Raw genomic sequence first — 67,599 nt, forward strand, 5'->3', positions numbered from 1 at the left:
TGTTTAGTATAGAAGCGTCATTTGTGTTGTTCCTTTATCATCAAAAACATGTCATAATTTGCTTATATGACCGAAAATGGCTATTTATACATAGTTTTCTTAAAATAGAATATAAACAACGGACTTGCCTAGAACGAATTTGATTAACGTCAATATCTTTGTTAAAGTTCTGGACATCTTGTGCCAAACAAGTACGTAAACTTTGTTTTTTATTAAACCATTTTCTTCAATGCAATATTTCTGGAGATCCTGCTAAGATATTAAAGACATACTATAAACTTATAAACCAGATATGTGACAAACGTTCAGAGCTTTATTTTGGTAAATTCTTTGAGGCCAACACATTGAACTTATCTGTTTTCCTTTGTAAAAGTTGGCATATGATTTCCAAACTGTTGACAGCGATTGGGAAACCAACCATTCAGACAGCGATTGGGAAACCAACCATTCAGCAAAATACGATATCGGTTATTTGGGTTTGTTTTATTTATATACTGCATCAGTAAAAAACTTAATCATTTTGGTTTTTTAGATTTGTTATGTTTCGTTTTAATAGTATCGATTTTTGTTCCTTGTTCCCTCCTTTTTGTTTTTGTTTTTGTTTGTTTGGTTTTATTTGATTTTGCCTTTTTTGGGAGGGGGAATACTTTTTTTGGGAGGGGAACCTTTTTTTTCAACAGTTCATACTAGCATCGCACAATCGTTTAAGAAACTTAGATCGCCCGGGTTACTTGCCTATATGCATGACAAAACTAAACATTCCACTTTGATCTTTGATGAGTTTTTACAAACTATGTTTAAGGAAATACAAATGCGATAAATACATTTACATGACAAAACTAAACATTCCACTTTGATCTATGATGATTTTTTAAACTATGTTTAAGGAAATACAAATGAGATAAATGCATTTTTACTTAATATGACATTATTCAACTGTTTTAATAGTTTTTAGTGCATTTTATGATAAAAGGTGTATCTCATAAACACGTGAGAAAACGATTACCAAGTTCATCTTTTACACGCAAAGTTTATGAGCATTAATATACATATAGCGTTATCATGTAGCTATGTCGTACTGACGACATACGAACAAATGTGCGGTTTTTTTTTTGTCGTGTAAGCTCATGATGGCGATGTCATCCAAAGTCTATCCGAATCATTTTGCAAAGAATTCCGCTCAAACCGATGCTAGGGGCCGTCTCAAAATTGCAGTGAGGTGAGAGTTTTTTTTGCTCCGTGTTTAATGCCTCACTGTGACTTTGAGACGTAGAACAGAAATAAAAACTCTGTTCCTCTGATTTTTGTATGTTTTTTCTGCGCATGTACTGATTTTGTGTCATGGATAGATACCCCATATCCTTTGATTTTCTACCATGATTGCGATGTTTTGTTTATAGTAGTGCAAAGGTATAATATTATTCTTCATTAGATCACTTTAATAACTTAATTCCTGCGATAACTATAACATTAATGAATAAAAAGGACTTGTGGGATATAAGGTCAAAGTGGCGTCAACCCGGCAACGCTGCGAATATCCAAGTAACATAAAGAGGTGTATACAGTTGTCAACAATAGACGGGTGTCTATACAATATTTCTGGCTCTAAATCGCATAGAGTTAATACAATAGAGAATGGAAACAGGGAATGAGTCTAGGAGACAACAACAAGACGAAAATCAGAAAATAGCCCAAGGCCACCAATGTGTCTTCAACGCAGCGAGAAAATCCTCCACTCGGAGTAGGGTTTCAGCTGGTCCCTTGAAATAATGTATACTAGTTCAGCGAAATGGACGCCACACTAAACTACGAAACATACATAACCAAAATTAGAAAAACACACAAAAATTTATGTGAATGAAGTTCCACTAAAAACACCAAATTCTCCAAAAATGAAAACATTTAGACATGACACAAGACAAGACGAGGTTCCTGGCTTTGGATGTAGTCGGATGATTCTAGGTTTCTCTTAAGCTTAACCCTCCAACTTTTAATCTGAATCGTTTAAATGACAAAAGGTTCACAAAAGAATATGCATTCAAAATCAGCACAGTAAACCAATTAACTGTATAATAATACAAACAAATGAAATACAGGTATAAACAATATCGTATCACAGAAGCTTCGGAGTTACTGAAAGCAAGCTCAGTTTTAGATACATATTTTTTTAAGTTGTTATTGGCTTTGAACTAACTGCCAGTAACTGCGAGTACTCTCAGATCTGTACTTTGTGTTTTTTTGTTGTTGTGTGGGATGTATGAATTCCACGTCCGGTCTGTGATTTTGATAGGTGTTTTTCTGCTTCGTATCGATCTGATGAGTTAATATAAAAATAAGGAGATGTGGTGTGATTGCCAATGAGACAGCTTTACACCGTATAATAAGGGATGAGGATATACACAACTACAGGTCACCGTAAGGCCATCAACAATCACCAAAATCCAGTAGTTTCGTAAGCTATAAATGGCCCCGACATGGACAAATGTAAAACAATTCAAACGAGAAACTAACGGCCTGATCATATACAAAATAATTAACGAAACACAAATATGATATTCAGCAACAAAACCATAACCACTAAATTACAGGCTTTTGGTTGGGACAGACACAAAAAGCTTGTTGCGGGACTAAGGGGTTAGCGGGCGGCCAACTCTACCCAACTTGTGGCAGTGGTACATCACCAGAACAAACTGTACAAATAAACTCATCATAGATACATAGATACCAGGATTGAAATTTTATATTTACGCCAGACGCGCGTTTCGTCTACAAAAGACTCATCGGTGACGCTCGAATAAAAACAAATTTTAAAAGGCCAAATCAAGTACGAAGTTGAGGAGCATTGAGGACCAAAAATTCCTAAAAATTTTGCCAAATACAGCTGCAACTAACGAAAAACAAAAATGATAAACAATAACAAACGACAACCTTTCAATTACAGGCGCCTAATTTGGGACACGAACATATAGAATGTGGCGGGATTAAACATGTTTGCGGGCGCCTAATCCTCTCTCTAACATGGGACCGTGGTGTAACAAATAATATAAGAACCAACTATTAAATCAGTTGAAAGGGTTTAACTCATCATATCGATACAAAGCACAAAAAACAACTAACAAAAACAAAAAAGACACAAAGGACAGATCTGAAATTACCCACAGTTACTGAAAGTTAGTTAGGAAAATGACAGTTGTTTTCCATTGGTTTGATGTGTTTTTGCTTTTGATTTTGTCATTTGATAAGGGACTTTCCGTTTTGAATTTTCCTTGGAGTTCGGTATTTTTTCTTTTGGGCCAACAAATTGAACTTGTTTATGTTGCTTTATAAGTGTTGGCACATGATTTCAAAATTGTTTGCAGTAATTGCGAAACCATTCTGCAAATACAATGTCAGTTATTTAGGGGTTTTTTTATTTATTAAGATACTACATCAGCAAAAAAACATTTTGTTTTTAGATTTGTTATGTTTCGTTTTATCAAAAGTTTTTGATTTTCTTCCTTTTTCCCTCTTTTTTGTTTTCGTTTGGTTTTCGTTTTTTGTTTGATTTTTGTTTTGTTTGTAGTCTTTTTTAAACAGTTCTACCTGCATCTGACAATCAATTAGAAAACTCAGATCGCCTAGGTTACTTACCTACATGCATGACGAAAAATATACAGTCAACTATATTTAAGGAAATACAACCGAGATAAATGCATTTATACTTACTAAAAAAATATTCAACTGTGTTTATGGTTATCAGTGCATTTTATTACGAAAGGTTATCTCGTAAAACGTGAGAAAAAGATTACCAAGTTCATCTTTTGCACGCACTGTTTATGATCCAGTGTATACTAATAGTGTAATACAAAAAATATGCATTTATTTGTCATGTATGTTGAAGATGTTTTCTTTATATCAGTACACAGGTGTTGTGATAGGCAACACATATCACTAGTCTCTAGTGGATAGTTGTCTCATTGGAAAACATACCACATCTCCTTACTTTGTGTATAGGTCCTACTTCAAAGTAGTAGATTGGAGTTTATTGAATCAAAAATACCAGGCACTATGATTGAACAGTCATAATCGGTATTTCTATACCAGATACTATGATTGAACAGTTATAATCGGTATTTCTATACCAGACACTATAATTGAGCAGTTATAATCGGTATTTCTATATCAGACACTATGGTTGAACAGTTATAATCGGTATTTCTAAATTGAATTGTCCTTTGATAGATATTTCATTTATCAAATTAGGTATATATGAGAAAGAAAAAGGAATGGAATTACGAAAAAGCAAACAAACAAATGTCTCAAGAGGAGCTGGTTATGTTCTATGTTGATGGAATAAGCCTTCCTTTTTATATGAATAAAAGGAGACGAGCGGTAGAAGTCAAGTATACAGCAATCCAACAAACAAACAAAAAGACTGTCAAGAAATAAAACCGAAACTAAAAATTTGTCAGCAAGATGGGTCATTCAATTTAAAAGACAATAATTTACTTTACTTCATACTTGTATTCACTAATCTAGTGTCGATCGTTATAGTATGCGTTTGCGTTAAATTAATTCTTCTCCACAAATTATTAGAAAGTAAATCATCAATCCTGTGATCTAAGTTCAAGGTGTCTATAACAGTAGGTATGTATGGATATTGAAAATTGCACTGAAGTATTGGAATGTGTATGGCGTTTGCATTTCTATAATTTCTATAATGAAAATAAATTTCGAATTAACGCCAACAATTAAGTAACCCAACGACGCATACATGTAACATAAAGTACATTTATAGAGTAAACATTATGGTCTTATAACACTGGTTTTATTTTTTGTATTTAACCATTTTGTTCTGATTTGCTGAGTTTCAACGCTTGTGAAATGGCACATCGACATTTTCAGATACCATTTATACAATTTAGTGTACAAAACATAAACCACTACGTGTCTTTGTTCAGTAAAGTAGTTGTCGAAAAGATGAATTATAGAAAAATGCATATCAATAAAAATCATTGCACAAGAGTTTATATGAAAGAAAAGAGGTCACGCAAGGGTCACTTAAACAAAATCACGGTATAACAACTGAATATTTGTGTACATAGACTGAGAATCTAGCAACATTGTAGCGTATTTCTAAACATGTTATAAAATTATAAATGCCTGTAGATGACCTAAAACGGAAATTATGTAAGAATTCGGTTTATTTTAAGTAATTATCGTCAAAATGAAAAGGATGGACATTCTAAACCAAAATTGAAAATATAACGAAAGCAAAGCTCTGCCGTCTTGTCTTTCAGATATATACTTTAACTGAATTATATTCCTTAGATGCAAAATTCTAAAAAAAAATCGTGACTCGTGAAAGTCAAATTATTGTGCGTGAAAACGGGAAACGAAGTCGTGCGGGACACGTGAAATTGCAAGCGTTATTATCACAATGATAAGCGGGATATGGGAATCTGATAAAACAATAAGCGGGATACGGGAATCTGATAAAACAATAAGCGGGATACGGGAATCTGATAAAACAATAAGTGGGATACGGGAATCTGATAAAACAATAAGCGGGATACGGGAATCTGATAAAACAATAAGCGGGAACCGGGATCAGACCCCCCCCCCCCCCCACATGAGACCCCCTCACTAGAACTCATCCTTGTAGTTCATCATTAAAAAAGTCTTAAGAGGTTCCTGATCACCTTTCACTTTCCATATGCTAGTAGTCAATATTCATAAAATTTGTACTTTTACATCACTGTCCACATAATTATATCAAAAACTCTTCGTTGCTTAAAAAAAATGTCTTTTCAAAACATCAACATTCTTATTAACTAAATCGACATTTTCATTCTAGATATTCGTACAACGCATTGCTTTCGACTTACCACTTTAAAATTACTTGGCTACGCTAAAAAAAATAACTTCTATCATGCGTATATTAATTTTCATTCAGTGTAACTGAAAACAAACAACCAACAAAACAGCAAATACATTTTGTAAATAGGAATTGAATTGTCCATAACCTGTGAAAACATCGCCAATTCGGCCTAACGAATTCGGCCTAACGTCTTTCGGCGTTGCTTTCAGAATTGGCGCAATGTATTCCCGCCAATTCAAATGTTTAACGTCTATTTTAAAAAAAATATCTCGTTTTCCGGTACGGTGACCCTACGTTTTTATTTCCCTATTTTGTTTAATAACAAACAATGCATATTCTATGGAAATTTTATCGAGGAAACATTGGTCAATTTTTTTTTATAGATATTTCACCGCAAAAAAGGCGGGAAAATTATCATAGCAACTTATCGTTATCATTTGTCCTTAAGAAGATGATAATATCAATAATATAATTTCGACTAACAACAAGGTTAACAAAATAAACAATTTTTATGTGATACGGACTTTTTATAAAATGTTACACTGCTAACTCTGCTAATAACAACAAGTCCCGGTTTCCATATTCCATGAAAAAGATGGCGTTTTGAATCGAAAACGAGGTTGCTAACCCCATTATTTTATTGACTAATTTTAAATCTTTTACCTAGCCTTAACTGAAAAAAATTTAAAGAAGATATTATTGGTAGATCTGAATAGAAGGGTTTGTCTTTAAAGAAATATTTGAACAACTTCAAAATTTTCTTAAAATACAGCTTGCCAAAAGAAATGATGGGTAATATTGTAATATTGTAATTCTCTAAAGAAAAGGAAGAAGGTACATAATGGAATCGCAGTCGAAAAGAAATCGACAAAACAATGACAAGAAGAGAAACAGACAAGACCATGGCAAAAAAAAAAAAAAAAAGACGGAAAAACCTCAAAAAGAAATTAAATCTACAAAACACTACATGATAAAAATATAGACTGAACAACACGAACCCACACCAAATTCCAGGGGTAACCTCTTGGTAAATATGTTTGCCAAACAATGAGACAAGCTGAGTCAATTTTGACATAAGACAGTTTCACGATTTTAGGGAGAAGTGGCGAAGTGGCCCCGATATTTCTTCTGTAATTTGACATTTTACTTGAAATTGATTATTTGATTCTCACATGATTTTTTTCCTTTTTTGTCGAGCCTGCGATTTATTTCGCGAAAGCGATCCTATATGTCGGCGTCAACATTTAGTTTCTGTCTGTGGTTAAAGTTTTTGCAGTCATCAATAACTTTGTCAAACCTACATGGAATTTTATGAAATTTGGACAGAAGCTTGCTTAGGACCAAAATACAGTATCCAGAGCAAAATTTTGAAAATATCTATTTTCATATTTCCGTATTTCCGTATTTTACTGATAAATAGACTTAGTTTTTTTACAGTTAACAAGTAGATACACTCTGGGGTTAAAGTTTGTTACACATCAATTACTTTGTCAAACCTTCATAGAGTTTTATGAAACTTTGGCAGAAGCTTTTCAATGACTGAAGCAAACCTTAGAAAATATATTTTTTCATTTTCAGTATTTTTCTGATGGACTTCGTTTTTTACAGTCAACATTTAGAGACAGTCTGGGATTAAATTTTTTGACATGATAAATTTGTAAACTTTCATGGATTGTTATGAAACTTGGACAGAATCTAATCTTCAAGACCAAAAATAGCATCTAAAGAAAAAGTTTGATTTTTTTTTTAATTCTGTATTTTACTGATAAATAGACTCACTTTTTAAGTCACCATTACACTTTTAAACTGACAGCAGCAATCGCAAGCAAGATACAGGGTTCCGAATTTTGTATTTATTGTGAGTGATTTATAGTATAGCGGAGTTTTCTCAGAATGAGAATACATTTATCTCAGTACCAAAGCTGGGTACTCATACTATATGGTGGCCGGTTAAGGCCGTTTCGTGTTTTCGCGATTTTGCCTGTTTGTCTTTGATATTCTATAGGGCGAAAACGCTAAGTCGAAAATGCTAAAAAGCGAAGTTAAAAACACGAAAATGCGAAGTCGAAAAATGCGATAACGCGAAATGGTATCACTTCTCGATTTCGCGTTTTCGACTTCGCGTTTCGCGTTTTCGCGATGATACGACATTAAGTATAAATGATGTAGAATACTAAAGTAGACAGACATGCTGTCGAATTATATTCAAATTGAACCAACAGGTTCCACCGTAAATCAAAGAAATAACCTGCAGCCATTTTCTCGACCGAAAAATAAAAATAAAAAAAAAACTTGGTAATTGCATTGCAAGAAACATACATATCATCATAAGTATTCGGCTGTTTTATAAAGGAATAAAAAATAAACAAAACAGATGTTTTAAAGCTGCAATGTACAACAACGGCACCACATATCTCGGTATAAAGTGTTATTGGCAGTATTGCTTCAAGCATAGTGAAAATGGTAGTGCCAGATGCTACTCATTTACTCCTATTTACTGTGCCTATGAACAATTAAGGCTGTACTTAGATGAAATTAAAAAAATCTAGAATTTAAAATTGATACTATAATTTAGTATTGGTATTATTTGGGTGTCAAATCGAAAGATAAGAAATCTAGAATCTGCTTAAAATTTAGTAAATGAAACCTGTTATGAGCTATTGAAGTCTTACATGGAAAGAAAAATGGGTGATATGGGGCAAAATATTTTACCCTGTATCATAGGAAAAAAAAACAAGGAGTTCGAACATCTGACAAAAATTCCTAAACCTCACCTAAGTACATCCTTAAGATATAGTTATAGTCTAAAGAGTATAAGTCTCCAAATACGAGGGTTGTACATCCAGGAAATCTACCAATAAAATGGAAAACGTCATTTTGAAATTTAATTGTTTGGGTCATTGGGTTTCCAAAAATATATGGATGTTATGTGTTTTTCAAATTACCATTGTTCTGACATTAATGAAAATTAGAATCTTATCCTTTATGTCCAATCGTAAAATTTGAACAAAATTTGGAATTGCAAGAGGAGCAAATCGAATCGCATCACTTGAAAATACAATTGTTCTAATTTTAAGTCATATTTAAGGCCATAACGTTTCCTAAAATATGTAGTTACTATATGCTTTTCCAAATAATAATTGTTCTAAAATAATTCTAGGAAATAACCTAAAATTGGAATCTCATTCTTTTAAAATTCAATTATTTAATTGTTCAAAGTTTAGGTCGTAACGTTTTAAAAAATATATGATACCTTGGTACTGTTACAAATCATTATTGTTTTTTCAGACTTCTATAAGCATGAAATCCTATCCGCTGAAACCCTTGTGCGTTCCATATAAAAGCTTGGGTCTATATGTTTCTGGGTTGCTAGAAACCTTTTTGAAAAATCTTGAGTCTGAGAGTCTTTCATTAAATGACTAAGATTGGGATCTCAAGTAAATATTCCATATAAGATCTTTGGTCAATATGTTTCCAAAAATAAATAATTGCTGGATACACGTCTTCAAAAATTTTAGGTCTGAGAGTCTTTCTTGAAAATAACCAAAATTGGACTCCTGTCATTTTCAAATTAATTGTTTCACCTAAATTTTTTTGTCATAACGTTTTCAAAGATATATGGTTGCTAGGTGATTTTTTAAAGCATTATTGTACTGAGTGATTTCAAGAAAAAAAATGTTGAAATCAGAATCCTTTTGAAATTGAATTGTTCCATTTCCAAGTTGTACGAATATGATTGAACCAACAATACTTTTCCGAGTAAAGTCGCCCTGGGAACGGCAAATTCAATATTTGAAGTAAAACAGAACCCAAAAAAAACTTTAGTAACATTTGAAATCGAAATAGATATTATTCATTCAGGAAATCTAATTATGCCACTCTTACCAAATATTTGTTATTTAATTAAATGAATCATAGCGTATTCCTGTTAGACGTAGTCAGTCCTACATTACGCATAAGACCTTTAACTAATATATTATGATGACATATTCAATTGATTTTTTAATACTTTTTATCAGATTTTTTTGTAATCGAACATTGATTGATATTTTGATCGAAGAAAACATTATTTATCTATTGGTTGAAATAGGGATTTGAAATAGTTTTACTTAATTGCGAATACTGTTAGATCGGTACTTTTTTCTAAAGTTAGTTTTTGTGGTGTTTCCTACCGATCTGATGAGTCAAGACCTTTTCAACTGATTTTTATAGTTAAAAAACTGTGTTCTTATTTCCGTATGTACTATTACACCACGGTCCCAGGTAAGCGGACGATTGAGCGCTAACGAACATGTATAACACCGCCACATTCCTTATGTGCTTGTCCCAAGTCATGAGCTTGTAAGTCAGTGTTTGTCATTGTTTGCTTTTTGACATATTTGTTTTTCGTTGGTTGTTTTTAGCATGAATTAGTTTCCCTATTTGAATTGTTTCACATTTTGTCATGCTGGTGCCTTTTATATCAACTATACGCTATGGGTTTGCTCATGGATGAAACTAGTATGGTGACCTATAGTTGCATAGATCCTCGTGTTTTTTGTTTTGACTCCGGTGGATAGTTGTCTCATTGGCAATCATACCACATCTCCTTATTTCAAAACTACTTAAAATTCGTAGAATCTTCGTTAGAAAAGTGTAAAAATTAAACGAACACTCCAAATGCAACTGGGATAAGAAGTTATACATAAATTTTAACGACGTTGCTTTTTAAAAAATACAATTAATATTACTTGTTTATAAAATGACTTTTATTTCCATACCATTCATGATTGTAATGACTTTTATTTTCGTACCATTCGTGATTGCAATGACTTTTATTTCCATACCATTCATGATTGTAATGACTTTAATTTCGTACCATTCGTGATTGCAATGACTTTTATTTCCATACCATTCATGATTGCAATGACTTTTATTTCCATACAATTCATGATTGCAATGACTTTTATTTCCATACCATTCATGATTGCAATGACTTTTATTTCCATGCCATTCATGATTGCAATGATTTTTATTTCCATACCATTCATGATTGCAATGATTAAAGATCACCAGTACAGAAACACGACCATTACAGATTAGCATGGACAACAAGACGTATACCATTAGTGGAACCCAAACCTCGAACCCTTTGGACCACGTGAGTTCAACCTAGTTTTTAATTCGAATTCGTGTTGCTTTTTCTTTTCTTATCTGTATCGTAGTTTATGTTATCTAACATCTCCACTTTTATATTCCGTCATGTATAAGGGTTGGAGAATTCACATGGCATGATGGTTTATGCGTTTGATGTCTCAGGATAACATTGAATGACATGTTATGACATATTGTAATTTTATTAAATTCATGCACTGAGAAAATAGTTATGCTAAGTGCATATACTATGGGTCGGTGGTCTTTGATACATTAATTTGTAAAAAGTCTACAATATTTAACATAAAAGAAAATGCCCTACAATATTACGGTTTTTTTGTTGTTGTCAAAACACAGATTTGATGTTTAAACCATATACACCTGCTTACTTTAGTTGTTCACAATGTTTCAACATTCACATTTAAAACAACTTGTTTCTCCAACACAAATGACAGAAAATTTAATTGATTGACGACGGGATATGAATCATATAAACCAACCTTCCCTCAGAAATTAAACTTATATACGACAATGTTCTTACTAGCACGTCTACGTTTTATTTTGGTATAAAGTTCTTATGGAAAAGAGAGGATACACAATGACACAAACTCCTACACTCTCATAAATAACTGTTCTGAACCTCAGTCACATTATTTATTTCAACGTGGGTCAAAATATATGTTTGCAAGATTAAGATGTCCCCATGCAGTACCAAAGCTGACACCAGCATGATTTGAATTCTAGCCTCCGCGCCCATATTATCCTCCCAAGAACTATTGAATGTTAATGTTTGTACTATTTTGTCCCTCTATTTCCTAAATACTTTTATCTGATATCCGTAATAATTCTGTTTTCATCTTTCTTTTCACATCTCAATATTCCTCAAAATCATAGGGTGAATAAAATATACATAGAATTTCCTTTTTTAATTTTTAACTTTTGACAGTTTCTAAGTGTTCTCCCCCACCAATGTCATATAACTTGAATATAACTTATGCATCCTGTTTATTCGAAACATTTTAAATTAGCTTCATTTTTGAGAAATCATGGCATTACATCGAAAATAAAATTTACAGGAAAATCATTTTTGATACCTCCAGCGGATCATGAGGGTAAAAGGACACTCGAAGAACACTATGTGGTGATCTTGTCAATGTGGGTTTCCATGCAAGTATATAGAATTCACGATAAGTAAGTGAACACAAGAAAAACAAATGATAAAATTGAACTACTTTTCCATCAAACGATTAACTGTCTACTTAATTGCAAGACTAATATCAAGTACTTTGGTCCAGTTACTCATTCTCCATTGTCTTTATCATTATCATATCATTGTAGGGAGATATGACGTTTTGTTTGCTTGCAGAATACTAATAAAATCACACCGAACTAATTAACTGTGATTTTTTTATACTTTGGTAACGTTTATCTCATTCTCTTAAAAGAGTACGTGTTATCATATTTGTTTTTCATTCATTATTTTGTACATAAATCAGGCCGTTAGTTTTCTAGTTTGAATTGTTCTACATATGTCATTTCGGGGCCTATTATAGCTGACTATGCGATATGGGTTTTGCTCATTGTTGGAGGCCGTACGATGACCTTTGGATGTTAATTTCTATGTCATTTGGTGTCTTGTGGAGAGTTATCTCATTGGCATTCATATTTTTATAGTTTATACATACAATTTTAGGAAAGAAAATTCAAAGAATTATAAAAAAAAGTGTGGTATTAATTGTGATTATAAAAAGTTTCTAAATTCCCTGAATAAATCAGAAAATAAGTTATAAACATCTTTCACGTAAGCGATTTAGTAGAATATTGTCAAAATCAGTATTTTATATATTTACAAACTAGTTAGGTGAATTTTTAAAATCTAATCAAATTTTATTAAAATCGCGAATTTTACAAATTCACTGTAATATACAAGTATAAGCAGAAGACTGAGATAAGGTTCTCAAAGTAACTTAGGTAATAACTTGATGCATAAACACATATATTTTAAAGCTGATTTTATAATATTTCTGGAGTTGTCATTGAATATTATTTCACCATGATTTTACAATCTGTGAATTTTGATTTCGCATTAATAAAGTTGTGTTTATCTTCGTTTTTTTTTGTGGGGTTCGTGTTGCCTAACCTTTGGGATTTCTCGGTAGTGTTTTGTTTGTGGGGTTCGTGTTGCCTAACCTTTGGGATTTCTCGGTAGTGTTTTGTTTGTGGGGTTCGTGTTGCCTAACCTTTGGGATTTCTCGGTAGTGTTTTGTTTGTGGGGTTCGTGTTGCCTAACCTTTGGGATTTCTCGGTAGTGTTTTATAGATTGCTGTTGGTCTTTTTTCTTTTTATGCCATACGATTGCTCCTTTGAATCGTCTTATGAAAATGTTATACCAATACAACAGAGGAAGTTATAATTTCAACTAAATTTATTTTACAATAGAGACATTTTCAAATAGCCCTTCAATCTTTACTAACATTTAAAGTATCACAACTGTATCTGTGCGCTTTGGGGTTGTAAGGACATTATAAACAGGTAAGCATGTAATATATATATATGCTTTAAAAATAGTTAGAATATACCGAGGAGGCAACCAAAAGTCAGGAAAAGGCAGGTGACAACGTCATCAAAATAAAAAAAGAAGGACAATCAGTAGACCACAATACACTACACAAAAAGAACAAAAAAAATGAGTAGCATGTGCCTCCCGAAAATACTGGGGTGAACTCAGGTTCTCCAGAAGGGTAAGCAATTACTGTTTTCTAGTGACGCCCGTCATGTTGCCCATTGCGGTGATAAGTCGGATTCTGTGATGTCATGTGACGAGCATTTTCGAAAAGTAAGCTTACCAGTAAGAAAACTTGGTTCAATAAAATTTGTTTGTAACAATCATCTTGGTATAAAATCATAATATGAAGCGCAAGCATTGGAATATCTTATCCGATGAAAGGTAAATGCTCTTAAAATATGGCTCATGACGGTATTTTTTTGAAAATTTTGGCAAATTTGAGTATTTTTTACTAGTCCAAATAATTATGACGTCTTGCAAGGCTATTTTAATTTTTTTTCTGTGACGCCTTCCTACGACGTCGTAGGAAGGCGTCACAGAAAAAAAAATAAAATAGCCTTCGTAGGAAGGCGTCACAGAAAAAAAAATAAAATAGCTTTGCAAGACGTCATAATTATTTGGACAAATTTATTACAAAATAAACTAGATTTTAAATGAAACATTTTATTGCTTTCAGCGGAACATGATGAAACCTAAAAAAAAGTTCTGCTCATTTATATCTATCACTTTATATTTTACAACTAGTACAGTAATAAATTTCTTGTTGTGGGAGATTGTTAAATACAATTTAATTTTCCTGGCATGTTTGTGGTAGGAATTTTGACTATGTCCACTTGATGTGACACACATTTTACAAGGAAGTGGTGTCAGGTACTGAAAAATTAACGCTTTAAAATGACAAATGGCTGTATGCCAAAACTTTGCTTTTTATATCCAAAGAATTTAATTTAATTAATATTAAAACAGAATATGTCAGCTTTGCTGAGAGTTTGTATCTACAGAATAATGATTGTGCATCAATGACATAGAGGTCAAATTTTTTTAATTTAAAAAAAAAGGTCAAGCCATAATCTCAAAGCACCTGATGTACGTCGGCATATATTAATGTAGCTGCAGCTCTTATTTTTTAAGAAGGATTTACACACTAACATATTTCGCATGCTCACAGCAGTATAAGAATAAGAGTAAGAATACTTATTTTATGCCTTGATGGGCAGCATGACATCTATAAATACAAAACAGTATATTAATTCTACTACACATGTGCTTGAGCCGTATTTCATATTTATTGTTAAAAATTTGTAAGGGGCATTCCAAAGTCAGACATTGTTAACTGGAAAGGCACAGTTGGTTCATTCCAAAGTCAGACATTGTTAACTGGAAAGGCGCAGTTGGTTCATTCCAAAGTCAGACATTGTTAACTGGAAAGGCACAGTTGGTTCATTCCAAAGTCAGACATTGTTAACTGGAAAGGCGCAGTTGGTTCATTCCAAAGTCAGACATTGTTAACTGGAAAGGCACAGTTGGTTCATTCCAAAGTCAGACATTGTTAACTAGAAAGGCGCAGTTGGTTCATTCCAAAGTCGGACATTGTTAACTGGAAAGGCCCAGTTGGTTCATTCCAAAGTCGGACATTGTTAACTGGAAAGGCCCAGTTGGCTCATTCTAAAGTCGGACATTGTTAACTGGAAAGGCGCAGTTGGTTCATTCCAAAGTCGGACATTGTTAACTGGAAAGGCGCAGTTGGTTCATTCCAAAGTCGGACATTGTTAACTGGAAAGGCCCAGTTGGCTCATTCTAAAGTCGGACATTGTTAACTGGAAAGGCGCAGTTGGTTCATTCCAAAGTCGGACATTGTTAACTGGAAAGGCGCAGTTGGTTCATTCCAAAGTCGGACATTGTTAACTGGAAAGGCGCAGTTGGTTCATTCCAAAGTCAGACATTGTTAACTGGAAAGGCGCAGTTGGTTCATTCCAAAGTCAGACATTGTTAACTGGAAAGGCCCAGTTGGTTCATTCCAAAGTCAGACATTGTTAACTGGAAAGGCCCAGGTGGTTCATTCCAAAGTCAGACATTGTTAACTGGAAAGGCACAGTTGGTTCATTCCAAAGTCAGACATTGTTAACTGGAAAGGCACAGTTGGTTCATTCCAAAGTCAGACATTGTTAACTGGAAAGGCCCAGGTGGTTCATTCCAAAGTCAGACATTGTTAACTGGAAAGGCCCAGTTGGTTCATTCCAAAGTCAGACATTGTTAACTGGAAAGGCACAGTTGGTTCCAAACGTAACAGTTGTTTGCCTAGTGAATGGTAGTTTCTGAGAATTGTATCATAAGGTATGCAGTATGTCAAATTACATCTTTCATATTTAATTGCAGTTTTAATCATTAGTCAAAAGTTTGTTAAACGTTAAGATACAAGAACAGCCGTCCAAAGACCACCGCTACTATACATTACTTTTTGTATACGTGACAAACAGCCTATCGCCATCGTATATTGTACAATTAGAGACTCTATTGACTTTTGATGAGGTTGATACAATGATTTATCAACCCCAAGAGATATGATATTCACTGAGGCCAACGGCCGGGGTGAATGTCATATCTCTGGTGTTGATAAATCATTGTAACAACTGAAATCAAAAGTCAACAATTGTTTTATTATATGACTTTTCCAATTTTCTAGTATCTTATAAACTGCTCCCTGCTTTATACTAAATATATCATCTGCTTTTGCAGTTCCTAATTTTCATAAGTAGAAATTGAAATATTCAATAAAGTTTACTAAAAACAAATAGAAGAGAAAAAATACAGCGAACAAAATCAAGAAAAAGAAAGACACGGGAATTTACATGACGTCATAAACCTACGTCATTGAAAATGCCTTAGACTATCCATATTTAGGTACACGGACGCTGTTCCAAATCTTATATCAATCTCTCGTGATTTTATCCGCGGTGAATATAATTTTTTATCATAGAAGATTTCCTATATTTTAGCCAATGAGAAAACAGAAAATTTATAGTCATATAATAATAATAGTTATATACGGTACCGACAGGCTTGAAGGTCACTGTTTTAAAAAGTAATATACGGCGATGTAAGCTTAGTTACTTATATAAATTGTATTATCATATGACTATAAATCTTCTTTTTTAAAAGTGTCTTAAGCAAATACTAGAAAATTGGAGAAGGATAAAAAGTCATATGATAAAACAATTGTTGACTTTTGATTTCAGTTGATACAATGATTTATCAACCCTAGAGATATGAAATTCATCCTCGGTCGTTGGCCTCAGTGAATATTATATCTCTGGGGTTAATAAATCATTGTATCAACCTCATCAAAAGTCAATAATTGTATAATGTAAGTGACTGTCAGCCTACCGCCATCGTATATTTCTATCTATATAAGAGACCAACAGCCTACTGGCACCGTATTTTTCTATCTATATAAGTGACTAACAGACTACCGCCCCAATATATTACTATGTATATAAGTGACTGACAACCGACCAACGCCGTATATTACTTTAAGATACGTGACTAACAGACTACCGCGACCATATATTACTATTTAGATACGTGACTAACAGACTACCGCGACAGTATAGTACTAGTTAGATACCTGACTAACAGACAACCGCGACCGTAAATTACTATTTAGATACCTGACTAACAGACAACCGCGACCGTATATTACTATTTAGATACGTGACTAACAGACTACCGCGACAGTATATTACTACTTAGATGCCTGACTTACAGACTACCGCGACCGTATATTACTATTTAGATACCTGACTAACAGACAACCGCGACCGTATATTACTACTTAGATGCCTGACTTACAGACAACCGCGACCGTATATTACTACTTAGATACCTGACTAACAGACAACCGCGACTGTATATTACTATTTAGATACGTGACTAACAGACAACCGCGACCGTATATTACTATTTAGATACGTGACTAACAGACATCCGCCACCATATATTACTATTTAGATACGCCACCGTATATTAGTATGTATACAAGCAGGGGCGTCCAAAAATTTATCAGGGGGATGTCACCTTACGAACTCTTATGAAAATTTTATTTTATTGATATTAATGTCATGAAATAGTAAAAATTAAAGCAAATGGTTAAACAGTACTTATGAAATTGATTCCATTTTGCGTTTCCTGGTTGAAAATGATTCCTTGTCGAATTAAAAGTTTGTTCTTTTGTAACTTGAATTGTTGATTGCTTCACAAGGCCAATGTCGTTTTGTATGTCGGGGTTTGTTTCATGATTACAATCACCATTTTGCTTGTATCAATGCTATGTCCATTACGACTCGTTGGTACTTCAGAAGGGGCTGACGTTGGTACTTCAGAAGGGGCGATTTGTGATACTTCAGAAGGGGCGATTTGTGATACTTCAGAAGGGGCTGACGTTGGTACTTCAGAAGGGGCTGATGTGTGGCGTTTCTTCAAGGAAATAGGGTAATATTTACAATAAATGTAAAATGCCCGAATTTTTAGACAATTGATAGAAGGGAGTATAGAATTAAGAATGTTAAGAAGATTCAAAACGAATTTTGAATTTTGGCATCACAGTAGAAAACCATTTATGGGCGAAGAAAGTTTCCTAACAAATTTAAAATCCAGAAAACATCTAAGATTGAGAACTGTCTCTTCATTTTCACACCTACACAACAAAGGAATCGAAGAAGTAAATAACGATCGCTGGTTACGTGTTCATTGTATAAACATACATGTCAAGGTACATGTATTTCGCCTTAAGGTAGGTAATGACAACTTTATTACTTATGATAGACAAATTGATAAATTAATCAAAATAGAATATACATGGTGCACCATTTTTGCCAGCACCAGGGGGTCACGTGCACCGGGTGACCAGCACCTGGATCCACTTCTGACAAGTGACTGACTCTATATATGAGTGAATAACAGACTACCGCAACCATATATTACTAACATACTGCCGACAAGGTATAAAACTGTGTATTTTAGTGAATAACAGCCTACGACTACCGTATATTACTTTTTAGATACGTGACTAACAGACTACCGCCACCGCTATATTTTACTATTTAGATACGTAAATAACCGCCACCGTATATTACTATTCAGATATTCAGATACGTGACTAACAGACTACCGCGACCGTATATTACTATTCAGATATGTGACTTACAGCCTACCGCCACCGTATATTACTATTCAGATACGTGACTAATAGACTACTGCCACTGTATATTATTATGTATTTAAATGACTAACAACCTACCGCCACCGTATATTACTATGTATTTAAATGACATACAGCCTACCAACCGTATTCGACTCAGAGGAATATAAACTCTAAGCCGGGAATGTCACAGTATATACCCTGTCTGAGACCTGAATTACACATATATTACGGATTACCTATGTCTTAATTAATGTTTTTTTCAAGTGCAGGTATTTGTTAAACATTCACAATGCAGCATGTATATTCATTACATGTTTATTGTTTTTAATATTTTGAGTAATCCATTTAAATGCACCTTTTTCATCTTGACAATTTTTTTTTTTCGTTAAGAAAATGTTTTCAATAATTTCATGTTTTGTGTTTGTATGTGTGAGGGCCTGATGGGGGGGGGGGGGGGTCTCATCACGATTCACGAGTTGATTTTTTTGTCAATCACGATTCGTCTCAGCATTTTCAACTTGATGCGAGCAATTTACCAGTAATTGATTATGTATCACTTGAAAGTTTTTTCTGTCAAAGGTAGATAGTTCACTTTGGGTATTCCGAACTCCTTCCTATAAATAAAACTGGCCACCATGATTTTAGTCAAGTGTGCTTAAAGTAGGGTTTAACACCAACATCAATCAGTTAATCATATATCATAAACATATATTGAAAAATGCAAAATATATCCAATGCAGATTTATCTCAGGTCAGGGATTGGGTTTTGAGCACTTGTTAACATTTCAAACCCGTTCATTTTCTGTATGTGCTTGACCCAAATCGGGAACCACTAATTTGTTGCTATTAATCATATTTATTTTTTATCTAAAATTTTTACACAAAAGTACGAGGGTAGGATTGCCCTTTTCCGTCAGGCATCAAACGGTCATTTTCTGAAATGTTTCGTGAAAAATAATAGGATTGACAATGACAGCAATGAATTACTGGTTCCGTACTCGAGGGCTGTAATGGGGGTACCTTCATGACGAATAACGGTAAAGCTAACTAAATTTTTGTTAAATCCCGTTTTTGATCACTTAAAACTTTGAAACGCAAGGCAATAAAGGTAATCATTGGGGACTCTCCGACAATGACCGACATGAAAACTACGTACTTTCAGTATGGATTCCGTCAACTGAATTATAGTTCGTACATTGATATTTCTGTCAACTGACGGTGCATCGTTTGAAGTGTAAAGCACCAACACATTTACGTGTGCGCTTGACTCTTTATTATTGCAATAACATACTGAAATATTCCAACTTTCGTTTTAATAAACGCATGTTTTCTAAAACCGGAATATGACTTGATTGCGTTAAAGATCTGAACACAGACGGAACAACTAAATCCGTGTATTTTTGTTAAGCATCATCGAGTTGAGGTCGTAATCTCCGCGTAAATACTTGAAATTAACATAAGATACATTGTATGAATTAATGAAAATTCTGTTTATCATTAATTTATTTTGAAACTTTCGGATGCACAATTAAATTTCCCATTTGTGCACATGCGCAGATACGTAACCAACGTGGTTTTGATTAACCCAAATAATCCAGTTGATTTATTTCAATTACTCCAACGAGAAACGGCAGTGGATGGAGTGCGCTGAGTTAGTTTCGGATGGGTGCAGGTCGTTTCGTAACCTGGTCGTTTCGTACCTAGTCGATTCGTAACTAACTAGTTCGTTTTGTAACTGAGACGTTTCGTAACCTTATAACAATATATCATGATATGAGTTGTAGGTTATGGAAAAAATGTTTCGATTAAAAATAATAAAAAGACTTATTGACACTCATACCACATCTTCTTAAATCTACTTATTGATGTATACAAGGATTTGTATAGTAAGACTATACAAATCCTTGATGTATACATATCTATATTTATTTATTAAATAATTGATAGCACATAATTTTACACTTTACAAGTACAGTTCTGCACACATACGAATAGAACAGAAGAATTTAAAATGTCTATCATCATTTAGATGTACTCCGTCTTTATCAAAGTATCTTTTATAAGGTTACGAAACGTCTCAGTTACAAAACGAACTAGTTAGTTACGAATCGACTAGGTACGAAACGACCAGGTTACGAAACGACCTGCACCTATTTGTTTTATAAAATGATGCAGATGCAATTTTACAAACTTGAAACCGATCATGTGTAAAATCGGTGTCAAGATATGGTACGGAAGTAATGAAATTGTAAAGCACAGCAAGGGATACGGCAACACTCCTGGTGACGGTTCAATGATTTTACAGCCGGTAGTATAGGATTTCAGAAGACCACCAAAAAACCCAACCTAATATGTTCCGCATACGTGAAGGATTTTGTAATTTGCTGTGAAAATAATTTTATCGTGTATGTAATAATTTATAATAACACTTAAAAACATCAAATTTTAGTAATTGAAGTGTAAATTGCGTGATTTTGTATTAAAAAATGTCCTATTGACGGATTCACGTCATTATTTTCCCTCTGTGAGTCTCTGACACCCCTTAGTGTTCTGTATAGCTTTTGACTACGTCACATAGTAACAGGTGTTATGATGACGTTTTTGAGGTTCCAATTTGGGATGAAAACGTCGTAGTTATACCCAGGCAGTTTCCTGAATAATATATACTGACATCTCTGTGTTGTTATCCAATCACAAAACTCGACACATTTGTAATTCGTAATATTACTACTCATATACGTGACTAACAGCCTACCGCCACCGTATATTACTATGTATTTAATTGACTTACAGTCTACCACCACTGTATATATAACTATATATATCATTTAGTTCAAACTTGATCACATGTACATTTGTATTTACCCAGTTTGCATGCCAATACTGTTGTGTATAGCTTTTCGTAGGTCATACTTTGAACAGCATATTGCACAGAGTATACAGCATGTTACTAAAAATACATTCTAGAAATCCCCAATTTGTCTGAGAAAAAGACCTAATCACTTAAACTTAACGTTAACCAATGAACCATAAAAATGGGGTCAATGTCAGCTGAACCCTGCCAGCCACTAAGGACAACGGACATAAGCGAGACAAAACTTCCATATCATATTCACTTCTGCAAAATCATATTTTGAAATTCTTGTTATTTCTAATAAATCTTTCATACAGTTTTTAAATTCATTTAATCTAATACGTTTCTTATGAAAATGCTAGAGTGATATTTATAGAATAACTAATCCAAGAATTCAAATATAGAAAAATATTCTACAAGTGACCGAACAACGCATTGATTCACAAATACGCTTATGAGCTTATTAACAAATATTTTTTCAATATTTCAATTCTTGGATTAGATTTTCTTTTTATTACATTGACCATGGACTTTTTTATGGAAATAAATTAGAAAATGGAAGGAACTGTATTTTTTTCTACGCCTTCTCAATTCGGTTTGATGCAACGTCTCGACAACACCCATTGTTATATGACGTAAGAGGAGTTGAATTATCCGGTTTTTATTTCACTGGGAAATCACGGTAATTCATTGCAATCAATATAATAATCTTTTTTTCCACTCCAACATTTTTTTTCCAATGTCTGTATCACAGTGACCATTTTTATTTTCCATAATGTTAATGTATAATGTATATTTGCATATCTATTAAATAAGGTTTTATTTAGGTACAAAAGATGCTGATTTTCAACTGATTTTTATAGTTTGTTGTTATGTTGTACTGTTACATCCATGTTAGGTTAAGGGGAGGGTTTGGCGCCAACAAAATAGTTTAACCCCGCCACATTCTGTATGCGCCTGTTCCAAGTCAGGAGCCTGTAATTCGATGGTTGTCTTCTGTTGCTGTATATCATATTTGTTTTCCGTTCATTGTTTTGTACATAAATCAGGCCGTTAGTTTTCTCGTTTGAATTGTTTTACATTTGTCATTACGGAGTCTTTTATAGCTGACCATGCGGTATGGATTTTGCTCATTGTTGAAGACCGTGCGGGGACCTATATTTGTAAAATTCTATGTCATTTGGTCTCTGGTGGAGAGTTGTCTCATTGGCAATCATACCACATCTTCTTATTTCTATATTCTTTGAATTCTAGTTTCAAATATCCTTCATAAACATACACATATTGCATCGGAAGAAAATGCGCTATCTATAACTGAACATATGAAACTATGAGGCAACTAAAACTTCTCTCGACTCATTTGACCTATTCCTTATAAAATTATTGCCGAAATAAACGTTTTGTGGAAATTTGATTTAATCCCTATAGAAACATACGCGTGCGAGCGCTTACAAGACAATTATTTGCGTAATTGAATTTTCTGAGGGATATTATTACGGAAAAAGAAATTGGCAACAATGTTCTGACTCCAATAAGATATTGCCAAATATGAAGCTTTCATACGTTCGTCAATATCCGCCGAAAAGTTGAGCCCGCAAGAAGACTATTTCTCACGTAATTTGTATTTCTTTGACCATTACTCTCGATAAAAAATTAATATGCTTTCATTTCCGAACTAGAATGAGGGATATTGCCAATTGCATTTCATAAAAAAAATCAACAAATTCCGTCGAGAAACGGACCTGTCAGACTCGCGTTTGTTATCCCCTGCTACGACGCGACGGGTCGCAAAAAGACCTGCTGTTTGAAACAGTTATGAAAAAAAAGAGTACATGTATTCAGAAACATAACTAAAATGCACTGTAAAAAAGATAGTGAAAAACTACTGATCCAAATAAAGCATAATAAACATTGTTCTTAATGACCAGTTTGAAACAACACAATAAAAGTATGATAATGAGCACATATGGTAACCGTTAACTTATTCAGTGTAATTTATGCACAGCTGTTTTAGAATCGGCTTTATTCAGAGCTTGACATATTGTTTAGACACCCTGTCTTTCGTTGAAGATGTTTATTTGCGTCAGTAGTTTACTTTTGAATATCCTACATCTCCTTTTTTATTCAGAAGAACCATGAAAAGAAACATTTAAAGATACTGAAAAAAATGCTATTAAAAATAAGTACTAATATATCCGTTTTAAACACTCAAATAAGCAAAGCAAACTTACAAACATGTCTTAATTTCTAGATCTAATTGAACACAGAGAGGTGATACCAAGGGGCCCATAAGAAATCATAACTAAAACAGAACACCATGTATGAAGAAGATGTGGTATGATTACAAATGAGACAATTATCCGTCAGTGTTAAAATGACGTTGATGTAAACAAATATAGGTCACCGTAAGGCCTTCAACAATGAGCAAAACTGATACCGTAAGGTCAGCTAAAGGTCCCATGACATGACAAATGTGAAACCATTAGATTGCAAGTGACAGGCAATAGAAGTCTTTTCCAATTCAGAATCATCCAGAAATGTGAACACTGTTGAAATGTAAATAACTAGATTGAGACTGTGTTAAAGTACAAGCTCAAATAAAACTACGAAAACAATTAACTTCTAGACTCGTCACAGATTTTCAAACCAATTTTCGATTATTCCAGGACTTCCAATTCGATATATAAAATCATTTTAGAATCACATGACAGGCGATATCATAAATTGCAGAAATTCAGGTAACATAACTTATTCAGTTTATCTGTCTGTCTGCCGTCCGTCCGTCCGTCCGTCTTTTATTTGACTTAATTCTAGTACCTTTATATTTTTCCATTTAACAAGACTATGCATCCTACCTGCAAATATCTAGGACAGTAAAAGATAGAGAGTGGTAAAGTTATTGCTAAAGAAATGTCACTGGAATAAAGGACAAAGGACAAATTGATGTGTCAGGCAGAAACTCCGGACATAAAGGCTGCTATACCAGATTTAAGGGATTATCTGTTTTATCCCCTTTATACATAAATGTAAAAATTAGAGGAGATATGCAGTATATATGTCCATGTAACAGCAACTCATGGAATAATAAACTGTTGACACAGAGATATGTCTAGCCTGTCGGCAGAAAATTCTGAAAAAGACAATCTGATGGACAGCAACATTGCTGATTAATTCTAAGTTGCTGGACCATGACATAGAGGACAGGGCGTCAAAATTATCGTCAAACTGAGATGTACTGATAGTAATGCAACTTTAAAGAAAATATCATTGTCTATCATAAGTAGTTCCTATCAAACTAACTTAAGCAGAAAACTTAACATTGAAAAATGGTAATTAATTGAAAGTCACTGGACCATGACCTTCGTTGGCAGGGCTTCAAAATAGTCTTCAAACTAATATGTACTGATAGTAATGCAACTTTATAAAAAATATCATTGTCTATCACAAGTAGTTCCTATCAATCTGACTTAAAACAGGTGAGACAGAGAACCAAAAGAAATCTAGGTTCAACAATTTTCAGTAGACCGGTGTCTTTACAAGATGTCAGCTCGAAAGCATCCCAAATTCTAATAAAGTTGTGAATAAGTGTAGAGGCATCTTTAACAAAGACATGGTAATTTCAGTAATGACTACCTGCTGTCGATGCAGATATTGATTCCAAAAGTACTTGACAATCCCACTAAACTTATAGCAGAAAGACAGAACAGATGGATGGTCATATTGAGTACTGTAACTTTCAGCCACTGGTGTGTAGTGTTTTAGAACTGTGATAGTAAAATGAAGATAATGAAAAATGATTTATTCTATGATAGAAAATAAGAAAATATGTCACACAATTTACACATGACCCATACAGGATACCACTTTACACCAAAATAGACTCTGTCTACTAAGCAATCATTTTCTATTTATAAATGCTAGTAGTTGTTACTAGTAACTGGGTTTTGGATCATTAACTGAACTGACATATATGAGTAAAGAAAACTTTTCTTTAATCAAGTTTAACACAAGGAATACTGTGCTATGTGAATCAATAAGTAAACAATAGTCCTCGGTCAACATTAAAGGAGAATGTGTGAAATCCACAGTGTGTAAAGGGCATTCATTTCTAAAAACAAATGAATAGTAAGCATGGAATTTTGTCAAATTGTTCTAAATAAATGAAGAAATAAAACAAAACATCAATTATTCGATTTTAAAGATGTGAATTCAATCATGGATGCAATTAAGGTACTCCTCATTACAGAATTATGGGTCGTTTGGAGGAGGATTCAAACCCATTTTTCTATGATTCAATATGGATTCAAAATTAAATTGGTGGAATTATACAGTAAATAAGAATACATCTACTAAATAAACACAATACGGAAACTTTTGTCTAGATCATAAATAAATGTAGGTGAGAAAACTGTCAAAATATATGCAATTTGGGTACCCTCACCTTAAACACCAAATAAAATAAGTAATTTTTTCTGGTTTCACCAACAGTTGACACTGTTCCAATTTTAATGTCTGTAATGAACTGCTGTTATTATCTGCAGTTACCAACAGTAATTTACAGATAGAAAATGACAGCTATTGGGATAGAATCCTTTTTTGGTTGAATCATTACACTGCCAAAATATATACAAGAAAAAATGGTAAACCTTCTACTAGGGCAGTCTTTTCTAGCATATCAATGTGCTGTTTTATGAATGATGTACTTACATGGCTTTGTTTATAGTAAGTATAGTCAAAGAAATATGAAAAGCACTGCTGCATACAACAAAGAATGTAAGGCCTACAATAACTTACAAAAATATCATTCCGTTATTTTCATACAAGAAAAATAATAACTTTAGTTCCCAATACAAAATACATCCAATCAAGCATAAGCATAAATGTGGATTCAGTCTTAGAAAAAACAAACATTAATATAAAAAATAATTTATTTCTGATTGCAACCAATAGAATAATTCCTGGCTTGTGTAAGAAGGCAGTGTATTACAATTGTTTTATACTTTCAGTGTTGATAGTCCTTTACTGATAAGAAAAGGTTCCTGTTCCGGATCCCGTCCCAAGAAATTTCTAAGCATATCACTGGCATCCTGTAAAAGAAAAGAATAAAATTAATATTTACCACTGTTAATATATGTACAGGTGTAGATTTGAACACCCTGGAGTAGTACACAGAAAGTCAACCAGAAGTTAGTACATGGTACTGGTGGGTGTGAAAAACTCCATATTCACAGGTGAAAGCTTACTAATTCATCTCTAGTCTCAGTCCTACTATGTTATTTATGTAGGCTTTAATACTAAATAATGAATCTGACATCAATAACTATTAAACCAGAATAATATAAACTATATGTAGGCTTTAACACTAAATAATGAATCTGACATCAATAACTGTTAAACCAGATTAATATAAACTATATGTAGGCTTTAACACTAAATAATGAATCTGACATCAATAACTGTTAAACCAGATTAATATAAACTATATGTAGGCTTTAACACTAAATAATGAATCTAACATCAATAACTGTTAAACCAGATTAATATAAACTATATGTAGGCTTTAACACTAAATAATGAATCTGACATCAATAACTGTTAAACCAGATTAATATGAACTATATGTAGGCTTTAATACTAAATAATGAATCTAACATCAATAACTGTTAAACCAGAATAATATAAACTATATGTAGGCTTTAATACTAAATAATGAATCTAACATCAATAACTGTTAAACCAGAATACTATAAACTATATGTAGGCTTTAATACTAAATAATGAATCTAACATCAATAACTGTTAAACCAGAATAATATAAACTATATGTAGGCTTTAATACTAAATAATGAATCTAACATCAATAACTGTTAAACCAGAATAATATAAACTATATGTAGGCTTTAATACTAAATAATGAATCTGACATCAATAACTGTTAAACCAGATTAATATGAACTATATGTAGGCTTTAATACTAAATAATGAATCTAACATCAATAACTGTTAAACCAGAATACTATAAACTATATGTAGGCTTTAATACTAAATAATGAATCTAACATCAATAACTGTTAAACCAGAATACTATAAACTATATGTAGGCTTTAATACTAAATAATGAATCTAACATCAATAACTGTTAAACCAGAATACTATAAACTATATGTAGGCTTTAATACTAAATAATGAATCTAACATCAATAACTGTTAAACCAGAATACTATAAACTATATGTAGGCTTTAATACTAAATAATGAATCTAACATCAATAACTGTTAAACCAGAATACTATAAACTATATGTAGGCTTTAATACTAAATAATGAATCTGACATCAGGAACTGTTAAACCAGATTAATATAAACTATATGTAGGCTTTAATACTAAATAATGAATCTGACATCAGGAACTGTTAAACCAGATTAATATAAACTATATGTAGGCTTTAATTCTAAATAATGAATATGACATCAGGAACTGTTTACCCTCCAGAGAACCTTAGCTCCTAACAAGATTATGGTTGGGTTCATGTTGCATAATCTGAAGTTTTTCTTCTCGGCCATGGTGTTCTGTTTTTATTGGACTTATGATTTCTATTGCCCATTTGTGTTTCCCTTTTTTTTAATCAAATGTAAATATTGGTTATTTCACAAAGTAATAAAATATATATGAACAAAATGTCATATAATGTGACTAGTAAAATAAACTAACCAATGATCCACCTGGTTGTAAGATGTACTTTCTATAATCTGCACCAACTTTAGGACTCATAATACCTTCTTTCCTGAAGCGTGAATAGAACATGTCCATACAGAACACTTCACTCCACTGTAAAACAACAACAACATTGATTATTAATTGTGTGTAAAGTAACTAGAACATGTCCATACAGAACACTACACTCCACTGTAAAACAACAATATTGATTATTAATTGTGTAACATGAATAGAACATATCTATACAGAACACTTCACTCCACTGTAAAACAACAACAACAATATTGATTATTAATTGTTTAACATGAATAGAACATATCTATACAGAACACTTCACTCCACTGTAAAACAACAACAACATTGATTATTAATTGTGTAAAGTAACTAGAACATGTCCATACAGAACACTTCACTCCACTGTTAAACAACAACAATATTGATTATTAATTGTGTGTAAAGTGAATAGAACATATCCATACAGAACACTTCACTCCACTGTTAAACAACAACATTGATTATAAATTGTGTAAAGTAACTAGAACATGTCCATATCGAACACTTCACTCCACTGTAAAACAACAAAAGCATTGATTATTAATTGTGTAAAGTGAAAAGAACATATCCATACAGAACACTTCACTCCACTGTAAAACAACAACAACATTGATTATTAATTGTGTAAAGTAACTAGAACATATCCATACAGAACACTTCACTCCACTGTAAAACAACAACAACATTGATTATTAATTGTGTAAAGTGAATAGAAAATATCCATACAGAACACTTCACTCCACTGTAAAACAACAACATTGATTATTAATTGTGTAAAGTAACTAGAACATGTCCATACAGAACACTTCACTCCACTGTAAAACAACAACAACATTGATTATTAATTGTGTAAAGTAACTAGAACATGTCCATACAGAACACTTCACTCCACTGTAAAACAACAACAACATTGATTATAAATTGTGTAAAGTAACTAGAACATGTCCATACAGAACATTTCACTCCACGGTAAAACAACAACAACATTGATTATAAATTGTGTAAAGTAACTAGAACATGTCCATACAGAACACTTCACTCCACTGTAAAACAACAACAACATTGATTATTAATTGTGTAAAGTAACTAGAACATGTCCATACAGAACACTTCACTCCACTGTAAAACAACAACAACATTGATTATTAATTTGTGTAAAGTAACTAGAACATATCCATACAGAACACTTCACTCCACTGTAAAACAACAACAACATTGATTATTAATTGTGTAAAGTGAATAGAACATATCCATACAGAACACTTCACTCCACTGTAAAACAACAACATTGATTATTAATTGTGTAAAGTAACTAGAACATGTCCATACAGAACACTTCACTCCACTGTAAAACAACAACAACATTGATTATTAATTGTGTAAAGTAACTAGAACATGTCCATACAGGACACTTCACTCCACTGTAAAACAACAACAACATTGATTATAAATTGTGTAAAGTAACTAGAACATGTCCATACAGAACACTTCACTCCACTGTAAAACAACAACATTGATTATTAATTGTGTAAAGTAACTAGAACATGTCCATACAGAACACTTCACTCCACTGTAAAACAACAACAACATTGATTATTAATTGTGTAAAGTGAATAGAACATATCCATACAGAACACTTCACTCCACTGTAAAACAACAACATTGATTATTAATTGTGTAAAGTAACTAGAACATGTCCATACAGAACACTTCACTCCACTGTAAAACAACAACATTGATTATTAATTGTGTAAAGTAACTAGAACATATCCATACAGAACACTTCACTCCACTGTAAAACAACAACATTGATTATTAATTGTGTAAAGTAACTAGAACATGTCCATACAGAACACTTCACTCCACTGTAAAACAACAACAACATTGATTATTAATTGTGTAAAGTAACTAGAACATGTCCATACAATACACTTCACTCCACTGTAAAACAACAACAACATTGATTATAAATTGTGTAAAGTAACTAGAACATATGCATACAGAACACTTCACTCCACTGTAAAACAACAACAATATTTATTATAAATTGTGTGTAAAGTGAATAGAACATATCCATACAGAACACTTCACTCCACTGTAAAACAACAACAATATTGATTATTAAATGTGTAAAGTGAATAGAACATATCCATACAGAACACTTCACTCCACTGTAAAACAACAACATTGATTATAAATTGTGTAAAGTAACTAGAACATGTCCATATCGAACACTTCACTCCACTATAAAACAACAAAAACATTGATTAATAATTGTGTAAAGTGAAAAGAACATATCCATACAGAACACTTCACTCCACTGTAAAAAAACAACAACAGAATTGATTATTAATTGTGTAAAGTAACTAGAACATGTCCATATCGAACACTTCACTCCACTGTAAAACAACAAAAACATTGATTATTAAATGTGTAAAGTGAAAAGAACATATCCATACAGAACACTTCACTCCACTGTAAAACAACAACAACATTGATTATTAATTGTGTAAAGTAACTAGAACATATCCATACAGAACACTTCACTCCACTGTAAAACAACAACATTGATTATTAATTGTGTAAAGTAACTAGAACATGTCCATAAAGAACACTTCACTCCACTGTAAAACAACAACATTGATTATTAATTGTGTAAAGTAACTAGAACATGTCCATACAGAACACTTCACTCCACGGTAAAACAACAACAACATTGATTATTAATTGTGTAAAGTGAATAGAACATATCCATACAGAACACTTCACTCCACTGTAAAACAACAACAACATTGATTATTAATTGTGTAAAGTAACTAGAACATATCCATACAGAACACTTCACTCCACTGTAAAACAACAACAATATTGATTATTAATTGTGTGTAAAGTGAATAGAACAAATCCATACAGAACACTTCACTCCACTGTAAAACAACAACAACATTGATTATTAATTGTGTAAAGTGAATAGAACATATCCATACAGAACACTTCACTCCACTGTAAAACAACAAAAACATTGATTATTAATTGTGTAAAGTGAAAAGAACATATCCATACAGAACACTTCACTCCACTGTAAAACAACAACAACATTGATTATTAATTGTGTAAAGTAACTAGAACATATCCATACAGAACACTTCACTCCACTGTAAAACAACAACAACATTGATTATTAATTGTGTAAAGTGAATAGAACATATCCATACAGAACACTTCACTCCACTGTAAAACAACAACATTGATTATAAATTGTGTAAAGTAACTAGAACATGTCCATATCGAACACTTCACTCCACTGTAAAACAACAAAAACATTGATTATTGATTGTGTAAAGTGAAAAGAACATGTCCATATCGAACACTTCACTACACTGTAAAACAACAACATTGATTATTAATTGTGTAAAGTGAAAAGAACATGTCCATATCGAACACTTCACTCCACTGTAAAACAACAAAAACATTGATTATTAAATGTGTAAAGTGAAAAGAACATATCCATACAGAACACTTCACTCCACTGTAAAACAAAAACAACATTGATTATTAATTGTGTAAAGTAACTAGAACATATCCATACAGAACACTTCACTCCACTGTTAAACAACAACATTGATTATTAATTGTGTAAAGTAACTAGAACATGTCCATACAGAACATTTCACTCCACGGTAAAACAACAACAACATTGATTATTAATTGTGTAAAGTGAATAGAACATATCCATACAGAACACTTCACTCCACTGTAAAACAACAACAACATTGATTATTAATTGTGTAAAGTAACTAGAACATGTCCATACAGAACACTTCACTCCACTGTAAAACAACAACAACATTGATTATTAATTGTGTAAAGTGAATAGAACATATCCATACAGAACACTTCACTCCACTGTAAAACAACAACATTGATTATTAATTGTGTAAAGTAACTAGAACATGTCCATACAGAACACTTCACTCCACTGTAAAACAACAACATTGATTATTAATTGTGTAAAGTAACTAGAACATGTCCATACAGAACACATCACTCCACTGTAAAACAACAACATTGATTATTAATTGTGTAAAGTGAATAGAACATATCCATACAGAACACTTCACTCCACTGTAAAACAACAACATTGATTATTAATTGTGTAAAGTAACTAGAACATGTCCATACAGAACACTTCACTCCACTGTAAAACAACAACATTGATTATTAATTGTGTAAAGTAACTAGAACATATCCATACAGAACACTTCACTCCACTGTTAAGCAAAACCATTGATTATTAATTGTGTAAAGTAACTAGAACATGTCCATACAGAACATTTCACTCCACGGTAAAACAACAACAACATTGATTATTAATTGTGTAAAGTGAATAGAACATATCCATACAGAACACTTCACTCCACTGTAAAACAACAACAACATTGATTATTAATTGTGTAAAGTAACTAGAACATGTCCATACAGAACACTTCACTCCACTGTAAAACAACAACAATATTGATTATTAATTGTGTGTAAAGTGAATAGAACATATCCATACAGAACACTTCACTCCACTGTAAAACAACAACATTGATTATAAATTGTGTAAAGTAACTAGAACATGTCCATATCGAACACTTCACTCCACTGTAAAACAACAACAACATTGATTATTAATTGTGTAAAGTGAATAGAACATGTCCATACAGAACACTTCACTCCACTGTAAAACAACAACATTGATTATTAATTGTGTAAAGTGAATAGAACATATCCATACAGAACACTTCACTCCACTGTAAAACAACAACAACATTGATTATTAATTGTGTAAAGTAACTAGAACATATCCATACAGAACACTTCACTCCACTGTAAAACAACAAAAACATTGATTATTAATTGTGTAAAGTGAAAAGAACATATCCATACAGAACACTTCACTCCACTGTAAAACAACAACAACATTGATTATTAATTGTGTAAAGTAACTAGAACATATCCATACAGAACACTTCACTCCACTGTAAAACAACAACAACATTGATTATTAATTGTGTAACTAGAACATATCCATACAGAACACTTCACTCCACTGTAAAACAACAACATTGATTATTAATTGTGTAAAGTAACTAGAACATGTCCATACAGAACACTTCACTCCACTGTAAAACAACAACAACATTGATTATTAATTGTGTAAAGTGAATAGAACATATCCATACAGAACACTTCACTCCACTGTAAAACAACAACATTGATTATAAATTGTGTAAAGTAACTAGAACATGTCCATAAAGAACACTTCACTCCACTGTAAAACAACAACAACATTGATTATTAATTGTGTGTAAAGTGAATAGAACATTTCCATACAGAACACTTCACTCCACTGTAAAACAACAACATTGATTATAAATTGTGTAAAGTAACTAGAACATGTCCATATCGAACACTTCACTCCACTGTAAAACAACAAAAACATTGATTATTAATTGTGTAAAGTGAAAAGAACATGTCCATATCGAACACTTCACTCCACTGTAAAACAACAAAAACATTGATTATTAATTGTGTAAAGTGAAAAGAACATATCCATACAGAACACTTCACTCCACTGTAAAACAACAACAACATTGATTATTAATTGTGTAAAGTAACTAGAACATATCCATACAGAACACTTCACTCCACTGTAAAACAACAACAACATTGATTATTAATTGTGTAAAGTAACTAGAACATATCCATACAGAACACTTCAATCCACTGTAAAACAACAACAACATTGATTATTAATTGTGTAAAGTAACTAGAACATATCCATACAGAACACTTCACTCCACTGTAAAACAACAACAACATTGATTATTAATTGTGTAAAGTAACTAGAACATGTCCATACAGAATACTTCACCTCACTGTAAAACAACAACATTGATTATTAATTGTGTAAAGTAACTAGAACATATCCATACAGAACACTTCAATCCACTGTAAAACAACAACAACATTGATTATTAATTGTGTAAAGTAACTAGAACATATCCATACAGAACACTTCACTCCACTGTAAAACAACAACAACATTGATTATTAATTGTGTAAAGTAACTAGAACATGTCCATACAGAATACTTCACCTCACTGTAAAACAACAACATTGATTATTAATTGTGTAAAGTAACCAGAACATATCCATACAGAACACTTCACTCCACTGTAAAACAACAAAAACATTGATTATTAATTGTGTAAAGTAACTAGAACATATCCATACAGAACACTTCACTCCACTGTAAAACAACAACAACATTGATTATTAATTGTGTAAAGTAACTAGAACATATCCATACAGAACACTTCACTCCACTGTAAAACAACAACAACATTGATTATTAATTGTGTAAAGTAACTAGAACATGTCCATACAGAACACTTCACTCCACTGTAAAACAACAACATTGATTATTAATTGTGTAAAGTGAAAAGAACATATCCATACAGAACACTTCACTCCACTGTAAAACAACAACATTGATTATTAATTGTGTAAAGTAACTAGAACATGTCCATACAGAACACTTCACTCCACTGTAAAACAACAACATTGATTATTAATTGTGTAAAGTGAAAAGAACATATCCATACAGAACACTTCACTCCACTGTAAAACAACAAGAACATTGATTATAAATTGTGTAAAGTAACTAGAACATGTCCATACAGAACACTTCACTCCACTGTAAAACAACAAAAACATTGATTATTAATTGTGTAAAGTGAAAAGAACATATCCATACAGAACACTTCACTCCACTGTAAAACAACAACAACATTGATTATTAATTTTGTAAAGTAACTAGAACATATCCATACAGAACACTTCACTCCACTGTAAAACAACAACAACATTGATTATTAATTGTGTAAAGTAACTAGAACATGTCCATACAAAACACTTCACTCCACTGTAAAACAACAACATTGATTATTAATTGTGTAAAGTGAATAGAACATATTCATACAGAACACTTCACCCCACTGTAAAACAACAATATTGATTATTAATTGTGTTAAGCGAAAAGAACATATCCATCACATGCAAATACGAATTCAAAAATATAATGATAAATCATGCATGTACACTACTAGAAAGATTCTATAATCAGACTGTAGTAGGTCTACCAATCAGTTCCTTTCATGTTAAAAATTATTTAGGTTGATAGTAGAAAGTAATGGATATGTGATCAATCAGACCCATGAATTTCCTCTGGTGACAAATGGGATTCAGATTGGAAAGATGTGAGGATTATAAAGGGTCTTTTAATATTTCTGTCAAGCTTGTCATGAATGGCATCTCTATTGCAACACTGCTTGTAAGATTCAATTTGATTGGCTAATTCCTCAAATATCAGGGCTTCAATACATTGCTGTCAGAAATACCTACCAGATATCCATAGTATTGAGAATCATAACCTCCAGCTATATGTCCAAAGGATGCTGGCATGTTTGTCCCTGGTGTTGCTGGAAATCCTAAAGTCTCCTCAGACAACTTGGAAAATATAGATGCTGTGTCAGCCTATAAATAAAAAAAAGAATTAATTATTTAACAAAATACACCTGAATATGAATGAACTAGTCTATTGACTTGAACATATTCATAACTGATAAGTGAAAATAGAAGCATGTCGAAATTCTGCTACTGGTCTTATTAAAAGTTAATTTGTGAATGATCTTATTAAAAGTTGCAAACCTGATCCATTCTGTGAATGGTCTGATCAAAGGTCCCTAGTAATATCTGTCTAAGATTAAATACTCCAGCATTAGCTTTCCTACTATCTAACAGTTTCTGTAACAAATCATCAGGTATGGCAGATCCATCTTTATAATGAGCTGACATTCTACTGAGTGGTTCCTTCTCCCAACACCAATTCTCTAACATCTGTGATGGAGCTTCAACAAAGTCTCTCTCCACATGTGTACCACTGTAAAAATAATAGATAACAATCATTGACAACTGATCTCAAAGTCTCTCTCCACATGTGTACCATAATAGATAAAAATCACTGACAACTGATCTCAAAGTCTCTCTCCACATGTGTACCACTGTAAAAATAATAGATAACAATCACTGACAACTCATCTCAAAGTCTCTCTCCACATGTGTACCACTGTAGAAATAATAGATAACAATCACTGACAACTCATCTTAAAGTCTCTCTTCACATGTGTACCACTGTAGAAATAATAGATAACAATAACTGACAACTCATCTCAAAATCTCTCTTCACATGTGTACCACTGTAGAAATAATAGATAACAATCACTGACAACTCATCGCAAAGTCTCTCTCCACATGTGTACCACTGTAGAAATAATAGATAACAATCACTGACAACTCATCTCAAAGTCTCTCTTCACATGTGTACCACTGTAGAAATAATAGATAACAATAACTGACAACTCATCTCAAAATCTCTCTTCACATGTGTACCACTGTAGAAATAATAGATAACAATCACTGACAACTCATCTCAAAGTCTCTCTCCACATGCTCTCTCCACATGTGTACCACTGTAGAAATAATAGATAACAATCACTGACAACTCATCTCAAAGTCTTTCTTCATATGTGTACAACTGTAGAAATAATAGATAATAATCATTGATAACTCATCTCAAAATGTGTCTCTTATTAATGATTGATTGTTGGTTGCTTAATGTCCATCTCTTATTAATGTGTAGAGATGTTATCTCAATGATATTCATTCAATATACATTTTTTTTATATGTGTTATGTGTATTGTTAATTTCAATATTTATTTATAACTTTTCTATCTATGCTGTATACACCTAAAGTCATTTTATTCACATTTTTTTGTGTGCAAATTTCATGATATATTATCTGACAATCAAAGTCCCATAACTCTGGAGTGACAAACAGGAAAATATTAAAAAATCAAAAGTGAGCTTCCTTCCATCAATCTCAACAATGAAGTAAAATTTGGAGGAAATCAATACAGGAATACTGGAGACAAAGCGCTATTTGGGAAGAATTGCCTTAAATGTAACAGTAAAGTTCAGTAACTCTGAACAACAAACCAGATAATTAAAAAAATAACAAGGGCGCTTCCTTTCATCAATCCCCACAGTAAAGTAAAGTTTGGAGGAAATTAATTCAAGATTACTGGAGTTAGTGAGGTATTTATGAAAAATTTCCTTAAATCTAATGGTCAAAGTTCAGTAACTCTAGAATGACAATTCCAAGAATAAAAAAAATCGAAAGGGAGCTTTCTTGACGGACATTGGTATACCATAATACCACTGTAAAAAAAACAAATTGAGTGTTTATTAATGAAAACCAAAGAGGACATCTTCATATGAAAAACATGAAATGTTGGGTATATATTGGGATACAGCAACTCAACATTTTAAAAAATATGATGAAAGAACAGAGTTCCAATGTCCCCCGCGTTGCACTTATTTAATATTTCCAAGGGGCATAACTCTTTAAAAAAAGTTGATCGTCCACCATTATAGAACTTGTCCTAGATATTACTGATATTGACCTATAGTATAAGTTTTATAAAAATCTGGCAAGAATTGTACCTGTGAGAGCGCTAACGAGGCCATTTTCCATAAATTTTATATTTCCAAGGGACATAATTCTTTTAAAAAAAGTTGATGTCCACCATTTTAGAACTTGTCCGAGATATTGCTGATATTAACCTATAGCATAAGTTTTTTTAAAAAAATCTGGCAAGAATTGTACCTGTGAGAGTGCTAACGAGGCCATTTTCCATAAATTTAATATTTCTAAGGGGCATAACTCTTTTAAAAAAGGTCGATCATCCACCATTTCAGAACTTGTCCAAGATATTGCTGATATTAACCTATAGTATAAGTTTTATAAAAATCTGGCTAGAATTGTACCCGTGAGAGCACTAACAAGACTGGATGGACGGACGCCCGGTATTTCCATGTCCCCCACAACGCGTTACGCGTGGGACAAAAATACATCTTGTTATCAGCTTACTGTTTTAAGTCTATATTGGGTTTCCATATATCATTGAAGACCTTCCAGCAGCAGTTCTGTGAAGAACAGTAAAAATGTACTGTTTGCCTATTTTCCAGTATTTAAATGAGAATCCTTACTTAACATCCTACACCGCACACCTGTGTACCAAGTGGTAATTAAAAATTTGCACACTTTTTGAGTTCATGTTTATCAAGTCTTATCTTCCTAATTAAACATTATGACTGACGGTTGTAGAAAATAAGTACAAACCTAAACAAAGGAAAATCAGCTTGGGCACAGATCTGGTGCATAACATGTCCAAACTCATGGAAATACGTCTCTACCTAAATAATAGTATCATAGTAATATGTTAGTGTCATCATACAAAATAATGAAATCAGAGGTCTTACCACAACATAAAAACTTTTCAACCATCATACAAAATAATGAAATCAGAGGTCTTACTACAACATAAAAACTTTTCAACCATCATACAAAATAATGAAATCAGAGGTCTTACTACAACATAAAAACTTTTCAATCATCATACAAAATAATGAAATCAGAGGTCTTACTACAACATAAAAACTTTTCAACCATTATTCAAAATGTAGCATATAAAAAGAGAGTAATGGACATCAAAATATGATTATGCTGTAATTAACTGTCTGCAAAATTATTTTAAGTGTATTCTAATGAAGATCAAACCAACTTTCTAGATATATTTCTTGTAAAGGGGAAGTAACTGTTTAATTATTTTCCTTAAGATGGCAACACCAGTAACTTCCCCTTGTATTTAATGAGCACTTGTAACAATTTGTTATGTACATTTGAAACTGTAAACACATTGTAGAATTCATACTTTACCTTGGAGAGATTCTAGTAAGATATACCTGGTAAGGGCGGTGGTTGGGATGGTTATGTAGGGTTAGGAAAACATTTTTTCAACCCACTATCCAAGGAATATTGATTTGAAGTAAGATTTGGTAATATTAATCAGTTCAACATTCCATCACATGCTCAATTAATTCTTTATGCCTTCAATACCAACTCTGTTGCCTTTAAGCCATCTGATCATTCCATAGCCTCATTTTGCATTCATTTCAAGATTCACTCAAGTCATATTTAAATCATGCTAAATTTTTACTCCAAATCATTATTGACATACAGTTTTACAACCTATAAAATACTTGCAACAAAGTATGCTCACTGAGGCTTGAAACAAGGTATGCTAGCCTTTCAACTTACACTGATGCTTGAAACAAGGTATGCTAGCCTTTCAACTTACACTGATGCTTGAACCAAGGTATGCTAGCCTTTCAACTTAAACTGATGCTTGAAACAAGGTATGCTAGCCTTTCAACTTACACTGATGCTTGAAACAAGGTATGCTGGCCTTTCAACTTAAACTGATGTTTGAAACAAGGTATGCTAGCTTTTCAACTTACACTGATGCTTGAAACAAGGTATGCTAGCCTTTCAACTTACACTGATGCTTGAAACAAGGTATGCTAGCCTTTCAAAAAATTGAAAACAACACGTTTAATAATTTCATGCGTCCGAAGCGCTTTTCTGGATTTACCTTCATCAGGAACGCTCAAAGCCAAACATTTGAAATCCGAGGGATGTATAAGTACCGAAACAGTTGAAGAGCTATATGACAAAAATACATAAAACAAATAGCCAAATTCATCTAAGATCAACTTTGCCTGAGGGAGTTGAAACCTTAAGTTTCTTTATAATTTCAAAATTTATAAACGGACAATTTTTTTCAACTTACACTGATGCTTGAAACAAGGTATGCTAGCCTTTCAACTTACACTGATGCTTGAAACAAGGTATGCTAGCCTTTCAACTTACACTGATGCTTGAAACAAGGTATGCTAGCCTTTCAACTTAAACTGTTGTTTGAAACAAGGTATGCTAGCTTTTCAACTTACACTGATGCTTGAAACAAGGTGTGCTAGCCTTTCAACTTACACTGATGCTTGAAACAAGGTATGCTAGCCTTTCAACTTACACTGATGTTTGACTTAGTATTTGAAACTTTTTTATGGAATATTTTTGTCAACATCATAAAAGCAATATACTGTTTAAACTGAAAACCAAATGTTTGAATTCTGTTTATACTTTTTCCCTCTTACCAATGACTGATGACAAAACATTTATTGAAAAAATAGAGCAAGGTAGGCCAGCTTGTTTTTCATGAATCCAATTTCCTTTGCAGCTATTTAGCAAGAGTCCTTTAATTTTCTCTAATAAACTATAAATGAGTACAACAATTAAATCTCTTTGCATATACTCTGAATTTAATAGCTACAAATACCAAAGCTACACTAGTACTACATACTGAGGACATGATATAACTTAGGCTGATATTTAATCAGCAATTTCTGCAGAGAAGTGGACAAATGGTTTCTTACAAATACTTGCTGATTACTATATACCTCCTTTGATATTGTTATTTAAATGGTTAATTTGTACCTCATCATGAGTGAGTAATGATGGTTTATCTTCGGTTGGTTTTGTAAAGTTGGCCTCCATAGCAGCTACTGAAATCTGTCTTTTACCATCAGGCCCTATACAACCTGGCTGTAATATATAATATAATAAAATGCTCCACTGGGGCGCAGCTTGATATGACCGCAGAGGTCGAACCCTGAACAGTTAGGGCAAGTATGGACACAACATTCAAGCTTGATACAGCACTAAATTTGGATTGTAATTAAGTATTTGACACTGCATAGGTTTCTGACACAGAATGAATGTGGTCTAAGAACTTAAAAATTTTTAATTTACCTATTCAAACCATATCATTATTATTTGCTTTTATATATAAATCAGAAATAACCAATTTAAAATGGAAAATTTTAAAGAAAAAAACGAAAAAAAAATCCCCCCCCCCAAATTTTTTGAACCCCCTTATGATTCATCATCCCAAAGTTCAATCCCAGCCTTCCCTTTGTGGTATGGTACCTTGCAGTACAATTTCAGAGAGATCCATACACTTGAACACAAGTTATTGTCTGGAAACTAGAAAAATGCTTGTTTTTTGGCCCCTTTTTAGCCCCAAATTCCTAAACGTTTAGGGCAATTACCCCCAAACTCAAACCCAGCTTTCCCTTTGTGATATGGAACATTGCAGTACAATTTCATAAAGATCCATACACTTACACACAAGTTATTGTCCTGAAACTAGAAAAATGCTTGTTTTTTTTGCCCCTTTATGGCCCCTAATTTCTAAAATTTGGAGGCAATTACCCCCAAAATCAATCCCAGCCTTCCCTTTGTGGTATGGTACCTTGCAAAACAATTTCAGAGAGATCCATAAACTTGAACACAAGTTATTGTCTGGAAACTAGAAAACTGCTTGTTTTTTGGCCCCTTTTTAGCCCCTTATTCCTAAACGTTTTGGGCAATTACACCCAAACTCAATTCCAGCTTTCCCTTTGTGATATAGAACATTGCAGTACAATTTCATAAAGATCCATACACTTACACACAAGTTATTGTCCTGAAACTAGAAAAATGCTTGTTTTTTTGCCCCTTTATGGCCCCTAATTTCTAAAATTTGGAGGCAATTACCCCCAAAATCAATCCCAGCCTTCCCTTTGTGGTATAGTACCTTGCAAAACAATTTCAGAGAGATCCATACACTTGAACACAAGTTATTGTCTGGAAACTAGAAAAATGCTTATTTTTGGCCCCTTTTTGACCCCTTATTCCTAAACGTTTTGGGCAATTACCCCCAAACTCAATTCCAGCTTTCCCTTTGTGATATAGAACCTTGTAGTACAATTTCATAAAGATCCATACACTTACACACAAGTTATTGTCATGAAACTAGAAAAATGCTTGTTTTTTGCCCCTTTTTGGCCCCTAATTCCTAAAATTTGGAGGCAATTACCCCCAAAATCAATCCCAGCATTCCCTTTGTGATATGGAACCTTGTGGTACAATGTCAGAGAGATCCATAAACTTACACACAAGTTATTGTCATGAAACTAGAAAAATGCTTGTTTTTTTCCCCTTTTTGGCCCCTAATTCCTAAAATTTGGAGGCAATTACCCCCAAAATCAATCCCAACATTCCCTTTGTGATATGGAACCTTGTGGTACAATGTCAGAGAGATCCATACACTAACACACAAGTTATGTCTGGAAGTTACAAAAATGCTTATTTTTGGCCCCTTTTTGGCCCCTAATTCCTTAACTGTTGGTACCATAACCCCCAAAATCAATCCCAACCTTCCTTTTGTGGTATTGAACCTTATGGTAAAATTTCATAGAGACCCATTCACTTAAACTAAAGTTAGAGTGCGAAAACCAATGTGTCTTCGGACGACGATGACGACGACGACGATGCCAACGTCATACCAATATACGACTGCAAAATTTTTTTGCTGTCGTATAAAAACAATATCAAGTCTGGTATAATGTTTTGTCTAGGCTACAATCAACAATCAAGTCATCCATATAACTACTGAATTATAAATATTCCATCTCTCTGGAACCGGACTTTTTTATTTAGAGAAGGAAGAAAGTTGATAAGCTGGAGATAATTCAAAAGATATGTTTCAAAACATCCAGATTGATTAGCTAGAGACTATTCAAAAGATAGATTTCAATTGAGCCAGATTGATTAGCTAGAGATAATTCAAAAGATAGGTTTCAAATGAGCCAGATTGATTAGCTCAAAATAATTCAAAAGATAGGTTTCAAATGAGCCAGATTGATTAGCTCAAAATAATTCAAAAGATAGGTTTCAAATGAGCCAGATTGATTAGCTCAAAATAATTCAAAAGATAGATTTCAAATGAGCCAGATTGATTGTTACAAATGAGCCAGATGTAATGCTTAACAGATATTGAATTGAAAAGAGATGAAATTTATTTCATGATCTGACGTAAGATATATTTAGTAAGTCAATGAAATCTTTTTATCAAATGAACTTACCTGTAGACCAAAACAAGCAGCATGGCCATACTTTCCTTCCCTAGGATGTAAGTCTAAGTAGAAATATCCCAGAAGCTGCCTAGAGTCTTTGTCTGTCACACTGTACTGCAAACACAAATTCTCTTTACAATATACTATAGTATTTAAATTGTTACTTTGGCAATTACAATTTATTTTTAGCATGAAGTAACACACAATATCATACTATATATACCACTACTAATTCAGAAAGTGAATCCACATCAGATCTGAAGGTTGCAATAACCAATGAGATCCACATCAGATCTGAAGGTTGCAATAACCAATGAGATCCACATCAGATCTGAAGGTTGCAATAACCAATGAGATCCACATCAGATCTGAAGGTTGCAATAACCAATGAGATCCACATCAGATCTGAAGGTTGCAATAACCAATGAGAAGAATGGTCACAGACATTTGTTTGAGATAAATGGCTAATCCTGATAAGCATTGTGTGTACCTCCTTTTATATTTATAACTAGAATACTTGTGAACTCTTCTATTGACTTTAGACATAATAAATCATTTCTAAAGGGTAAGGTAAAATTCAAACTGTTAGCAAGAAGTACCAGCGTTGCATATCTGAAAATTCCTTACACAGAACAACTACACATGAATTCCAGAACATATATAGTCACTGTTGCTTTACCAAAGAAAATCAAAAGGAATTGGATGTGGTTTTGTTTTACATTTATATTTTAATACTATTTGTCAATTAGGGAATTTGATATTGATTGCTGATGTTTGATAGTCTCTGTTAAATTTATTCACAAGTAACCATGTCTCAGTGGGAGTAAGAGAAATTGTTTGGACACTTATCTATATTGAAGTTTGCTTGTTGATCACTCTATATCTAATTGAAGTATACTCCAAATCTCATTTATTCAAAAATATGTTGAGATTGAAGAATATGCAAATCAAATGAAACATAGTGTTTCCTCTTTCAACCAGCACAAGGTGCACTATAAATTAATGTCATGGTAGTTAAGGAAGATCAACACATGTCTATCTTACAGCAAGTCAATAAAAGAAGATCAACACGAGCAGATATTTCTGTATAAAGAAAGACAACTCAAAATATTCATTCTATGTGACTCCTGTATACACTCATCCAATGGTCAGTGCTTTAATACATGTCATGATTTAATGTATTCATTTTGATCAATCATTTGTTGATACATTTTGTAATAGTTTCACAAAAACCACACTTTTAAATCCATCAATCACAGATAATCTTGCATAATTAAGTAGTTTTCCTTAACAGCCAATTTTTTGGTTATAAAGCTCCCATGTATTTCGAAAATGTTGGCTCTGATTATCCCTAACTGAAGAAACCCTTCAAATCCAGCATAGTCCCTATGTTTTATTTTGATTTACTATTTACATATTTACACATCTGTTGATGCTTGATTTCTGATAGTTATTCATTTCTAATCATGTTGCCATTCTTCAACATTCCACCAAATATACTAACCATAGTCACATCAGGATGGTAGACCTCTGCTCCTTCAATTAATTTGAATTCTAGACTGAGTAACTCCTATAAATAATAATGATTGATTATATTGAATATTGATAATATTGATGATATTAATGTAAACAAAAAATTACTTTTGAAATTAAACAAAACGTTACAATATCATACTAGGTCCGAGTACACAGTTATCGTCCTTTGATTTTCGTTGTCCACGAATATAGTCCCTAGTGTGGACAGTGTGTTACTTGCCAATTTTTTTTATACCCCTTCCAAATTTATTTCTTCATGTTTTATGCCTCAAATAGCAAGTAGGGGGATGAAATTACACTGTAAAAAAATTTGATTCATGAATTTTAAAATAAAGTAGTGATTTGGTCCAGCTGGAAAAGGTTAAAAATTAGCATTTCGGAAGCTGTCAAAAGATTTCAAGACTCCCTTAACATAAAATTATCCATAGTTTGAGTTAGAGCCGATGAAGTTTTCTATAATTTTGATATAATTTGTCCCAAAAGTAGTACAACACACTGTAAAAATATTATTGAGAAAACGCAGGTGGGATTTTTTTTATTTCCATTTATTGTCTAAAAGAAATTTACTACGAAATAACTGTGTACTCGGACCATACAGACTTTCAGAAAACATTTCAAAATAAACAATCTTTTTGTTATACATCAACAACAAAATAAAGCAAGCAGACATTTAAAACTTTGGATGTAATTATTATTAAGTAATTTTAAAGAAATTATAACAATTTTGATTCTTGCTATAATATACCTGGTATATATACAATTAGCCTTTAGTAACAAGAGACTGGATTCTTGCTGATGAGCCAGTCTTTAACATAGGATTACCTGGTATATATCCAGTAAGCCTTTAGTAACAAGAGATTGGATTCTTGCTGATGAGCCAGTCTTTAACATAGGATTACCTGGTATATATCCAGTAAGCCTTTAGTAACAAGAGATTGGATTCTTGCTGATGAGCCAGTCTTTAACATAGGATTACCTGGTATATATCCAGTAAGCCTTTAGTAACAAGAGATTGGATTCTTGCTGATGAGCCAGTCTTTAACATAGGATTACCTGGTATATATCCAGTAAGCCTTTAGTAACAAGAGATTGGATTCTTGCTGATGAGCCAGTCTTTAACATAGGATTACCTGGTATATATCCAGTGCCTTTAGTAACAAGAGATTGGATTCTTGCTGATGAGCCAGTCTTTAACATAGGATTACCTGGTATACATCCAGTAAGCCTTTAGTAACAAGAGATTGGATTCTTGCTGATGAGCCAGTCTTTAACATAGGATTACCTGGTATATATCCAGTAAGCCTTTAGTAACAAGAGATTGGATTCTTGCTGATGAGCCAGTCTTTAACATAGGATTACCTGGTATATATACAATAAGCCTTTAGTAACAAGAGATTGGATTCTTGCTGATGTCTTTAACATAAGATTACCTGGTATATATCCAGTAAGCCTTTAGTAACAAGAGATTGGATTCTTGCTGATGAGCCAGTCTTTAACATAGGATTACCTGGTATATATCCAGTAAGCCTTTAGTAACAAGAGATTGGATTCTTGCTGATGAGCCAGTCTTTAACATAGGATTACCTGGTATATATCCAGTAAGCCTTTAGTAACAAGAGATTGGATTCTTGCTGATGAGCCAGTCTTTAACATAGGATTACCTGGTATATATCCAGTAAGCCTTTAGTAACAAGAGATTGGATTCTTGCTGATGTCTTTAACTTGGGTTTCCTGGTATATATCCAGAGCCTTTAGTAACAAGAGATTGGATTCTTGCTGATGAGCAAGTCTTTAACATAGGATTACCTGGTATATATCCAGTAAGCCTTTAGTAACAAGAGATTGGATTCTTGCTGATGAGCCAGTCTTTAACATAGGATTACCTGGTATATATCCAGAGCCTTTAGTAACAAGAGATTGGATTCTTGCTGATGAGCCAGTCTTTAACATAGGATTACATGGTATATATCCAGTAAGCCTTTAGTAACGAGATTGGATTCTTGCTGATGAGCCAGTCTTTAACATAGGATTACCTGGTATATATACAATAAGCCTTTAGTAACAAGAGATTGGATTCTTGCTGATGAGCCAGTCTTTAACATAGGATTACCTGGTATATATCCAGAGCCTTTAGTAACAAGAGATTGGATTCTTGCTGATGAGCCAGTCTTTAACATAGGATTACCTGGTATATATCCAGTAAGCCTTTAGTAACAAGAGATTGGATTCTTGCTGATGAGCCAGTTTTTAACATAGGATTACCTGGTATATATACAATAAGCCTTTAGTAACAAGAGATTGGATTCTTGCTGATGAGCCAGTCTTTAACATAGGATTACCTGGTATATATCCATTAAGCCTTTAGTAACAAGAGATTGGATTCTTGCTGATGAGCCAGCCTTTAACATAGGATTACCTGGTATATATCTAGTAAGCCTTTAGTAACAAGAGATTGGATTCTTGCTGATGAGCCAGTCTTTAACATAGAATTACCTGGTATATATCCAGTAAGCCTTTAGTTACAAGAGATTGGATTCTTGCTGATGAGCCAGTCTTTAACATAGGATTACCTGGTATATATACAATAAGCCTTTAGTTACAAGAGATTGGATTCTTGCTGATGAGCCAGTCTTTAACATAGGATTACCTGGTATATATCCAGTAAGCCTTTAGTTACAAGAGATTGGATTCTTGTTGATGAGCCAGTCTTTAACATAGGATTACCTGGTATATATACAATAAGCCTTTAGTAACAAGAGATTGGATTCTTGCTGATGAGCCAGTCTTTAACATAGGATTACCTGGTATATATCCAGTAAGCCTTTAGTAACAAGAGATTGGATTCTTGCTGATGAGCCAGTCTTTAACATAGGATTACCTGGTATATATCCAGTAAGCCTTTAGTAACAAGAGACTGGATTCTTGCTGATGAGCCAGTCTTTAACATAGGATTACCTGGTATATATCCAGTAAGCCTTTAGTAACAAGAGATTGGATTCTTGCTGATGAGCCAGTCTTTAACATAGGATTACCTGGTATATATCCAGTAAGCCTTTAGTAACAAGAGATTGGATTCTTGCTGATGAGCCAGTCTTTAACATAGGATTACCTGGTATATATCCATTAAGCCTTTAGTAACAAGAGATTGGATTCTTGCTGATGAGCCAGTCTTTAACATAGGATTACCTGGTATATATCTAGTAAGCCTTTAGTAACAAGAGATTGGATTCTTGCTGATGAGCCAGTCTTTAACATAGAATTACCTGGTATATATCCAGTAAGCCTTTAGTTACAAGAGATTGGATTCTTGCTGATGAGCCAGTCTTTAACATAGGATTACCTGGTATATATACAATAAGCCTTTAGTAACAAGAGATTGGATTCTTGCTGATGAGCCAGTCTTTAACATAGGATTACCTGGTATATATCCAGTAAGCCTTTAGCAACAAGAGATTGGATTCTTGCTGATGAGCCAGTCTTTAACATAGGATTACCTGGTATATATCCAGTAAGCCTTTAGTAACAAGAGATTGGATTCTTGCTGATGAGCCAGTCTTTAACATAGGATTACCTGGTATATATCCAGTAAGCCTTTAGTAACAAGAGATTGGATTCTTGCTGATGAGCCAGTCTTTAACATAGGATTACCTGGTATATATCCAGTAAGCCTTTAGTAACAAGAGACTGGATTCTTGCTGATGAGCCAGTCTTTAACATAGGATTACCTGGTATATATCCAGTAAGCCTTTAGTAACAAGAGATTGGATTCTTGCTGATGAGCCAGTCTTTAACATAGGATTACCTGGTATATATCCAGTAAGCCTTTAGTAACAAGAGATTGGATTCTTGCTGATGAGCCAGTCTTTAACATAGGATTACCTGGTATATATCCAGTAAGCCTTTAGTAACAAGAGATTGGATTCTTGCTGATGAGCCAGTCTTTAACATAGGATTACCTGGTATATATCTAGTAAGCCTTTAGTAACAAGAGATTGGATTCTTGCTGATGAGCCAGTCTTTAACATAGGATTACCTGGTATATATCCAGTAAGCCTTTAGTTACAAGAGATTGGATTCTTGCTGATGAGCCAGTCTTTAACATAGGATTACCTGGTATATATACAATAAGCCTTTAGTAACAAGAGATTGGATTCTTGCTGATGAGCCAGTCTTTAACATAGGATTACCTGGTATATATCCAGAGCCTTTAGTAACAAGAGACTGGATTCTTGCTGATGAGCCAGTCTTTAACATAGGATTACCTGGTATATATCCAGTAAGCCTTTAGTAACAAGAGATTGGATTCTTGCTGATGAGCCAGTCTTTAACATAGGATTACCTGGTATATATCCAGTAAGCCTTTAGCAACAAGAGATTGGATTCTTGCTGATGAGCCAGTCTTTAACATAGGATTACCTGGTATATATCCAGTAAGCCTTTAGTAACAAGAGATTGGATTTTTGCTGATGAGCCAGTCTTTAACATAGGATTACCTGGTATATATCCAGTAAGCCTTTAGTAACAAGAGATTGGATTCTTGCTGATGAGCCAGTCTTTAACATAGGATTACCTGGTATATATCCAGTAAGCCTTTAGTAACAAGAGACTGGATTCTTGCTGATGAGCCAGTCTTTAACATAGGATTACCTGGTATATATCCAGTAAGCCTTTAGTAACAAGAGATTGGATTCTTGCTGATGAGCCAGTCTTTAACATAGGATTACCTGGTATATATCCAGTAAGCCTTTAGTAACAAGAGATTGGATTCTTGCTGATGAGCCAGTCTTTAACATAGGATTACCTGGTATATATCCATTAAGCCTTTAGTAACAAGAGATTGGATTCTTGCTGATGAGCCAGTCTTTAACATAGGATTACCTGGTATATATCTAGTAAGCCTTTAGTAACAAGAGATTGGATTCTTGCTGATGAGCCAGTCTTTAACATAGGATTACCTGGTATATATCCAGTAAGCCTTTAGTTACAAGAGATTGGATTCTTGCTGATGAGCCAGTCTTTAACATAGGATTACCTGGTATATATACAATAAGCCTTTAGTAACAAGAGATTGGATTCTTGCTGATGAGCCAGTCTTTAACATAGGATTACCTGGTATATATCCAGAGCCTTTAGTAACAAGAGACTGGATTCTTGCTGATGAGCCAGTCTTTAACATAGGATTACCTGGTATATATCCAGTAAGCCTTTAGTAACAAGAGATTGGATTCTTGCTGATGAGCCAGTCTTTAACATAGGATTACCTGGTATATATCCAGTAAGCCTTTAGTTACAACCTTCATGGGGAAATATTCCTTAAGTTTCTCATGATCAACAGCATATTTTTTCTCTTCTGCCATACTCATGTAATAACGGAAATCCCAAAAGTTTATCTTCCCATCAAACTCATACCCATATTTATCACACTGCAAAATAAGCATCTCATTTCATATAAATTAATTATCAAACTATTTGAACTATCATTATTGGAAACTGGGAATTGCTCACAATGTTGTGTTCCGCTCTTGTTATTAGAAATGGACTAAAAATTGCATGCTCAGTGGATATTTAAAAAAAAGTCTTGTCAAACAAGAAGTGACTGCTTAGTAGATCTGAGAATCCCTGACATAATTTGACAGCATTTATACAATTAGAGATCAAATATCACAACATTTCATAATACAGAATTTGAGTAGTATGGCACAAATATTACTGAAGGACAAGGTCATTCCAGTATACCACCCATTCCATGAATAGGGGTATAATAATTTTGTTTTTATATAAATATTTGAATTCTATTTATTCCATCATTCCCTGCCATTTCAAATAGCCTATTAAGAAAGTGCTTGAATGACACATTCACTATGATCCATATAGTCCCAATAATCTTGGCTCAGAGTTGATTATCCACTACCATTTGATAGTTTTTATTTCCATGAAAGGTCAGATCACATTCAGGACTGAACTCTGATATGTATTTCTTTAAACTCTAAAATCGATGTTTATAACATCAAGTTTTACCTGATCCTGAACTATGTGAATTAATTTTTTTTTATCCAAAATCAATCTAATTTTTGTTGTCCCTTATTCTAGTATAAACATTTTTAAAGTATAAAATAGTAGTGAATAGTCAATTATTGAGTCAAAATTATGGCATGATACATTAACTATAACCTAGAAAAGATCATGATCATACAATTAATTAATTATAAATTACCTCTTCCTTCTTGTACTCTAAGAACAGTGACATCTCGGATTCCTTTAAAGCTTGTAACTTTTTTGCTAGACCAGAAAGGAATGAAGTGACAGCCTCAGGAGTTTTAGCCATTCTCATATCTAATACAAAAGCAGAATGTGTAGGGAAGCCTAGAATCTGAGCTTTCTGAAAGAAATAATTAAAATATTGCTGTCATGGTTCTTATGACTATACAATTTTCAGCATTAAAGTTGGTATTCTTCTGTTCAAACTTTCATTTTAAACTTGGAACCTCAATCATTATTGTCATATATAAAACTCTATTATACAAAAAAATAACATTTCTTCTGATTACATTTTCTAAAATTTTAATTAGTAATATTGATATCAGGTTTCATTTTTTAATTTTTACATACCTCGTGTCTGAGTTTTACTAATTCTTCTAAGATAGCAGTATTTTCTTTTACACATCTAGAAAAGCAAGATAATTAATTTTTTTTTACAAATCATATTTGACTATTGACTATTCTTGTTTTTAAGGATGTCCTTTGCATTATCATTTACTTGATCAAACATGGACAAGGAAAATAAGAGAGTCAAGCCCTTGTGAACTTATGGCAAAATAATACATATAACCTGAAATATGTTGACATCATTAATGCAAGTGATTGTTGGTCAATGTCATTTTGATTGTCTTTTTTTTATTATTTAGCTGTCAAAAATGCATGGAAAAAAATAATGTGATTTTTCTTATTACTTTAGCCCTGATATTACTAGATTATTTAATCAGAATTTCTGGAAATTAATTTTTTTGTGACAGCAATGAACCATTTATAATATTAACAATATGAAACTAGATGTATTGTACTTTAAAATTTGCCAGCAAGCATCAATTCATAGATTGATGGCAGTACAATGCAATACTCAATTGGCAAAATGGCAGTATTCAAACATTACTCCATTCTAGTCCAACTATAAACTTAATAAGAAAATCTGATTAATATGTATAATTAATCACAATTAATGAATACAAGTACACTGAATTGATGACATGAAATCTATCAACTGCATCCACTCAAAATTGATATTACTAAAATAGTAATTTAGATTGTAAACAATTCACTTTATACCTGGAGTTAAATGCAATTTCCAATTGTTTCCTTGTGTTGGGGTTTCTAGCTTTCTTCATACAAGGGAAGTAATGTGGATATTTCAGTGTCACCTTCAGTTTTCCATCATCTGTCTGTATGAATAGAAATTATAAATTATAAATCTACAACTCGGGCAATTTTTTAAACAAATTTTCGGTAAAAGTTTATTAAAATTTTTAATCTAAAAGTTCAATGGTTAACCAATTAACCATGTTTAACTGAGAACTCCACTAAATAAATATATTTCCAGAAATTATTTCTCAACAATACTGTTCCCCATGAGTTAGTGTAGTAAATGGTCATATAATGTGTAAAATGCTAACCGACTTATGAAGAAGAAAGTAATATCTGCAATCAAACTTTTGTAAAGCTAATAAGAACATTATGGGACATAACTCCAGTAAATCTGCTCAGAAAAAGGTCACATTATGATAATCTTTATATTGTAAACATGAGAGCATTAACAAGGCAGTTTTCTTTGTAAATCATTCACAAATTTTCAAAACACATCAAGAAATGAAGGTGCGAGAGAGTTCAAAAGTTGGACAGACGTCCAACATTTCTATGTCCCCTTCTCCACCTAGCCAAGGGACAAAAATGTGTTTCAATTATGTTGAACTTTCTTTAGTTGCATGTAAAATTTCATAACAGTATGAGAGATCATCCATTTACATACCTCTTACATTGATACATATACTCTTTGACCTTACCTTATCCAAAGATTTAATGAAGTCTTCTGGAAGACCATCTGAAATATATACAGAAATGTAACTGATTTCATAGCTGCTTATATTTGGTGATAAAATTGAAGATTTAAGTTCTAATTAAAGTACATACAAAACTTCCAATGGATTTCGTTACTTATTTAAATGTGATGAGTCATCATAAACAGAAATAGAAACGTAAGTGGCTAAAATACAGGGCATTCTAACTTCAGTCATTCATTACAAAATATTTTTCAGCATCAGTTTACAACTGTATTAATAGTATCACTAATATTCTTTACAGTTCCATTGAGCTGTGAACTATGTGTTCTTTATTAGATACATATGAATGTGTTCTTAATCAATTAAAGATAAATATGTTCTTTATCATAATAGTCTGGTATGATTCTTATCAGTAACAAATGGAAGTATCCTCTACCAGAAACAGATGGCTGCCTTCCCAAGCAGAAACTGTTGGGTGTGTTCTTAATCATAGACAGCTCAAAGTGTTCTTTCAGATGAGTGTGTTCAGCACTTAGATGGATGTGTTCTGCACACAAATGGGCTTGTTTTACATACAAATGGATGTGTATACATCAATTATAAATGAGAGCATCTACACCTAAAGTACCTCTAAACAAATTTTGTTTTCTAAGCACAATATGGACATTCAGAAATTCATAAGGTTTACAATGAAAGTGACATATATAGATGTTTTAAACAGGCACTAAGTTTTTGAGATTGCTTTACTATATGTATATTTGTGTATTTGGATAATAGGTATTAACTAACCTAAATCTTTTTCTGTGAACTCCAGTACTGTGTTTTCTTCGTTCAGGTTTTTACTGAAGTCAATACTTAAATCACTCATTCTCTTCTTTATTTCTTTAATTTTATCTTGTTTCTCCTTTGGCAGATGTAACCCTTCAATCATAAAATGATTATTTATTATTTTTCAATAAAGACATGGAGAAGCTACTAACACCAGTTATTCCCCTCCCCTGTTATTCTACTTTCACTCCCCTGTTATTGTATTTCCCCTCCCCTGTTATTCTACTTCCCCTTCCCTGTTATTCTACTTTCACTCCCCTGTTATTGTATTTCCCCTCCCCTGTTATTCTACTTCCCCTTCCCTGTTATTCTACTTCCCCTCCCCTGTTATTCTACTTCCCTCCCCTGTTATTCTACTTCCCCTTCCCTGTTATTCTACTTCCCCTCCCCTGTTATTCTACTTCCCCTCCCCTGTAACTATAAGTTGATTATATTGATAGGGTCAATAATTAAAGAAATTAGAGCGCCATCTATAAATCCAAAAAAACTACATGTAAACGTTGTAGAATTGATATTTTCTTTCACTTTTTGCTATTTGGTTGCATCAATACAGTTGTTGCATACCCTTGTCTGCAGATCTTCATTAATTCAAAACTACAACAAATCAAGAAATTTATCTAAATATGCAAGTTTAATCAAAGAAACTATGTAAAATTAAGATAATTTTTAGATCATTAATTAAAAGTTCTCAATAATATACAGAATTAAAGCAATACGAAATCTAGCACTTAGTAATAGAAGGTATACCATTTCTTTTGCCAAATTTAAGCATTCTCTCTAAATATCTTTTGGCCTCTGGCTTTAGTTGACCTGACAATTTTTTCTCTGTGGCAACCAATGTGTCAAATACGTCCTGTCTCATGCTGCAAACAAACAAATAACATGTCAGGATACAATTTATACAGATGTAATTCTCACAATTTGTACTGAATACAACAATCATTTTGTAGAATATTTTGATTTTTTTAGCAGCAAGTCCAGCCTAATGGATCACTGGATTTTTCTTCTTCTTGACTTCTCCCACATTGCACTAAAACTACCACTTATTAGACTTCTGTTGACTGTATACATGTATGCTGTCATGGATGGTCAGGATAGATTGTTAAATTTTATTCATCTTATTTCACTGTTAAGGGGCGTACCATGCTCTCTGTGGAAAAATGTTTGCACAACTCATGGAAATGAATGTAAATGAATTGTTGCAGGAAAAAGTCTCCTCCCATCTAATAACCTATTTGTCAAGAGACCTCTGAATAATGTTCATCCTTCAAGTTGGTTGATCCATTTCCAAACTTGTCTAATTGATTTAATATTGGAATTGTCTCCACCTCAAATAGTAAGAACTATTTTAGCCAGACAGATACTCCTCATTTTTCATCCACATACCAAATACTATTGACATCCTAAACGAAAACTTTCTCTGACCATAGGAGCATGAAGTCAATACCATGGCCATATGTTATTCTTTACAGAACATAAACTGTTCAGGACTGAGCAAAATAGCAAATTTTGTTGAGATGTTATCTAAAGTTACTGAGTAATAGGCCTCATCCTGACAACTTATCCTGACCACCAGTACATGAAAATGTTTCTGTTGTAAAATCTTGTATAAACACTTTGTAAATTTCATTATGTAATATTAATTTTGGTCTGTAACAATACTTGTAGTTTTAAATTTAAATTTTTGTCAAGGTGTTATATATTCAATAATTATCATTATATGATATGAATCATTTATTTGAAGATGGTTTAATTTAATATAATGAATACACTCAGGGTTCTCGTTATACGCATCCTGGACGCATGAAAATCGAGCTGGAAGCATCATTTTTTAAACCTTTGAGTCCCTGGGATGCGTCCTCGTTGTACCCCCTGAGTCCCAAACACATCGCTTTGCCTAGAAGATTCATGATCGTCGACATTGTTTTGACAGGAAACTGAACCGGAAGTCAGTGTTGAAAAATTTATGTAATGCGTAGATCAATATTTTTGTTGACTGATAACTATTTTTTAAAATTAAACGTATTTCATCCTAAAATATAATAATTCTGTTCAAACTGATTAATAAATATGTAATAGTTACTGATTTTTTTTAAATTTTACGACTATTTGAAAAGCTTGAATATTTCCACGTGTTGAACATCACTTACTTATTGATTGAAACAAAGAAAGTAAAATTTTTTGAGAACTTGAAATGAAATGATATAATATTTCATAACTGTTGCTACTATGCATAAAATAGATCGTAGAACAGTGAAGATTTAAAATTTCACGGATAAGAATAATTTTACTGGTCTTCAAATGATTTTACATTTTTCTCGTATTGTGCATGTTGAACATCGCGATCGTAAACAATGGTGAAAAATGTTTTGAAACTGAAACAAATCCGATTAAAAAATGATTAAAGAATTATTACTATTTAGCCAAGCTCATTATTATGAACATTGTTCACTTTAGATTTGCTTTTTTTTATTAAAGATTATAATAATTATCATGATGCAAACATGAGATCATAACTTTTATTAATAATATAAAAACTACCAATCCAACACACATCGTTTTAGTTTTATTTCATCACATTTCATCATATTAAGACACAAAAAATTACATGCATCCTGGACTCATCAAAATCTTTTGGGACTAACCATTTCTAAAAATGTGATGAGTACCAGTACTCACCATGAAAAATTCCTAGTGAGAACCCTGACACTGAATAAGCAGCATGTATGAAAAACATCTTCTTTTTCTAATTAAAAGACAGCCATGTAGCATACCATGTCTCAACTAGAGTTGCTTCCCTTTGAACAGAAACTAACCTCATTTCTACATCAAATTCTGATAGTTCTTTATCAGCCTCTACACTGGCATCTCTCAGTTCCTTATCAGATGATACATGTTGTAAGAAATCTACATTGTTTCTGTTTACTGCATACACACAATCATTGTCTGCTAAAGCCTGGGAAATCAATCAAGCAAAATATCATATATTCACCTTGTTCATTTCTATGAATAAAAGAAGAGGTGGAGTAGACATGTATGTTGATGAGAACCTTCTACCCAATGACACAAAAAGAACAAAATACATCTTGAGGTCAAATTAGAGTCTTTAGCAATAATTAGTATTTTTCCAACATTGTAGGGCATCATAGTTCTGCTAAAAATTTGATATCATCAGGGGAAAAAGTTCAGTGACATATTGTAATAGGGATTTTTGAATGAATTAAATAAGGTTAAATACAAACATCTTGAGCCACGTGCACGTCTTCCAAAATTCCAAACTAAGTTTAGATCTATTAATATTCAACTTGTCAGTGATCTTTTATCATCCAATCAAACTTTTCTCTTTTGATATTTGTGACTTTGGACTATAATAAATATTGTCCACTAAATTGTGAAATATGACCCCTCAAGGTTGATAAAAAATTGCATAAAAGGCCATCAAAACATGACCTATTATAGAATTTCTTCATATCTAACACTTGGAATTAAACAAATCTAATGGAGGAGAGTGGAAGATATGATTTTAATCAGATTAAATTAATATCAACTCATGAATAAAGAATCCTGACTTTTGAATCCGCCAATAATTTGTTTCAATAGTGTTGTAGAATGTATTCACATGATCTAAAGATATAATAGAACAATTCATTTCAATTTGAATAGTTTTTAGAAATTTAAAAACGTTTCAAATGAGAGATATTAGTATAATAACTTAATATTGTTGTTAACTAACCTTGATCACATTATCATAATTAATTTGATCTGGAGATAGTTTTCCCACAGATTCATATGCATGTAATGAGGACTTCTTCAGTTCTTCTACAGTTTTAGTTATCATGGCCTGATCAACTTTCCATGTCAATTTGTTTCCTGGTGTAACTGCCATTGTGTCACGTAACTACATGTACAAAAATAATAAAACTTGTTAATTTTCTAAGAAACCCAATATGCTTTAATCACTCAAATTTCTACATTTATCCAGCTACATGTTTTGTATTAGAAATCCAAATTCAATGGGCTCTTGAGTTTTAATACAAATGTACATGTGTAACTGATCAAGGTTTTAATGAATGTGTAGCTGGTATATAATAAATATTTTTTAAAACCAGATTTAATGGTAAAATTTATGTTTAAAATCTGGTTTGGATGAGTGTATTTGTTAATCTTTTCATTTGTTGATAATGCTACCACCTCCAAATTCTAAACAAAAATATAAAAGGATTTCATTACTTTCAATACAAAAAAATCAAAATTCTCTGAAAATATGGTAATATTTGTTTAAATATATTTGTTATAAGCTGTCATGTACCAGTTGCCAGATCTCTAAACCAGTCATATCTGTTTTGTTTTTCTTCAATCTATTAATTAGGACAGAATTTCATCTGAGTCATACAATATTTCATGTTTTAAGTAAGAATAAGAATATTTTATTTTCCAATTAAAGGGCCCTATAAAGAGCTTTTAACACATTACATACAAATACATAAGATTCAACATCAATTGAGAAACATAAAAGAAAATAAATGGGGAATGTGTTCATGGGACACAGCTGATGCCCCCGCTTGCATATCATATAAAGGTTATAAAGGGACAATCGGACAAGCGGTAATGTCGAGCCCTGGATCATCATTAAAGTTATGTGAATACATTTATTTAGTATATGATATCATGTTCTAGATGATTTATATTTTCAAGTCCATTTTTTAGACATGTTATTGGAGGTGTAAGACTCTGGCAAGGGAAAAAGTGTCTTTCTTAAAGGCTACTTCAGATCAGGAATTCTGAATTCAAGGTCCTGTGTCAATTACCCACACACTAGCCAGTCAACACTGAGGTTGTGAGTTCGAACCCCTCTCATGCGGGTGCACTCGACTCCAATCTTAATTGACTAGGATTGCCAGTTTTCCTATCGAAGGTCGGTGGTTTTCTCCAGGCACTCCGGCTTCCTCCACCAATAAAAACTGGCCGCCACGAAATAGCCTAAAAGCAGTGCTTAAAAGTGGCGTTAAAACACCAAAAATCAAATCAAATCAATTACCCACACCTTTATGACATAATTTACCAGATAGAAGATGCGCCTGTATCCCTGCACTATAGTTTATAAACTGTTTGAAGTATCTTCAGGATTGCCATTCTGCAGGGTAGTCTAGAAATAATTTATGTTCTGTAATCTAAATTCCTGTACTACTGAAGGGAGGGTGACCAACTTATAAGATGCAGTATAGCATCAAACTTTTTCACCCATTCACTCAACATGTGTTGAAGTGAAAATGCCATCATTATTGTCACATAGTGATGGAAGTCACATGACAGATATACCATAACTAAATACCGTACTCAGAAATGGTTATTTGGTATTGTGACATTACAATAAAATCCATGCAAAAGAACTCGTATGTATTAAATTCTGGGTCTCAATTTAAAAGTTAATGATAACAATTTAAATAATTTTCACAGGGTATGCCTTAGTTTAAAATTTTATATTCAATAACATTTAGTACTGAAAGGTAAAAAATAATGTGTTTTCAACATCCTGCCTGCTGTGCTGTTATAAGCACTACCAAGTGATCACCTGAAAGTTTAGACTGTAATGAGATGTTACAGAAAAGGAAAGATGTTGAAATTCAAAGATCTTGCTTGGTTTAATTCGATCAATCAAATTTCCAGACAGTAATGCGGGTGTTCTTTGCAAAACTTTTAACCCACTCAAAAGAGTTTTCATGTGCACCTCTTCTGTTACTGAATCTTTATTATTACGTAGCAGGGAACCAGTTCCGTATATAAGTCTAAATACCAACGAGTATATTTCAGATCAACGGACTAATATTCAGTTCATTATTACCTTCAATATTTTTTGGCTTTCCATAAATAAATGCACATTAACTAACAAATTAATTTCTGGAAATAAATTAAGTGAGTCGCGTCAGGAACAAGAATAAATATTTGACTCATTTCCAAAGACCATCATTTTCAAATCGATATATGATCTTTTACCAAATTAATGTCCCAGGCGAGCATTAATAGACATATAACACAAAATCAACATAAATAGAAAAATAACAATAACAAATACATATACAACATTGTATTTACATATCATTTGTATGAATAGATGACTGATTGATTGATTGATTGAGAAAATAAGTACTTGACGATTACGCAACCTGATTTCGGACAGGATATATTTAAAAAAATTACTTAAAATGGCATTTTTTTTTGTATTTTACTCATCGATTATTTTGGCGCACAATATTGTTTATTAATTCTCTGATGACAATTTAAGTTTCTGTAAAGTTATACAAACCAATTAATAATGAAATTGTTGAAGATTCCTCGATGCGCTCCAACAAATTTTTAAAAATTTTTTTTTTCGTACTATTCGATATTTGGTCCAAAATGTATGGTATCTCTTGGAAGAAGAAGAAATAGAATAGGCATTTAGGGTAATATGTTTGGTCTTTAACGGTGCTTAGCAAAAAAGTTTTGGACTTGAACAGTGCTTAACCAAAAAAGGTTATAAAATTTGTTTGGGTAGGTATGGAGGCCGGTTTTATCCTTTATTGAAGAAGTTGTTGTTTCAACATATTGGAGTGGAACTTTATATAGGCCAACTCGCGTTTTTTTTTTGTTTTTTTTTTACGATTATGAATTCAGACGAAATTAATAATCAGGTCAATCTCAAAGAATAAACAAACTGTAAATAGTGTGTTCTTTATTTTGTATATATAGTTACAATTCTAGTTGTGATATTAGGTTATTGTCTCACGAATGTTTTAAAAAACCTCCATTCTTCTTTCATAATCTGTAAAACAAGCATATTTTTTTTGGTTCCTTAAATAAAATGATCGTCCTGAATATGCATGAAATATTTGCCACTGGACGTTAAGCAACCAACAATCAATAAATAAAATGAAACCATATTCGCCTTGACCACTGATCAAAATTTGAAGCAAGAAATATCGCCAACTTCTCCATATATATCAGTGACTGCAAAATAAATACAATGTAGATTCAATTTATATATTTGTTTATTAATCTATATCTTTCTAAAATTTTATTTGTTTGTTAATTTGTTTGCTTATAGTTGTGTGTTTATTTATTTTTCAAAAGTAAATTAAATGTAAGTATAAAGAAATAATATTTCTAATTTAACAGACTTGATAATCTAGAGAAAACTTCGTGTGTGTTTTGTATCGTTTGGTCAATCAGCTTCATCAAAGTTGTCATAAAACAAACAAGACACAACCTTTTATTGGTTCATCAATGAACCTAGATCGACGTGAGACCACACACGTTAATCTGATAGAAACAGCCGTGTCGCTACACATTACTTTAATTGTTTTCTAATAAAATAAGACGTCTGCTGTGTGGTTTAGTATGTTAAGAAATGTGACAGATATAGTTTAACATATTTTCAAATATTCTTGTTTAAATAATCATATCAATAGTTCACATTATTATAATTTTACAGTTGATGGTATAAAAGAATTTCTTGTTTTTAATTTGTGATTCCAACTTTTAAGATATTTATTTATATTGGAGAATGTGTACGGTATACAGCTCAACCACCCAAGATCATACTTTAAATAAATAACAATAATAGATTACATCCTTGCAGTCAGACATTAGGCAAACTATTTAAAACAATCAATTAATGATAACACAGCATTATGTTGACCTATAGTATCTGGAGTATCTAAACACTTTACTCATCAACTGCATTATGAAAGCAATGATATTCACAGACATATATCATATACATGTATATCAAATTAGCAGTTCTTATGGCAAGCCGTTTTATTATTTATTCTAACTTCAAGATGTCTCATATAATATATAAGATATCTTACATAATTTATAAAATATCTCATATAATTTTCTTGATAAGATATTTAATAAAGTATATAAGATATCTCATAAAGTATATAAGATATCTTATAAATATTTTTTATATAAGATATCTCATAAATTTCATAAGATATCTTATATAGTTTATAAGATATCTCATATAGTTTATAAGATATCTCATATAGTTTATAAGATATCTCATATAATTTATAAGATATCTTATAAAGAAGATTATATGAGATATCTTATAAATTATATGAGAATATAAATCAAATAGTGATCTATCCCAGCGACTCATCCCTTCCACTCATTACATAATAAGTGCCCCCACACACACCCCAAGATCGTTGGGCTGAGTTGGATGTTGTCTAGATCTACCTAGCTAGCTCTTCCTAGCAAGATAGCAGACGTTGAAGAACTGAAGACTAAAAATATATCTAAAAGGGAATATAAGAAGAACAAAACACTACTCTCAGACGATAAAAGCAATTATACATGTATGCTAACATATTTTAAGCAATGTTTAATTTCTATGAATGATTTTAAAGGAGATGTGAAGTATACATAATTAATTTAGACAGCAACCCAATTAAGCAACAAACAAAACGTGACAATTTACTTCTAAAGTTCAATCTACGGTCTTCTTCAAAGGACATGTCATTACAACATTTTAAAGTTTTTTTTATCCTCCCAAGTCTAACTATAATATATAGATTTTTTTTTTCTTTTGTTCCTGTGAAAAAAGTTCCAGTGGAACAAATATCACAGGAAATATATTCTAGGAGAACTTTTTTCACAGATAATTTCTATATGATTTGTTCCATCTCTATGAAATAAGTTCCACAATTTACCTGGTGAAATAAGTTCTGGGTTTGTGAAATTTGTTCCTTACCTAGTGAAATAAGTTCCGGGTTTGTGAGCTTTGTTCCTTACCTGGTGAAATAAGTTCCTTGTCTGTGAAATATGTTCCACTGGTTATACAAGTTATCTTTAATACTGAGCATTGTTATCAGTGAGTTTAAAGTTATAATTCAAGTACATTATAAAAACATGTATTATATTGATAATGTAATAAATAAAAGGTGTAAACATCCAATATGGATTCTGTGGAGTATAGCAAAATTTTTAATTACATTATCCATAAAAAAAATACCCAAATGACAATAATTTAATGAGGCAGAAAAGCGACGAATAAGAAAAATCCATCAGAAAATTTGTATAGATCAATCATTCATTTATGAATATTGCAATTCAACATATGTTACTTCATATCAGAATTTGTAGAAAAATGAAATAGTGTGTTTTAAATATTTATCACAGTTGTTAATCATAGTTGTGCATTTGGTTTTTTTTCATATTATCTACGTACAATATATATGCTGACTTTATTTGAATTTCTAAAAGATTTACCTTATTTTGAATGTTTTCGAGTTGTTTAAAGACTTCAACTTAAATTTGTCAGGTACAACTATAGAATGTTTTGCTTGATATAAAGTTAATGCATCATGTTAATCTATAACACCCGGAACTTATTTAACATTTAGTAAAAAAAAATAGTTCCGGAACAAATTATACAGTGCTGGAACATATTTCCTTATAATATATATTCCGGGTATAAATTTTCTGTGATATAAATTCCGGTGGAACATATTTCCTATGCCGGAACATTTTTTTTTGCTACAAAAAATAATTCAGATATTACTTGAAGCTATGAGCAGGGTCAGGAACAAACTTCTAATGTTTGTTTTGAGGTTTATTGACTATTTATACTAGACATGCTATATGAGAGAAAGAGAAATAAAAGAAAATTATAAATTTAAAAAACGAAAATACCGTTGGCATTTTAGAAGATAATTCTTAATTGTATGTTTTCTACAAGAATTGTAAAACAAGTATAAACATACATATACTATGATCATAAAACAAAAAGACATTTATATGTCAACATACGAACGGTCTCCCACAAAAGATTATGTCAATCCAGTATGTCAAGCTTTTAAGGGTAAGTATGATAAGGGCCTTATTCGTCATCCAACATTAAATGGTATAGTAAATAAATATGAAGATATGTACAAGTATTAAAAACAATAACAAAGATACATTATCAAGCTGTAGCTTAACAAAGTTTTTGGTCAAATTTGTGGATTCTCTTATGTTGATGGCCTCATAGTGAACTTAGAATAGCTTTGCAGAACTTATCACCTTCTTTATAACCAACGACGTCCATTATAATTTGAAAAAGAATGGCGGCGAAACTACTATGTTTTGAATTTCAGGCGCTTACAATAGGTCTTATATAACAAATTACCCGTCTCACGACTCTGAGTATTTTTCATAAAAAAATATAATCAAGAAGTCCAATTAAACCAAATAACCTGAAAAAAGAAATATTTAATTGTAAGGATACTCATTATTCAAATACAGAAAAAGAGGCGTGGGGCATTCCACATTGCAGTCCAACTACAATGAATAGACAAAATCTTCATCGACAACAAAAATAACCATACATATATGAGAAGCTTTACATTTTAAGGATCATTTTTGAAAAGATGTGAGATACCGTTGGAAATATATTAATTGTGTTCTTATATGTTTAAATTTTACTACGTTTCACTCTCTACACTTTTCGATGCCTATTATGAACGAAAAACTTACAGTTGGAAGCGGCCATACTTTTCTAAAACAAATAAATAAGCAAACAACCAAAGAAAAAGTCAACGAACAACTCCGATATCTGTTTGAAAAAAAATAATCGATGAAAAGACATTACCACTCCATTTCCAGTGTTAATACTTTCCCCAAATGAAATTGGTAAATCTAAAAAATTGTATAAACCTTTTATAATTTTTGTAATCCACTACAATTTACATACAATTCTGAACGAATTAAACTACAAAGAGAAAACATTTTCCACTTTCATTAGCTATATATGAGACGGCTAGCTTTTTAGAAAAGCTATTACTTGTTGTCCTTATTAAATCACTGCAAAGCTTGAAAGGACGATATACAGCTTGACATTGTACAGACACATGTTTATGTTGGTTGGTTGTTGTTTCATTGACGAATACGGTACCCCACATCTGCATTTATTCATAATGAAATATGCCGATTTCAAGATACTGTTATTCTTCTGTAAATTGTCATGATCTTTTATTGTTTATCTGTTCCAAGACAAGCAGAGACATAATTCACGCTGTTTTTGTGTAGTTATTGTGTTGCTCAATCTTTTACTATGTAGTTTTTTCCTAGATTCTTGCTTGAAATTCTTTTTTTTTTTTATTTTTCGAATAAATTCAAACTTCCTTAACAGACACTACTCGTTCTCTGAACCAAACGTTATTAACTGACATCCTTTATAGTCAGTGTTACATATTGTCTGAATCTTGGTATATCTGTTGTCTTGCCTTCGCTATCTAGAGTCAATCTTAAGCAACTTTATTCTGCTTCAATTGCTAATGTGTAAAACAGTTGACTTCTTGCTTTACAGTTCATTTAGTTATTTTCGGAGTCGACATATTGTGTTTCTTAAAGAAAAATAATAATGACCATGCAAAAATGCTTCTACTATAATTTTAACTTTATTTATTTCATTAATCACGTTACATAGTACAATGATTACCAACTTATTATCTAAGTCAAAATTTAATTTTTAGAAACTCTTAAATTATGACTCCTTGAAGGGTTATGCCTTACGCAATTACTGTTCAACGTTCATCGTATTAATTACCCGGACCATATGAGTATATACGCATATGGTCATGACCATACGCGTATGTTCCAGAACATACATATATATGTCTCTGCTTTAATATAGTCAGATGAAATAGACAGATTTCAGTTAATTACTCAATCAAATACACATTCATTTACCGAAAGGTAGACTTAAATTCCCACGGACTACTCATTGTATCCCATTCTGAAATTATATGATATGCGGGATAAGTGATCCATATTTGTACTAAATACTTTTGTTTTGCTCTCCACATTTTTGAGACAAGTGATCCATATATCTTCTGAATGATTTTCTACCACTCTCCACAGTTCTGAGACAAATGAGCCATATATCTGCTGAATACTTTATCTACTGCTCTCCACAGTTCTGACACATGTGATCCATATATCTGCTGAATACTTAATCTACGATCCCCACAGTTCTGAGACAAGTTATCCATATCTTCTGATCGCTTTGACTACTGCTCTCCATAGTTCTCAAACAAGTGATCAAAATTTCAACTGACCACTTTATCTACTGCTCTCCACAGTTCTGCCACATGTGATCCATATACTAGTATCTTCTGATCACTTTGACTACTGCTCTCCATGGTTCTCAAACAAGTGATCAAAATGTCTACTGATCACTTTATCTACTGCTCTACATTGATCCGAGACATGTGATCCATATATCTACTGAAAACTAAATCTAACACACTCTTTAATTCTAAGATAAGTGATCCAGTTTTCTACCAAACACTTTATCTACCACTCTCCATTGTTCTTAGATAAGTGATCCAGATTAAGAAGTCTGATTCACCTTACATTTTTCACTTCATTACCAGATATATATGACTTGTAAAGTAGGATACCAGACATATATGGTTTGTAAAGTAAGATACCAGACATATATGGTTTGTAAAGTAGGATACCAGACATATATGACTTGTAAAGTAGGATACCAGACATATATGGTTTGTAAAGTAGGATACCAGACATATATGGTTCGTAAAGTAGGATACCAGACATATATGACTTGTAAAGTAGGATACCAGACATATATGACTTGTAAAGTAGGATACCAGACAGATATGACTTGTAAAGTAGGATACCAGACAGATATGACTTGTAAAGTAGGATACCAGACAAATATGACTTGTAAAGGAGGATACCAGATATATATGACTTGTAAAGTAGGATACCAGACAGATATGACTTGTAAAGTAGGATACCAGACATATATGACTAGTAAAGTAGGATACCAGACATATATGGTTTGTAAAGTAGGATACCAGACATATATGACTTGTAAAGAAGGATACCAGACATATATGACTTGTAAAGTAGGATACCAAATTCAGTCATCAAACTATTTATTATTACAATAACTTTACATCATTTCTGCCACAATTACTATTTTGCATGACACAGGAATCCTTAAATGTTTATCTTTTATTTATAAATAAATGGAATTGTTCTGAAGGAGTACAACATATCACATACAGAGAGATTTTAGTCACATGTAAAACATCCCAAGTTAAGCTTTTGAAGGTCTCCAGTAGACTATTGAAAAATAAGCTGCTATAGGACTAAAATCTGATTACCTAACTTCAGATGCGGCTTTGAATAATTTTTTGGTGTGAACTGTTATGTACATTGTGCAATTAGAATGAAATAAATGGGGAATGTGTCCAGGGGAAACACAGATGATGCCCCCACTTGCATTTTATGTTATAAAGGGACATCACTCAAGATCAGTACAAGTGACGCTACCCAAATTTGTACTTGATCTGAGTTTTATAGTAATTAGCATTGTGTTTAAGTTTCATAACATTTGGTTGAGGCAAACTGAAGTTTGAGAACGGAAACGAAAAATTCAGCAAATTTTCCATTAGTAAAGGGGCATAACTCTAGAACGGTAAAAGTGATGCCACCAATATTCAAACTTGATCTGTTTTTTTTGTTGTAATAAGCATTGTGTATAAGTTTCATAACATTTGGTTGAGGCAAACTAAAGTTAGAGAACGGAAACCAATTTTGGGACGTACGGAAGGACGGACGTACAGACGGACAAGGGTAAAACTTATTGCCCCCTACGGCGGGGGCATAACAAAAAATATGTATCTGTTCCTGCAAAGTTTAAAAGACTTACTCTGTTCAGGGATTACTAATGTACTGTATCAGAATTTAAAGTATGAACTGCTAGGGGCTAGCTGTCTTAAACTTGCAGTGAGGTGAGAGTTTTATTGCTCTGTGTTGAAGGCCTCACTGTGA

General features: G+C 32.6%; 1 protein-coding gene across 19 annotated transcripts; it reads right to left on the reverse strand.

Moving 5' to 3' along the window:
* Positions 1-26,523: 26,523 nt before the first annotated feature.
* LOC127735844 (thimet oligopeptidase-like) lies at positions 26,524-59,516 on the reverse strand. Of its 19 annotated transcripts, none has more exons than XM_052246240.1 (18): positions 59,339-59,516; positions 57,500-57,664; positions 56,583-56,722; positions 54,514-54,629; positions 53,728-53,859; positions 52,942-52,979; positions 52,211-52,323; positions 51,497-51,551; positions 51,102-51,266; positions 50,149-50,310; positions 44,856-44,921; positions 43,361-43,465; positions 40,890-40,997; positions 38,676-38,749; positions 36,142-36,373; positions 35,836-35,967; positions 28,324-28,440; positions 26,524-26,700 (listed from the first exon to the last, which is right to left on the reverse strand). In XM_052246240.1, exons 1-18 carry the CDS (start codon positions 59,486-59,488, stop codon positions 26,608-26,610), a joined length of 2,163 nt encoding a protein of 720 aa, XP_052102200.1. In that variant the 5' UTR covers positions 59,489-59,516; the 3' UTR covers positions 26,524-26,607. The 19 variants fall into 19 exon arrangements, with proteins under 19 accessions (XP_052102200.1, XP_052102204.1, XP_052102283.1 ...); XM_052246244.1 differs by lacking the exon at positions 59,339-59,516 and adding an exon at positions 58,829-58,846; XM_052246323.1 differs by lacking the exons at positions 26,524-26,700; positions 28,324-28,440 and adding an exon at positions 29,160-29,198.
* Between the last annotated feature and the right edge of the window lie 8,083 nt (positions 59,517-67,599).

This window comes from Mytilus californianus, unplaced genomic scaffold (assembly GCF_021869535.1).
Source record: "Mytilus californianus isolate M0D057914Y unplaced genomic scaffold, xbMytCali1.0.p SCAF_1, whole genome shotgun sequence".
In the NCBI taxonomy this organism is placed as follows: Eukaryota; Metazoa; Mollusca; class Bivalvia; order Mytilida; family Mytilidae; genus Mytilus; species Mytilus californianus.

Coding starts and splice junctions, on each gene's coding strand:
- LOC127735844 (XM_052246240.1), bottom strand. CDS start 59,488: ATGAAAACTCTTTTGAGTGGGTTAAAAGTTTTGCAAAGAACACCCGCA. Junction 35,968..36,141: donor CCATTCACAGAATGGATCAG/GTTTGCAACTTT, acceptor TTTTATTTATAG/GCTGACACAGCATCTATATT. Junction 28,441..35,835: donor CTCAATACTATGGATATCTG/GTAGGTATTTCT, acceptor GTTGTTTTACAG/TGGAGTGAAGTGTTCTGTAT.